Source organism: Notothenia rossii, assembly GCF_949606895.1.
Source record: "Notothenia rossii genome assembly, chromosome: 9".
Taxonomy (NCBI): Eukaryota; Metazoa; Chordata; class Actinopteri; order Perciformes; family Nototheniidae; genus Notothenia; species Notothenia rossii.
In genome coordinates this window covers 40651277-40723365 of record NC_136907.1, presented here as the reverse complement: position 1 = coordinate 40723365, position 72089 = coordinate 40651277, and the positions used below count along the sequence as shown (strand labels likewise).

At 42.6% G+C, this 72089-nt stretch overlaps 1 protein-coding gene, 1 long non-coding RNA gene and 1 pseudogene across 5 annotated transcripts in view; 1 reads left to right on the top strand and 2 right to left on the bottom strand.

Moving 5' to 3' along the window:
- Positions 1–4961, bottom strand: part of LOC307019869 (vasodilator-stimulated phosphoprotein-like) — an 11900-nt pseudogene extending 6939 nt beyond the window's left edge. Inside the window, exons 1-2 of the transcript in view lie at positions 4840–4961; positions 3344–3515 (exon numbers count right to left, since the gene is read on the bottom strand). The product of the transcript in view is annotated as a vasodilator-stimulated phosphoprotein-like (transcript). The remainder of the gene's footprint in view (positions 1–3343; positions 3516–4839) is intronic.
- A 10219-nt stretch (positions 4962–15180) lies between these two features.
- On the bottom strand, positions 15181–16750 carry LOC307019807. Its single transcript, XR_013802749.1, has 3 exons — positions 16590–16750; positions 15873–16062; positions 15181–15701 (listed from the first exon to the last, which is right to left on the bottom strand). It is a non-coding gene; the product is annotated as an uncharacterized lncRNA (long non-coding RNA).
- An 843-nt stretch (positions 16751–17593) lies between these two features.
- LOC307020120 (RAC-beta serine/threonine-protein kinase-like) lies at positions 17594–44975 on the top strand. 3 transcript variants are annotated; one of them, XR_013802776.1, is made up of 15 exons: positions 17596–17744; positions 19271–19424; positions 19587–19715; positions 19848–19959; positions 20140–20290; positions 23593–23724; positions 29794–29859; positions 30411–30479; positions 30598–30720; positions 34602–34730; positions 37044–37258; positions 37338–37425; positions 37707–37809; positions 37897–39922; positions 41012–44975. XR_013802776.1 is itself a non-coding variant. In XM_079651275.1 (14 exons), the coding sequence occupies exons 2-14, from the start codon at positions 19379–19381 to the stop codon at positions 37974–37976; spliced, it is 1443 nt and encodes a 480-aa protein (XP_079507401.1). In that variant the 5' UTR covers positions 17594–17734; positions 19271–19378; the 3' UTR covers positions 37977–39979. The 3 variants fall into 3 exon arrangements, 2 of the variants coding, with proteins under 2 accessions (XP_079507401.1, XP_079507400.1); XM_079651275.1 differs by lacking the exon at positions 41012–44975 and having other exon boundaries at positions 17594–17734; positions 37897–39979; XM_079651274.1 differs by lacking the exon at positions 41012–44975 and having other exon boundaries at positions 37897–39979.
- The last annotated feature ends 27114 nt before the right edge of the window (positions 44976–72089 follow it).

Genomic DNA, 72089 nt, shown 5'->3' with positions numbered 1-72089 from the left:
TCCCAAACTACGCCCTAGACACTCCCCCTCCGTGACGGAGTGAACTCCGTGGAGTGACACATGAGGCTCCCTCCTGTCAGATGGAGGGAGTAAATACAGCGGCAAGCTTTGGGACAAACTCCCCTCTCTCCGGCAGAAACAGGAAATGCCGTAACGGCTACAACGGTTTCAAATCAGCATCTCTTTGACAAAAAATGTAAATGAATAACTCAAATAAAACTCCAAACATCTTTAATTGTGTTACTTTTTTGTAAAGCTCTTAGTTTTAAACCTGATGTTTATAAGCTTCTTAGTGTTTGCAACAGTCTGTAAATATAGGCTACACAATTTTATAATAAAATGCACACATTCACCTTTTTCTAGACTAAACACAGGTATGATCCTAAGTAAAAAAAAAAATGAGGTTATCATGAGGTTGTTAACATCGCAATGTATCACTATCGTTTAGTGGTTTTGCAAAGAATTAACCACTCTGTTTTTGTACCATTCTGCGTTGAAGTACCTTCTCTTTGCCCAAATAATCTACTAGCGGTCTCCTTTTTTCTGATAGTTAGCTGTACAGCTTTAACCGCCTCAATGTCCCGACAGCAAACCTCCATGCAGTTGGAACCAGCCTGTTTCGGTTCAACAACGGCGGCGGTGGGGTCGGCGGCGGTTTTGACAGTTTCTGCGGCCGCAGACTAGAGCTGCTGCTTTTGGGTTCATCTGGCTTCGCTGTTTGAAGAAGGTCCAGCCTCCGGAGATGTGGTAGTCAGGGATGTGACCTTCCAGTTGTTAAATTTAAGTTTAGATTGACCGTATTTAGTTTTCTTCTGCGCTGGTTCTTCTGACATGTTTGCAAGTGCATATATTCTTTATATCTCTAGGTTAACGGCTGACACACACAGCAGAACAACGTAACAAATAAAGTAAACAACGTAACAAATAAACAAATCTAAGCTTTTTTATTGGTTGTAATTTACATGGATACATTTGAATGGTGTGACAATGTCCTATTTGATTGGGTTAAAATGTACATATTCTTCCTGTTATGTCTGCCTGCTTTATTTTACCTAATGCAAAGTGACCTGCTCCATCGAAATCGTTCGCATTGACCCGAAGACACATTTTGATTCCTAGCTTTCTAATGAGATCAGGATTGTTTTTGTACTCCAAATATTAAGCAAAATATGTCACATTATATAATGACTGTTACAGAGTCATCGTTTTGAGAAAAAGGCCTTTAAAGTGTTTCTCTTCTCTGGAATCCATCGATCTGATTGATTATTAGCGGAGCAAATGATCAAAAATACTACGGAGGGAAGATATTTTCGTTTGGATTACTGCACTCACGGGAAACACCGGCTGTTGTTATGCCTGTTGTAACGTTAAATTACTCAGTTCTCCGCTTGTAATTATGCCATTACAAACTTCAAACCTGTATTTATCATCTGCATTTGCCGAAACAAGTTGAATATTCTGAAAGCCAAGACTTTGTTTATTTGAAATCAGATGAAAACGAACTGTAACGGACCCTGCCGTGTTATCTATGATTACTATGCCTTACATTCATAATTTCAGCGGGAGGGAGGGGGAGCGGCGCTGCGGAAGAGCAGAGTGGCCAGTGAGAGGCGAGCTGTGGTCTTCCCTTTACAAGCTTAAAAAATGCGTGTAGCTAATGAGATTGAATATATATAACAATACAAAATAACAAAATATACACAGCTAGATCAGATCGCGTTTTAGATGCGACTTTAGAGTAGAGGGGAATTATTGAAACGGGATCTGTACAGTGTTCCGCGCCGCGTGTATATACGTGTGTGTTTGTGTATTTTTGCGTTTGTGTGTATTGTGTTTGTTTCCCGGGGAAAAGACTCACGAGAAACACCGGCTGTTGTTATGCCTGCAGTGACGTTAAATTACTCCGTTCTCCGCTTGTAATTATTCCGTTACAAGCTTCAAAGTTGTAGGCCTATTTATCATCTGAATTTGCCGAAACAAGTTTAATGTACTGAAAGCCAAGACTTTTCTTATTTGAAATCAGATAAAAACAAACTGTAACGGACCCTGCCGTGTTATCTATGATTACTATAGGCCTACACCTTACATTCATAATTTCAGCGGGAGGGAGGGGGAGCGGCGCTGAGGAACAGCAGAGTGGCGAGTGAGAGCTGTCATCTTCCCTTTACAAGCTTCAAACATGCCTGAAGCTAGTGAGACTGAATATAACAATCAAAAATAACAAAATGTACACAGCTAGATCAGATCGCGTTTTAGATGCGACTTTAGAGTAGAGGGGAATTATTGAAACGGGATTTGTACAGTTTTCCGCGGCATCTGCTGCTGCGAAAATGTGGGGCAGGGCTGAAAAGTGGGGGGGCCAATGGCCCCCTGGCCCCCCTGCTTCCGGCGCCCTTGGTGTGGTTAGAGTGGCTCAGCTGATCAGAACCAGGTAAAGAGTCACTAAATAAAAGCATGCTGGTAGGGAGATCCACTGACACGGAGCAGCCTCCTTCCATTCTGCAGAAAAAAACCCAACGTTTATTAAAAATAATTGTTTATGTTACTATGTTACTTTGTGGAACTTTGTGTTCCACAAAGTAACATAAACAATACAGGATCTCCCTCTCAGGACCCAGGCTACTGCTAGGAGACCAGAACCAGGTTACCAGCATGCTTTTATTTAGTGACTCATTACCTGATTCTGATCAGCTGTCTGGTCTCCAGTGGTGACACTGTATTGGACAAAAGGAGCACATTCATTAATTTCCCAAGTAACATGTAATCTGATCGCAGGGACATCCAATCATCCAATCAACCTTCAGACTGAGTCTAAGCAACCTCTGACAGTACGCCATTTCTGGTGTGAGATGTGAGAGCAGGCTGAAGAAGCCACATCTCAACAAAACTAAAAACTACAAAAGTATGGGAACAAGCTTTGATTTCTTATTTCTATTGAATAGCTGCTGGCATGGATGTATTGCATAGATAGACCAAATTCAATTATGACCTCAGGAGAAGTGAGGCTAATGTTGAATAGGTTATGCTGTGTTTTAAGCAGGGGACTAAGCAAACTTGAAATATTTTCATTGAACTTGGTGAAACTGAGCTAAACTGGAATTACAGCTGAGTTTGTCATTCTATTGTTTTCCAAGTTTAGTTTAGTTTAGTTTATTTATTTATAGTGTCGTGGACAGTCCCCATCGATGAACTGTCACAAAAACAGTAAATGGTGCAGTTTTAGCCGACATGGCTAATTTCCAGCCGTTGTCCCCGGCCAGATGGTAATAGACACCCTTACAATTACAATATATCAACAGCATTAGTTAAGTTAAGTGAGTTGTTCCCTCAGCGTGTATTGTACCTGCTGGTCAGCCTGCAGTTTGCGTCCCACCACTCTGAAGGTATTAGACCCAGGGTGATGATAGATGTGGACTTGGCTGATGGAAGGAGCCTCAGATCCCGCTGGCACCCATCGCTTGTGGACATCATCATACAGCATGACTGTTGCTCTTACTTGGCAGATAATAGACTCACTTTGTGGAGGACAAATTATGAAAAATGATGACATGATGCTCATGCTCATTAGTAAAGAAAAAAAGGTTGCTGAATGTGGAGGGAAACAAATGTGTAGTGTAGTGGCAGTAATGTAGATATGGACACCTTGTTTTGAAGCGGTAATGCGTGAATATTCATATTTAGTCTCTAGTCTTTGTGTGGAGGGCACTGCACTGTGTATGGTGTAACTTCCTCTCACTCAATATGTAAGGATATATATAATAAGCAGGTATAATTCGGACACCAGACAAGAACATTGATGTTGTGCATATTTAAAAAAAAATGGTCAAGGTTTATATGAGCTGCTGACATTGTATAGCATAGTAAAAGTATAATACATAATGTAATCTGTATTAATACATATTTTAAATCTTTAAATGCATTTTTAAAAAATCTAAATCAGCAACAATAACTATCAAATCAGTGCAGTGAAATAATAAAAATTGTATTGCCTTGAATATAAAGCATTAGAGGGAAAGACACATCATTTATAATTTTACAAAAAAGTGAAATCAAACCTCTTCTTTTAAAGCACTCCTATGATTTTGTCCATTTGTCATAGAATATTCCTTTTAAACTTATTTCATTACTTTACAGTCTGAATCATTATGACTATGAGTTATTTTTGAGTTAACTTGTTTTGCAAAGTCTGTAGCCTGTGGGAAATGTTGACTTCCTGCCAAAATATTTTTTATGATTTGACAACTTCCTGTGTGCGGCACAATGCCACCTAATATGGAATACTATTTATTTCTTAAAAAAGTTATGTATACCTAACCAGGGCAATCAATTGTTAAAGCATCACAGAACAGAGTCAAAAGTCAAATAAGAAAGGAAAAAGTGATTGAATGATCAATAACAATGAAACATGATTAAAAAAAGATGCAAATAAACTACCAGAACAGCCAAGTGCATAATACACCTTTTACCCAATCCACAAATCATTGCACCTATGGTTTTTAGCACTGTAATATATTATTATATAGATACAATTATAAATGTGTATATTAATATTAATGCATGCGATAGAGTACTGTAATTGCTAAGGATTGATGTCATTTGTTCCTTAGTGCTGTGTGATGGTGACATATACATACTAGCTAAACACAATTTGTTAAAAACTATTCTGCAATGTACTCCAGAAATATAGCAGGAAATTTGGTTGGAACGAAGAGGGTTTTAAGCAGATAGGAAACTTCGTTTCTGGAGGTTTTTAGCTACACATGATGCGTTCTAGAGCAAAAACCTAACCCAAAAGCACAGCTTTGATTGGACTAACATTATCACCGTTTTAAGACTTACCCCATAGTTTAGCTGTAGTCAGTATCCAAAGTTTTACTTGCTTTTCAACAATTTGCTTCTTCTCATGATATGTAATCCTCCCTCTCAATCCCGCACACCTCAATTGCTCTCTCGTGCACTTCTGCTTTTATATTTTCATTTCCTAGACAGGGCTTTTTTCTCTTCCTGTTCTCGTCTTCAGCATATTTAGTTTTATTGTTATTTTCACATCTCCTCCTTTATCTGTCTGCATACATAGCATTTATTTCCTCCTGGTCCTGTGGTAGCAATGAAAGAAAAACTGCAAACTTGTTTTGTTTTGAGAACACTGTACACATCTGTATTAAATATGATGAAAGCGAAATGTCTAGAGGTTTCTCAATTCTTAAATGTCCCCTCCTCGACTTCCCTCCTCGACTCCTATCCTCGATACTTAGTCCCGCCCACAGGAGATGCGAGCGGAGGACTGAGGAGGGGAAGCAGCAGGCGGTTAGAGAAATGAGAACTCCTCTCCGCTGAGCGGTAATTTTAAAGAGAGGTCCATTAATGATGACAGGAGGCACAGCAGCCCTCTGTCTGATGGACAGATGTGTTCATGACCACTTATTTACTTTTAATTCATTCACAGTGCGGTATAATGAGACAATAACAGGCTACAGATGCGCACACACACACACACACATATATTTATATAAATATACACAATTTCAGAATCAAACCAGTATGAGAACACTCTCATAATAACGTAACACAATCAGAGACTGGATATATCCCCCCCCCCCCCCCCCCCTCTCTCTCTGGTCGCTGAAATGGGGAATTGAAATTACGGGCCAAAAGTTGTATTTACAAGTATTAAAAGTAAGCAGAGGACACCAAACCAATGAGACCTGTCTGTCCGCCCATCTGCACTGTACAACACACACACCTACACACTGTAAAACACGCACCTACACACTGTACCACACACACACCTACACACTGTACCACACACACACCTACACACTGTACCACACACACCTACAGCTCCTAAAGCATAATCAGGCTACAGCCGTTGTGTATTTTATTATGTGAAGCACTAAATGGTCTTAGAAAAATATCGACTCTTTGTTTGTAGATATCTACTAAACTAAAGCAAATAAAGAGAGTAGGCCTGTTATACTGAGTGATATTATACACACTGCTCTGTTTTCTGCACGGACCTCACAGCTGTTCTCTCTGTAAACATCGCGTCGCAATGAAAGCAGTTTCTAAAATAATTATCCAGGGGATGCATGCAGAGCTGTCATTGGCTGAGATAAGTCCGGCCGTGCGTCACGCCTCCACCGTTCCCGGAAATGCATCCGCGGAGGAGCCGTGGAGGAACCATCAGTGTATCCTCGGTTATAGCTCCTCCAGAGAGCCTCCTCGACGCTCGATCCTCGTTCCTCAAAGTGCATTTAGAGAAATTAGATGTCCTTCAAAATGGCGCGCTGAAATTCATTTCTGGGTCACTACTGGAGGACCGAGGAGTCGAGAAGGGGAAATGTGAGTATTGAGAAACCTCTTGTGTGTGTGTATGTTTGCTTCAGTGTGTGTGTGAGTGAAACTAACACATTAGAGGTTTCTCACTACTCAAATTTCCCCTCCTCGACTCCTCGACTCCTCGGTCCTCCGGTAGAGACCCGGAAATGAATTTCGGCGCGCCATGTTGAAGGACATCTCATTTCTCTAAATGCACTTCGAGGACTGAGCATCGAGCGTCGAGGAGGCTCTCTGGAGGAGCTACAACATTGCAGGAAAGCAATATATTAGACGTTAAGTACTTTGTCAGGCTTAATATATCTATCTGTAGATAGATAGCCCCAAAGCTTTTTTATTATTTGAAAGAAGACCTTAACCTAAAGTATTCTTAAATGTGTTAATAAAGGTTAATTAGTTGTCTGTTTTGCTCATCCTCCTATTAATATCTTTGTACATCCAGCACTAAACTGTTTTATTGTAGAGATCACAGTATCTTCTTGATGTACTCTTAATATTTAATAATATTCATTTGTTTTCATCAAATAACATTATTCAACAAAAATCACATTATTCAACAAAAATAATTAAATAACGTGCTTTAACCACTAGGCGGTGCACACAAGGTACACACAGCATACTAATAATAACTTTGTATTATTAGTGTAGGACACTTATGTATGTATAACATCTGAAGATGTTTAGTTTTATTCATGTTTTTACATAATTTTACAGGATATTGCTATACTATTTCTCATGTTTTACTTCTACACATTAATATCTGATTTTCAAAACATCACAGACAGAAAGGCATATCCGTCATTTAATGGTAAGCTATTGAAATTGTGATTCCATAGATGTGTCTCCCTTCACCCAAATCCCCTGACTATTCTCTCAACTCAGTATTTACATTCTTATATTCAAAGAAAATCAGTAATATCTTTAAAAACTACAAGTCCTTTTCTATCAGCTGTGCACCGTTATGGTGTAAATATAACCTATCTACCAATTGGATCAAATATAAAAGTCAGCCGAATTAGTGTTGATACTGCAAGGAGATGTATTTTGTGAAAAGAAATGCAAGATGTTGTTTGATTGCTTATATATTTATGATTCACGTCACATATTCAGTTTTGGCGGCAGTTCTCCTGTTTGTCCAGAAGTCTTCTCATCAGGGCTCTATAAATAAAGAACTACGGCAGATGTGTAATATTTAATGCAGCAGAACCGTGTATTACAATGCCGTTATGTGATGACTTCCAAAGAGAAAAGCAAGAACACTCGGAATAAAGTATTTTACTTTTTAAAAATGTTTTCGGAAATCACATCGCATTAACATCATATCCCAACATGCATTGCGGCTAAAACATCCAATCAACGAGCTTCAAGCTGAGGATCTTGGGTAATCTGTTCAGTGGGTTTGTGGCATGGATGTATAATAAGAACTGGGTACAGCGTGGGAAGCGGGGCCTCATTAATTCCTATGAGAGTTGCTTATTAGCGCATGATGATAAAATGGCCCAACTTTCGAGAGAGCGAAACGTCACAGATGACCCGGCATGCCTGAGAAGTACCCGTATGTGCGCTCATAGCTTATGCGCAACTTTAACCATGCCCCCAAAATGCTCGTTCACATCAAGCACGTCAATTTGCGTACACGTAACAGCACCGCACGTTCATGACAGCATGGCACTTCTTATTATACATCCATGACTGGATTGTTATACGATGGAGTTTGATATTAACGAGGCGGCAGGGGCAGTTAGCAGCTAGCGGCTAGCTAGTAATTAGCCATTAGTAGCTCTGTACGTGTTTTATTTTCCTTATGACTTTTGTAAGTAAACATATTTATTCTATATCTTCTTCTATATGTGTATGAGCTATGTACGTGTTTCTTTTCCTTATGACTGTTGTAAGTAAACATATTTATTCTATATTTCCTTCTATATATGGATTTGAATGTACGTCACAGTCCTCTGTTTATTTATTGTTAAGAAACGCAACACATGGTTTTCAACAGTGGAACGATTTATGTGAATGTCAACAGGAACATCCCAAGCTTCTTTCTAGCCAATATTCATTATGTTGTATCTTTACCTTCAACTGTAACTGACCAATTTGGTGTATTTTGTTTGCAAGTCTGTGTTCAACATACTACTTGGAGTACGCTTAACAAGTCTGTGCTGAACATGGACACGCAAAACTCTCAACAGGTCAGTTTTTTTTCTCATATCTGATACCAAATCTTGCTGAAATATTGCCACACTGGAGATGTATAGTGTATGTAGTTAAGGGTTTAGTTATTGTACATTTCAATTGTGTTATTTATGTTAAATGTATGATGTATTCAATGTATTCAAAGTGTTCAAAGTGTTAAATGAATTCAATGTATTAAAATAACTACCCAAACATTGTATTTGTTAAATGTTTATTGTTCATTGTATGTAAGTTATTTATATGTACGTAAGTGTTGTCTCCTGTGTATGTACTGTTTGTGATCGTTGTTGTGCCCTCACTCGTGGCCTGCACCTTGACGTGGTGAGTGGGCTTTAAACTAAGATAGGCCATTTATGTTTGAAATATCATGCTAACAAACCTGCAATTACAGAATTGAATGATAGTGGTTATATATGTTCATGTCTTGCTGATATTATTACAATTTTTAAAATGGTTCTCCTCTCTCCTGCAGTCAGCTGTGATTCCAGGTGTTCATGCTGCCGCCCGCCTCCTCCCCATCCACCTCCTTTCATCATATCCAGTACCAGGAGAGCTAATCCAAAGACCTCATCACACCTCCTCTTCATCCCATCTCCTCATCAAATCCAGATCTTCAGCAGTATTTTTAATTACATTTTCGTAAAGGTTTTACTTTTTCAGCGGAATAAATATTATAACTGGTTTTGTTCAGCATTGCCAGCTTCACTGTTGAGCGTGATGTTGTGCCCAGCATTCTCCTGTCCTGTGCTCTGAAATCAAAATGTGGATAAGAATAAAACCACACTAAAATAAACACTACAATACAACTTGTAAAACTTTTGAAAAAACACAAGGTTGTTCATTTGTGTGTATACATATACAACACAGGCAATATACATATATATATATATAATTATAATTAATACAACTGTTAATTTGATTAGAGCTTTGACACATATCTTTATTGATATATGTATAAATATGACGACTTAATATATAGTCGGCCAAATAGCAAACAGCTACGTTCAACTCTTTTAATGGTATATTGCAAGTGCAATAAGAAGCTACAGGAACGTTAATCTACGTCGGTAATATTAACTTTATTTAATACAACATTTAAGGTACAAGATTTACATCATACAGCCCATGTAGTATAATATTTTACAAATGATGAATTACAGCAAACATGTGCAATATATCCATTATTACAGCTCCGTGGGATGGCAGTAAGGCGATATGGTCCGTTGTTATTGTGCATCCATGGGAAAAGACAAACTCATGTAGTACTGAACATGTCACATGAATGTGCCGGGCGGCGCGTTCCGTGGGTCAGATGCGCGTTCATATTGCCGAGGGGAATAACTCTCAGAATAACGTTATTAGCACATTTTTACAACATGAGGAACGAATGTTTTTAATAAGGGCTATACACACGTTCATACTTGGTAGTTTAAAAAAAATTATCCAACGAGTTACAGACCACTCTTTCCCAATGTAAGTCAATGGGAAAAAGTGTTTCCGGGACCAGCAACCAAACGGAAGTGTAGTATCGTCGTTTGGCCACAACGAATATTCTCATCAGACTCCGGCACACTTCCTGGAGGCTTGGTTTGTGGTGTGTATCGCTCGAAATGTCCCTTATAGGGCTACGTCTGTTTCCGGGACTTTTTTTACGGCTAAAAAGCATGCTAAAAAGCCCAAGATTATAGAATTAAATGAATAAATAAAAACAAGGATAATTGTTGAGTAAATAACAGTGTGTTATTTAGAAAAGAAAAACAAATTAGAAGGAAAAAAAGATTTTCAAAAATACAGATTTCAGTATTTTGAGGCTCTAAGCCCCATTTCTTTTCCTCACAGACGGCAAAAAAGTTCGACATTATACGATTTAAAATAAAAACAAATAAATAAAAAGAGAAAACACTGGCATGTAATTTACGTTAGAATAAATAGAATGGTTTTGAATAGAGAGCCGCAGTAAACTCCTTCCGGTTCCTTCGTCTAAAACGCAATGCAATTTCTCCATAGGATTTTGGAAAATAGCTCGAAATAAGATCTGTGGTTGACACATATTTAAGAGATGGATCACGTTTTGTTCAGCCGGATAATATCCACATGTCAACCCTACTTTTATAATTTTTGAATAATAAATCTAGTCGGCAGAAGCAAAATGCTAACGTTATGCTATAAACGAACTACAAGCCAGTACAGCAGCAGGGTCGCACGACTTCAACGTCACGCCAACTTAAGATCGTTTCAACTGACTTTCGCACACTTGCATATTTTAACAAAGCTTTTAATTCGAGCCACACTGAATTTCACTAGAAGTCATGGCTGTGTCAATTACCAGTCTGATGTCATTTTACAAAGATGACAAGAAGAGTTTAGATAGAGGAGAGAACCACTACAAGTCAGGACACGTACAACAGTGCAGTCTAGATGAAGGTGTGCTTACCGGTGTTGTCAGAGCTAGCATGAGGGACAAGGTTTATAGAGTGTCGGTGAGTAGTGATAGCGAGAGTACCGTTAACCTAGAGTTAATTTATTCACATTAATTCCCATCAACAAATCCATTTTATGTGTCACATGAAATCTTTATTACAAATATTACACACCAGAAAACACAGAAATATCCATTAAATAAACATATAGTAGGCTATAAACAATTAAAGGGATAATTGGGAAGGCATTACAAATGTAAATATATTTTAAATAATAAAACAATCCCACCACCACAGGTATCTACAGGAGAAGAGGGAATTCTCTCCACAAAATGTGAATGCCCACGTGGAGAATGGAAATGCAGTCATGCGGCTGCATTATCCATCTTTGCCATCCACAATTTCAGCTGCACTGACACCCCCTGTCAGTGGAAGAAACCAAAGGCAGCTAAACGTACACATTCAGTGGAGGAGCTATTTCCTCCAACCAATAACTCATTCAACCCGCTGACAAGAGAGCCCACCTCCGAAGATCGTGACTGGCTGAGGGACAGACTCGGGGGCAGGTTCTCAGGAATTTCTTGGCTTCTCTCCCCCGAGCCAGAAGAGGAAAACTACAGCTTGGAAAAACGTACTGTTCCTGAAATTCTCAAATCTGTTGGGCATCAAGGACCTGAGGCAATTGTGGCAAGCATGGCATTGTCTGAAGAGCAACAGAGGGCAATTCAGGTGGCTACCACTGGTCAGCGAACCAACCCAAACTGGCATTTGTTCAGGAAAGGAAGGTTGACTGCCAGCAACTTTGGAGCTGTCCTGAGGTCAAAGCGTGTGACTGCTTCCCTTATTGCCAGGGTGCTAGGGCAACAACAGGCCCTTGATGGTGTTTTGTCTGTACAGTGGGGGACTATGAATGAATGTGAGGGCGTCAGGGCATTCACCACTGCAACCCAGATGCAGGTCCATGAGTCAGGTTTGTGGCTCTCCCAATCAGGAGTGTTGGGGGCATCTCCAGATGGTCTGGTAGGGTCTTCCGCTGTGCTGGAGCTAAAGTGTCCCTACGGAGCCAGGGAAATGACAATTAGTGAAGCATTGCAAATCAAGGGCTTCTGTGTCAGTAAGGAAGGAGAAACATTCAGCCTGCGTGAGGAACATCCTTACTGGCACCAAGTGCAAGGTCAGCTTCACCTCACTGCAAGAGAGACTTGCTACTTTGTGGTCTGGACTACGAAAGACAGTGTCATCATTCCGATAGCCCGAGATGACAATTGGCAGCCTAACCTGTTGGCTCTTGAGGACTTTTTCAAGGCCCACATGCTTCCAAAGCTGGCACTGCCGGAATAATCAACTTTGTCACTGTTGTGGTTATTTTCTGAAAAAGACAGAAAAACAAAAAGGCATATTAATTTACTTGTTCTGAGTTCAGAGAGCACTTATGTTAAAATTAAAAAAAATCTTTTAGAGAAAACTCAGCTTCAGGATGTTATGGTTCCCCTTTGAAGATCTTTCTTGTAGCTGCTGCGATCCTTGTTTGAGTCGTTCATATGTTTGATGAAAAAGATCATAAATCTATCATTTTCAAATATAGTAATTTTAAGAAATTGTGAATAGTTTTTAAATGTAATTTACTCACCTTTGCAATGTTGTGGTTGTTAGAGTGTTAGGTTTCTGACTACAGAGAATAACATATTTACAAAATAATATTTCTTAATAAAAAAGGCAGTCCATGCAGAAAACTATTGTGGTTTCTTGATTCAAGCCTGCCTCTGAATCCCAAATCACAAACCATTCTTTGGAGTAACGTTTTTGATAGAGAAAGACAGAAAAACAAACATGAGCCTACCCCGAGAGGCCAGACTTTTCAAGGTAAAAAGACAGTTTAAAGATTTATATTTGCAGATATTATCAGCACATCTGAGTCAAATTAATATGTGTATTAAACAGAACCTAAATAAAAGAAATACAATGCACCCAGTTTAAAGACATTGTTTGAGTTTAATGATGAACTCAAAATGTAAAACAAAGTATGAAACATGTTTCTGGATTGATTAAAAAGCAGAATCTAAATAAAAGAAATAAAATGCACCCAATGAAAAGACAGTTTGAGTGTAATGATGAACTCAAAATGTAAAACAAAGTATAATAATAATAAATTTTATTTATATAGCGCTTTTCTAAAACTCAAAGACGCTTTACAGTATGAGGGAGGGCAGACAAACAAGGACAGGCAAACAAATAAATATAGTAAAATAAAATAAACAGAAAAGTCAGTCAAGAGGAAGTTGATTGAGAGGGGGGGAGGGGGGCTTACAGATTTGAAAAGATGTGTATGAAACATATGTGTTTACATGTGAAAAGACACTATTTTTCTCCCACCTCTTTTATGAGAGGACGTTGGAAGTTCACTAGTGCGCAACATACCTGCACCATTTTATCTGCGAAGGGCCTCAGGTGAGATGGAATGAACTTTAGGATCCTAAATTCTTTCAAACGAGCATTTGCTCTCTCGACGTGAATCCTATTTTGTGCGATAAGCTTTGTAGCCTGTGCTTCACTGTGTGTCAGTTGGCCATGACAGAGGAATGGGGGAATGTTGACAGTGACTCCTTCAGGAAGAATGTTCTGGATTAAGAATCCCTTGTCAGCCAATATCAGATCTCCAGGTTTGAAATGCTGAAGAACACCAGAATCCCGTACTATCTCTTTGTCACTTGTTGATCCTGGGTATAGTTTGCTGCAGTATGTGATCACAGCATTTGGTGCTACCCCGAGCAGTAGTTTGAAGGAGTGCATGCCACGGTAAGCAGAGTAGGTCTCTTTCTGGATATCCATTTGCTTGGGGATAGCAATTTTGATGTCCGTACAATCCACTATTATTCTGCAGTTTTGGATGTGCCGAAATGAAGAAGGCAAGCTGGATTTATTTTTCTCCCGGCTGGGAACAGTACTCATTATGTCCTTAAAAAGTAATTTGTGGAGAACCTCTATAAATGTTACAATCACATTTCTGACAGTGCTTTCACCACAGTGAAAGAGTGCAGCCAGATGAAGGTGTGTGTAATTATGACGCAGTTTCATGAGGGTGATGAAAACTTGGTCTTCAAGACTCAGTGCTTTGGGGAACCAACCTTCTGGGTATGTAATGGAACCCTCAAAACGAGCAACATACTCACACACAGCACTGAATGTGTCTCTATCTGGCAATCCTGTCTCCATCCGAAGAACCTTTTCACTCAGCTGAGAGGCAGAATACTTGTCACGGCAGTAACTCTGCTTTGCCTTGGACTCCTCTAGCTGGATCTCTAGCTGCATTATGTGTCTTTGCTGAGATTGAAGTTAACGTTAGCTAACGAAACGAACTGCCGAATAAAATTGGAAAATGCTGGTAATTAATTGTTCTATCATTTGTAAAACTACGGTGTTAAAAAAGACAATTTCAAAAATACAGATTCTAATGGTCAGATATATATATATATACAGATACTAAAGATATGCATGTACTTGCTTTCAAGCAGAACACAGGGGAAAACAAACTTAGCGGGAGTGTTTACGTGTTCGGTGTAATGACGTACAACGGCCTCGACAATTTCTGTAGTCCTATTCAGCCACTCGGTAACAACCATCGTTTTTCAGACACGTAAACTCTTCAAAAATCCCCAGTGGGGTCACTGCTGATGTATTTAATGTCGTAGAACAAAACGTCAATTACCTCTTAAATTTGTGTCAACCACAGACCTTATTTCGAGCTATTTTCCAAAACCCTATGGAAAAAATGCATTGCTTTTTGAGGAAGGAACCGGAAGTGCTAAAAATGCTAACTTACTTCCGGGTTTTACGACGCGTCACTGCGGCTCTCTATAATAGATGAGAGTGAAATCTACGTAACTTTACAGCCCCGCCCACTTTTAGGGAAACCAACGCTGTCATTTGAACGGCGATCAAGCCTGAAGCCACAGAGATCTTATGTTACTGTCCTTTCTTCTCAGAGGAAGTACAGAAACACGTAACTCTGGATTTGTTTTAATGTTTGAGGTGCAATAAACGACAAAGCAGCTTTTTGGCATGTTAAAACTATTATTTTCTGCCTCGCTCATGAGAGTAACAGCTGGCAAAATTACAGCCTCGCCTACTGATTTCAAATGTGTGCTCTAAAATGATATTTATAAATGACTATTATCATTATTATAAGCAAGACAATAAATGGCAAAGATATGTCGAAAATACACGTATTTAAGATACGTTCATAAGAAACGTAACGTGGGAGAAAATGTGTTTCTAGAAGATATGTAGAAAATAAACGTATTTGAGAGACGTTCATAACAAACGTAACGTGGGAGAAAATAAGTTTCTGGCTAAAAGTAATTGAGAATGCAGTTTAGTTCTGTGGGAACGTAATTTTTAGGAGACAGGGTTGGCCACAACAGACCGGTAGAAGATCTCCAGCAGCTTGCTGCACACGTGGAAGGATCTCAGCTTCCTCAGAAAATAGAGTCTGCTCATCCCCTACTTGTGCACAGCGTCAGTGTTGATCCTCCAGTTCAGCCAATTGTCTAAGTGCACTCCCAGGTATTTGTAGTCCTCCACAACAGCCACATCCTCTCCCAGAATGCACAGGGGTAGAGGAGACGTCCTCACCCTCCTGAAATCAATGACCATCTCTCTGGTCTTGGCCACATTCAGAATACTCACAACATTAGGCTGAGGTTCATCTTCTGCTCTTCTTGAAGTGGTTGTGCTTCTTGTTGCTTCCGGCTAAAATAAACATAATTAAAGACATTTTGAGTGTTTAAAATGTGCTGTAATACACAACACATTATTTATTCCTAAACTTGCAGAAAGAAAAACTAAAGTGTGACATTTAATCACATATTTATATATCAATCTTATACACCTTGAATTCTTGTTGGCCAATGATACACATACCCTTTGAAGATGAGCTGGGAAATTGAATACTGTTGGCACAACACCATCTTTAAGCCGGACAGTCTGGCCCGTCCTGTCAAAGTCCTCACAACTGAAGTGATCACTGCAGAGCAGTCTCCTCAATGAAACAAAATCGTCCCTTCTTAGGGCAACTTCCCACTGCCTCCTCCTCTCTCCGGTTTTGGGAAACCTTAAAAACATGAGAAAGGTAGCCAGATATATAAATTATTGTCAACATTGTCCTCCCTTCTTTCCTTTAACATTAAGGGTAAAGACAAAAATACACACCGAATTTATTTTTGGGGTAATTGTATGTTTGTATGTATGTATGTATGTATGTATGTATGTATGTATGTATGTATGTATGTAGATATGTATGTATGTATGTATGTATGTATGTATGTATGTATGTATGTATGTATGTATGTATGTATGTATGTATGTATGTATATGTATGTATGTATGTATGTAATGTATACTTTAAGAACAAGACAACCACACTAAGAGTTATAAAAAAGGTGTCCAAAGGAAACATTACATAATTGTGTACAGAAATGGTTGCAACATATTCTAAAGAGGCTGGGTCAACATCAATCTTGCAATACTATTATCTCACATAGCCCCAATGATCCTGTGTAGCAGGACTTGTAATGTACATACATCCACTAAGTAATTAACAATTATCCTAATTATGGTCATAATATTGTCATATCTTACACGTGAAAGTTGATTCCACGGGTTCTTGTTTGCAGACTGCGGCGATTAGAGCATCCGTAGGCTGCACAAAAGTCCGGCATAGTCAGGTACTTCTGTAAACACAAAGCCAGCAATTTCCTGTATCATAATGTATCTCAAATGTAAGATGTTTTTAACAAGCCAAACCACTTGGAAGAAATCATGTGTAACTTAAGTTATGTTGAAAAGAAAATGCCTCTCCCACTGGTGTAAAGCTGCTTGGTCAACTTTGTAATACTAGGGCCCTTTCTCATTTCTCTAACTCCCCTCCTCGACTCCTATCCTCGAGACTTAGTCCCGCCCACAGGAGATGCGAGCGGAGGAGCCGAGGAGGGGAGCCGAGGAGAGAGGAGGGGAAGCAGCAGGCGGTTAGAGAAATGAGAACTCCTCTCCTCTGAGCGGTCATTTTAAAGAGACGTCCATTAATGATGACAGGAGGCACAGCAGCCCTCTGTCTGATGGACAGATGTGTTCATGACGACTTATATTTACTTTTAATTCCTTCACAGTGCGGTATAATGAGACAATAACAGGCTACAGATGCGGACACACACACACACAAAATAAAACGAGAGAGATGAGTTGTTGTTATTACAACGTGACTTCACTAGTATTTAACAACAATTTTTATTGGGTTCTTTTATTTGGGGTTAAGTACATTGTCAGAATGAGTGAGAAATGAATTTTACTTCAGCTATATGCATTTTTGCACACATTCACAGTAAATATGTATTCAGTATGATAGCTGTCTAACAGAAGTTAAATCCATTTCTCACTTATTCTGACAATGTACCTAACCCCAAATAAAAGAACACAATAAAAAGAGTTGTTAAATAATAGTGAAGTCACGTTGTAATAACAATAACTCTCTCTCGTTTTATTTTTGAGCTTTGGCAAAAGCCATTGTGTCAATGTTGTCCTACTTGGGTTGCCGTCCGGAGTTGTCCATCTCGCACATGCGCACTGCAGATTGGGCAGAGCTGCAGATCGGGTAGTGACCGTAGTGACAGTGGCAGCAGGGTGGCAGTAATGCAACATTACGGATGCGAGCTGCCGTTAAAGACACCGTAGAAACAGCAGCAGAAGAAGACGAAGCAGAAGCAGAATAAGAAGAAGCAGAAGAAGAAGTCAGTGAAAGTGCGTTCAATCTTTTGATATCACTAAATGTATAATATACTGGATTAGAAGATAACAGAGGAGCCTTTTATTAATATATATTGAGAGCTAATAAGTATTTGACTAAAGCTAACGTTACACGCCTATCAGTAACCTACAACAAGACATACACACCTAACATATTATACTTTATCGTAGATTAATCGTTCGCTATTAACGTTACGACACAAGTATCGTATGAAATGCACAATTGTTTTTTTCTTTGCTATAAAACACTAACTTAATCTGCTATATTAAGCGTTAGCTTGAGGAAACAATGTGTCTTGTATCTAGGGTGACATGTAACTTAATTGAGGCTAGTTAAGTATTCTGACATTCTGCTTTTTGTTTAGTTAATGGATGGGTTTCATGTTTTAGTTTGAAAGACAGGTTAATGTGGATTATTTGTCAACGATTTGTTAGGTTATCAACCCGCTTTACGTCCCCCAATGTATCTAATACCCCGCTAACGGTGGGTTAACTGTTTACTGTTAGCATACAGCTAACAGCTGTCACTGTTAGCTCATTGCTAAATACGAGCTAACTGTATTTTAAATGGTAGCTACAACACCGAGATGAGCTGTAAATGTTCTTCGCGGATTCTGTTGGAAAAGCCTAACAAATTAAGTCGTTTTTCTTATACGCAAAACTCTCCATGATCTCAAATGAAGGCTGTGTTACTTAAATTAACTTTCTGTTTTCCAGTTCGCTAACATCACACACAAGCACTTTTTCTACCAACGTGCTGCTTAGCCGATCACTCGCCAAGCTTGGATATGATGTATACGTGCACTATAGTGTTTGGAGGGTGCTTTATGTACTTGCTTTCAATGACAACTTTTTTTTTAATGTTATTCTATAAACTACTGACTATTTATCTGTGTTGGAACTCAAGAAACACTGGAATGGAATGGCTGCCATACATGTAGAGATTGAGATTTAAGGAACATTTGGCCTCTTATTTTTTTTCCAGAGCTGTATGTTTAGGACGGCAATAAGAGACATTGATGCATTCCGAAATCAGAAGTGCATAATGTGTTTTATTTATATTGAAACCAAAATAAATATGATCCATAGCTTTCCATAAATAAGGTCATATTTGTTGATGAATAATTAAGTCGGGGTGATCTGGGTGATATTTACTAACATGATTACTATTATCGGATTGTGGGCCACACATCATCAAATTCCCTTGTTTTCTAGGTAACTTAGCATCTTGTCATAAACAGATCTCACACTAAAATACGCTATACTTTCACCAGTGGCGAACCGTCAGGGCCTTCAAGGTATTCAGAGAATACCCTGGATAAAACAAAAAAAAAAATCGATTTAATTATGTAAATAAAATGAATAAATGAGAATCTCATCTGTGTTGTTGATCTGTAATATTACAGTGTTACGTTGATTTGTTTGCCCTTCTCGGACCATGCACTATGCATTTCAGTGGTTTTGTGTTAGAAAAGAAAAAAATGCCTTTTATTTTAGAATGTCCTTTTACTTTTATACAGGTGCTGTCCTGATTTTATAAAAATAACTGAGACTTGAACGGAACAAGAATCCACTGTTCCCCTCCCTGACCTCCTGTTCCTGACCCTCTATGAAACACATCTCCAACCATGAATGAAGTAAATATAATCAGAGAGGGATGGCTTCACAAAAGAGGTAAGGAGGAAGAGAAACCGTAAGATGTCATTCACACTCGGTCTACCTGTATCTTAAATCTAAAACTATTAACAGATCTAGCGTAACAAGTTATCTTAAAATGACAGATATGTTCCTATTGATTGTTGTTATTGTTATAATTGCATCCCATTTTTGACCCAGGTGAATATATCAAAACATGGAGGCCGAGGTACTTCATCCTGAAAAATGACGGTTCCTTCATTGGCTACAAAGAGAAGCCTGATCTTAACGACCAGATTTCACCTCCCCTCAACAATTTCTCAGTGGCAGGTCAGTTCTCCAGATGGTAAAACATCACTCCGAACGCCATTGCTTTCTACTCAAAGCTAGAAAGCTGTTTTGAGTTCCAAACAGCTCTATCATCAGCAGTTTCTGTTAATATCCTCATTGTGTTCTTCACAGAGTGTCAGTTAATGAAGACTGAAAGACCCCGGCCTAACACATTTGTAATCCGTTGCCTACAGTGGACCACTGTCATTGAACGCACCTTTTACGTGGACAGTAATGAGGAGAGGTAAGAACAGGGTAAAATATATGTCAAGCAAGCTGACATTTTGTGCAAAGAATATTGGGAAAACGTTTCAAGTGATTCATCAAATGGCATTCAGCTGCATTTGTGTGTCAAGCACTCTGCAATACTTGTTGTATTTGTTTGATGTAATGCCTGACAATATTTGGGATTTTTGCCTGTCAGAGAAGAGTGGATGCGTGCAATCCAGTCGGTGGCAAATAGTCTGAAGATGCGAGAACAGGAGGAGGAGGAACCAATGGATCTGTTTGGCTCACCCAGCGAAAGCAGCCTGGAGGAGATGGAGTTGTCTCTGACCAAGAACGGCTCCAAAGTGGTGAGAGGATCAGATCAGAGTTTCCATTAGAATTTTTTTTTGCCGGTCAAGATGTCCGTTAAATTTTAAATCTTCCGGACAAAAGGAGAAAAGTGCCGGTCAAAGGTCTTCTTTGTTATTTATTGAGCTTTAAAACAAATTGATAACGACTCTATATAATAATATAAGAATAATAAACGGAGCCTCTCTTTTCCTCTCCTGACAGCCCTTCAGTTATACTCCTAAACAATAAGCGTTGCTTGGCAACGGGGTGTGGCGGCAAAGTATAGCGCAGCATTATGCATTTGTTTACAGGGGGGTCAAAATGTCTCCGTCAGGAGGATAAATATATTTTTCGACATTAAATGTTAGACATTAGAATTGACTCTTCTTGTCTTTCACATCAGTGGCGCAACAGATGCGGTATTGCGGTAAGGGAAAATTATTCTGACCGGACATTTTGACCGGAGAGATTTAGATTTGCCGTTTTTCCGCATATTTTACCTGTTTTAGTCCGGTAATTACCGACTAACGGAAACTCTGGATCAGATGTGTGTTTTAAACATATTGAGCTAAAGTTTCAGATCAGTAGTTTACTGCCTTTTTATTTAAGGAGTTTTTAAATTAGCAGTCCATCTCCAGACAGTTTTCCGTTACATAAGATTAAAATGTGAGATTTTTCAGTTTTAATCAGTACCGTGCAGCTCAATAAGAAAAACAACTAGAAAATGCATTTCCTGCTGAAAATGTGTGCGAATGCTGTAAGCTGCGCAAATTTGTTGCTGAATTTAGCATGCAAATGCAGTAAGGAGGATACAGGAAAATCTATAGGGCTTTTATTTTTTCAGTGATGCAAATTATTCGCTTTTCGGCGCCTCCCGCTTTTTTAAAGCTGATTTGGGTGACTTGTGTAATTTGTTTGGGAGGTGGGGGGGGTCCGTATGTCCGTACGTCAGTCAGTCCGACTGACAACTTCTCACTTCAAAAAAGAAGAAATCTAGACCGCAAAATAATTTAACAAGCGAGTGCCTTTTTTTCCTGGCCAAGGACAGGTTCCTTGAACACAACACGAGCGTAACGTGTCTTCACCATAGTTCTTCACGTATATAGAGGTTTCTCAATACTCTAATTTCCCCTCCTCGACTCCTCAGTCCTCCGGTTGTGACCCGGAAATGGATTTAAGCGCGCCATGTTGAAGGACATTTCATTTCTCTAAATGCACATCGAGGACCGAGCATCGAGCATCAAGGAGGCTCTCTGGAGGAGCTCTAACCGAGGAGACACTGATGGGTGCTCCACGGCTCCTCCACGGATGCATTTCCGGGAACGGTGGAAGCGTTACGCACGGCCGGACTTATCTCAGCCAACAGCTCTGCATGCATCCCCTGGATATTATTTTAGTAACCGCTTGAACGGCGACGCAATATTTACAGTGAGAACAGCTGTGAGGTCCGTGCAGAAAGCAGAGCAGTGTGTAAAATATATATCATTCAGTATAACAGGCCTCTCTGTATTTGTATGCTGTAGTTTAGTAGATATCTACAAACAAGGAGTCGATATTTTTCTAAGACCATTTAGTGCTTCACATAATAAAATACACAACGGCTGTAGCCTGATTATGCTTTAGGAGCTGTAAGTGTGTGGTACAGACTGTACAACACACACACACCTACACACTGTACCACAGTGTGTAGGTGTGTGTGTTGTACAATGCGTAGATGCAATTAATTTTTTTTATTCTATTTTATACCAATCATATTATTTCATCCAAAACATACAAAATAAATCAAAATTGGTTGGCATAAGGTCTCAGCCTCTCGTGCACAGAGAAAGTTACAGGTTGTGCGCCAATAGGAAGTGGAGCACACAGGAGACAACCGTTTAATCGCAGACTGTTATGTTTGTGGGGGAATGGCAGTGCATACATTATTTGAGATATATTTCGAACTCGGACTTCATTTGAAGGACATTGCGGCCAGGGGTGTAGAGCTATTTTTTCATTTGTAAAGCCTCCTTCACTTGATGAAATGGCTGCAGCATCAGGAGGCAACCTCTGAGAAGTGTAGCACCAACGCGTACACACCGCCTTCACTGCAGGCTGCTACGTTTCAACCACACACACCTCTACAAACACACACATCGAACGGCCCGATTATTCCCCCTATTACTCGTTGTATGAAGGAAATGTCCGGTCACAAAGGCGCATGATGTGTGTGTGTGTATGTGCTCTGCTCAGCTCCGCTGTTTGTGTGTATGTTCGGTGTGTTTGTGTGTGTCCAACAACGGCATTTGTTTTCAAATTACCAAGAACAGTAATTTACACATCTGGTCAACTCCATAGGTATGTGAGTGTTCCCAAAAGAAGTTAGTTTAATCTTAATCTCGATGTAGGGCTAAATGCTGTCGGAGTGCACCGGAACGAACGCCCCGGTATGACGTTATTATTGCTGGCAAACAAGCCCAGGGGTCTCACTTACATATTTCAGTTATATCAATATGTGCACAGTGGTCCTAATTTGTTTTAATTGTATCCTGTTTTTAAACTGTGTTCATATGTTTTGGATGCATATTGGTATTTCTTCAGGCTGTTAAATACAATTAGCCTCTGTTGCCACCTGCTGGTGAGTAAATATTCAAATCAGTTAAAATTGACAACCGGTCCGCAATTTTTTTTAATGTATCTGCCGGTCCTTGGCACAATAAAGGTTGGAGCCCCTGGACTAGAGTGCTGACGGAGAGCACCGGAACGCCGCTCCAGCTCTTCAAATATTGCAGTACCCATAAGGAGCCGTACACACCGCAGTGTTTGCGTGGCTTTCTTTAGTTGTAAGCACAGTGGCGATCTGTTATTATTAGCATCTGGTTAGCTAGCTATTCTAACGAATTTAAAGAGCTTTTCTACAACCAGGTGGAAGAGAGCTCTCTCAAATAACCTCAGTGAGGTTAAGGCACACCTTGATATGATCATTATAGTTATTAATGAGACATTAGAGACTAAATGAAAAACAGGTATAAAATACTATATGACAGACTCTCATTTCAGTAATCCAAATACCAAATTGGTTTATATTTAATTAGAAGAGTACCTTTATATAGTTAGAGAAATATTTTCATTATCAGTTGTAAAACAACAACAAACTATCAAGTGCAGGAAGAATGGTGTTTGTCAAGGTCCTGAAATTATGATCCAAATGACTCTGTTGAAGGGTGTATATTCTCAGACCTTTTTTTAAAAATTAAATTAAATTTGCAGACATTTTCACAAAAGTATTTCAAATCCTTATTCCTAGTGAACTTTCTGACCGGCCTTGTTTACATTTCAGACGATGAGTGACTTTGAGTACCTGAAGCTTCTTGGAAAGGGGACGTTTGGGAAGGTGATTCTGGTCAAAGAGAAGTCTACCAGTGTACATTATGCCATGAAAATACTGCGCAAAGAGGTCATCATAGCCAAGGTAAGTGTGTGTGTGTGTGTGTGTGTGTGTTTTTTTTTGGAGAGTGTCATGGTTGAAAGGGTGAGATGGAGGGGGATGCGCAGCCCCTGTACAATGTGTGACATCTTAACAGTAGCAAATGTGTATTGTGGAAACCGTTGACAGATCTTAAGCTCAGGGGAATGTCGGCCCTGCACTAAAATGATCAACGTTGTTCCCTGGTTGTGCCCTGGTTACCCTGGAAAATTGGGCACTTGTGCTGTTAGAAAAGTTCAGGTGTTCAGAGCAGAGCTCCCTGTCGGAGCGGCAGAGCTTGATGTGCAGTGAACTAGCTAACTAGCATACATTGTGACTATCTGCTAACTTTAGCTTTAGCCTTCGTTTTCTAATCGTTTTTTTCATAGGCTATAAACAGGGGTGGTAGAAGTACTCAGGTCTTGTACTTGAGTAAAAGTAGAAGTACTCGGATGTTGTACTTGAGTAAAAGTAGAAGTACTCAGATCTTCTACTTGAGTAAAACTAGAAGTACTCAGATCTTCTACTTGAGTAAAAATAGAAGTACTCAGATCTTTTACTTGAGTAAAAGTAGAAGTACCAGAGTGTAGGAATATTCTGTTACAAGTAAAAGTCCTGCAAGCAAAATGTTACTCAAGTAGAAGTACAAAAGTATTATCATCAAAATGTACTTAAAGTAGCCACATTAAAAGTAGTCATTTTGCAGATTGGTGCTTTTCAGAATAATATATATGATTATGTTTTATAATGATTGATCATGAAAGTGTTCTCAAAGCTGGTAAAGGTGCAGCTACACTGAACAAAAATATAAATGCAACACTTTTGTTTGTGCTCCCATTTTTCATGAAATGAACTCAAAGATCTAAAACATTTTCTATATACACAAAATAACAATTTCTCTCAAACATTGTTCACAAATCTGAAAAAATCTGTGATAGTGAGCACTTCTCCTTTGCAGAGATAATCCATCCCACCTCACAGGTGTGGCATATCAAGATGCTTATTAGACAGCGTGATTATTCAGGGTGTCCGCGGGGTCTTAAAAAGTATTAAAAGTTGATAAATCAATTTAGCGAAAATTAAGGCTATTAAAAAGTATTAAACGGCATTTTCCAAGGTATTAAGAAGGTCCACAGCAACGACAACATGAAACACCCTTTAATTTACTGAAACGACATGTCGGAAACCCCCTCAAGGCGGCCCCATGCATAGCGCGCCGTAAAATGCTGCTTCTTATTTTAAGTTTCGTTGCCTTGCTCCGCTCTGTGGGGAGGAGGGGAGGGGAGAGAGTCTGTCGATGGGGATCAAAGCTGTCCAGTCCCACATGCTAAATGCTAGCCAGAAAGCCGCGGCGTTTAGGTCCCGACTCTCCCGATGGCCAATCCCTGCCTCCCCTGACTGTACGTCGCTGACACACCGACCGTGGGTCAGTGACATTTTATATTTTCAAAATGGCGAAAAAATAAAAATGAAACAGCAAGTCAGTTTCAACATTTTCTGAGTGAATTCAAATATGTATTTTTCATTTGTGCATGTGCCCACTGAAAAAGGTAACACTATAAGGCATTTTTATGCATTTCATTGATACACCCCTTGAAAATGTCATTTGGCAAAACAAGGCTATTTTCCATATGATATTAAAATCAATGACAATGACACAGTCACAGATAGTGAAAAATGTAATTATTGATCTATAAGGAATCTATATCCAGGTATAACATTTTCACAGCAAAACTACAAATATTAAATATTTTGTCTTTTAAGGTAATAGCTTTTCATCCGTCAACATTTTTTTCCTACATTATTCCAGTACAGGTAAAAATGCTTTCAAATCATATGAAACCTCTTATTATAATTAAATTAACTTTATTAATTTAATTGTTTATGTCAAGTAACACACTATTTTATATATTTGTTGTAAAATTCATTGTTTTACTGTATGACGTCTTTCGTTTTACTGAATGACATACTGCAATATGCCATTGCACATAGATCCAATAACTGGATTTAGTCCTACATTTAAAAAAAGGATACCAAAGACTTTATAATTGAACTTTACATTTATTGACATCAAAAAACAGACTCAGTCTCATAACATCGTTCTCCATTCTCTTAACACAATAATGATGTCAAATATGAACCAGTAAGTATCTGATTAAAGTTTCTTTTTTATTACTACAACAGAATAATAACAACTCCTGTTTTTATTTCAGCTGCTATCAACAGGTACGTGAAGAGGCAACAATAGCGGCAATTCGGTTTTTCTTATTGCATATGAAATATATAATTTAACATTGTTTTATTGCAATTTATACTTTACTAAATAATGAACTCATTAGTGTTAAGAAATACACAGTACCACTGAAGGCTGGTCAGTGTTATTTACTGACTGTTTCAGACTGATAAGAACTTATCCCAGTCATCAGCTGACAATTTGGAGCTTCTACTAGAAGATGGTTCTGGTTCTGAGATAAGCGTTTTCACATCTGATTGAAAGTAATAGATGACATCGGGATTTTGGGGCCATGCAAAGCAATTCTTTCTGCCAGACTGTTGCATACAGGACACCTCAACGTCATCACCAACTGCCTTCAGGACTTGCCCTACAAATAGCTTTTTGTCATAAGACACTATTACCATCTTTCCAACCATGTCATCAGATTCTGAAATGGTGGTGGAGGGTGTAGCTGTTTTGGCATGAAAGTCTACCTCAGAGGGTGATTCACATTCACAGGTAAGTCCCATTCGATGGCAAAAACAGGACACATCTCTAAACATGATCTTCCCTGCGGTGTTTGCAGTTACCTGGTGAATATTCAAGGTGCCTTTAACAACCGGCACGTCATTCGGCAAAGCCTCATCCACTCTGGTGATGTCATCTTCGGATACCCAGTAGAATTTTACATTTGAATTCGATTTTTCCAGAAAGGAAAACAAATCTTGAGGCTGCTGAATATCACTTCCTTGCAACACAAATGCATCAGCACCTCTCTTGACTGAACCACCAATACCGTCTGGTGCACCCTTTCCATGGGCCTTCTCTGAGAAGTTCCATGTTATCTCTTTAATGCCTCTAAGGAAAGGCATGGTACACATCAAGTAGAAATTCTTTCGGTTTCTGTACTGGGTGAGTGGGCCGTCACTCATGAAGTGCACTGTAGTTATCCCTGTATTGGATAGGACCTCATCCAACACAGGTTTCAGATGTCCCCATACTGCCCGTTCGTCATGTCGGAGGGAGTCGGAAATGGTGGCATAGGCTTGAGATTTCCCAGCTGTGTAGACCATGCATGTGTGAACTGTTGCCTGTTTTCTACTACCCCCAAAATGAAAAGACTGGACCTCAACATTCAGCTTACAGGCATAATTTTCAGAAAAGTCCATATGGACTACAGCCTCATGGTCTTGGAGGCTGTTCTTGAGGGCCCTGCACTGTTCCACTTGATGGATCCATATGTACTGGTGCTTTGCCAGTGCGTCCAGCTTTTCATTAAAGCTTTTCAGGAGATCCTCCCATGTTCCTGTTACAGCTTTCTTCACAAAATGGGAATAGGTTTTTCCCTCCGAGCAGACCCTCTCTCTCTGCCATTGGTGCCATGTAATCTGCTCAGTGTTTTGGGGGATGGCTGATTCAATGTCGGAGTTGCAACACTTTGCACACTGCCTGAACATGCATTTTTTGTTTTTCAAATTACACACTATTTGAGAGAGTGTCTCCGAAATGTTTTTGCTTCCTAAAATGACAATTTGATGTAATTTGTCAATGAGAATCTTGACATTCTCATGATCAATGCACGCACAGGTGTTGCGGTCACTTGCCTTTGGCTCTGTGACATAAAATGGACGCAGACGGACAAACTGCCTGTAGGATATGGAATGTGCCACTCCTACCTCCGTCTTGTACTCTGAGTGAAGCTCTCTAAGAGACTTGGTAAGAACACGCCGCTGTTCCTTGACCTTATTTTTAGTGACAGTGTCCTTCTTTCCTGGTAAAAGACGACTGTTTTCATCACGTGTGAGAAATTCAATCACACTTCTTCTTCTTTCTGGACCTTTTCTGAACACTTTTGGTCGATACTTTTCATTCACTGCTTTATGTTTTGCTCTATTCAGTCTCTGTACTTTCTTGCGGAAGGCATCTGCTCTTCTTTTTTCTCTTAAAAGTTGCTTTCTTAACTCTTCTATTTCCTCCCTCAGTTTCCTGGTACGGTTTTCACTTCGATGGCTGGAGTTTTTTTTCTTGCTTGACATTCAAATCTGTGACACATGGTACCACACATGGAAAAGGTGTAATCATCTCAAATTTAGGAGCAAAATGTAAACTTACCTTCAACTTGGGCAGTCTTCAAGGGTCCTCTGAGTGATGTCATCACATGTGGCCTGACTAAAGTCATGTGACTATAGTTCAAAATGGCCTCTGAACTTTTTTTTACCGAATGACATACAGGAAAATGTTTCTTTGCGGAACAAAGTCTTTTAGATATTTCTTTATGTTTTTAAAGGTGCATCTTATCAAAACTTTAAAATGTTTATCAAGAGACTTGAACAAATATGCCGCATAGAATAGTTCATGATTTTAAATTATTTTCATCATTTTACAAACAATTGTCTTCATTGACTTTAAGTGAGAACCGTTTTACCGAATGACATCTTACCACTTTAATACTAGAAAAATCACCCAATTTAGTATTATTTACACTATTTACGAATAGTGGTCAGTAAAGTGATGTGAGATTAATGCCTTCATACAATATTTAACTATTTTTATATAACAATATAAAGTTAACTGCTTGTGGAAACAGATATCTAGGCGTCACGTCACTGACCCCGCTGCAGTGCAGGCTCTCTGCACGGAGGAGCTGCGGAGTCCGGGTGATGCTGCTCCTCCAAGGAAGAGACACACGTTCACTAAGCCAAACTATATCCGGTCACAGAGATCTGCTATTTTAAAGTAAAGTCAACACATATCGACCCTAAATATAGTCTATATTAAGAACGAGAAAAGTCTTAACATATATATCGTTTTTTGTAAACATATGACAAATGTGTGAGGGTGATGACGTCAGAGCATCGTCCTATGCCCCGGACAGCCCCAGCCCAATTTAACCCCTGGGTATTTGTGAGGGAGCTCCTATGGCATTACCCCGCTGAAGCTAACCAAAGTTTAATATATTTCATAGTTCAAAGTTTTGTCAATTGTTTTGTTTATTGGTCAAATACTGGTTTCTGAGGAGTTTTACTGGAATGAAAGAGCACAGAGTCTACAGAAGCAACAAAGCAGCATACTGCATTAAGCCTGACCTTCACAGAGAGGTTGAAGTTCATGTGGAGAGGAGGCTTCAGTAGTCTGTCTGCACTCTGTTTAGTTGTGCTATCTTACAATCAATATAGTAAATGTGAGGTAAAGTGTGTTGCCAATGTAACCGGTTAGAACTCGAAGTTGCGATGAGGTCTTAAAACGTATGGAAAGGGTCTTAAAAAAGGTCTTAAAAGGTATTAAATTTGACTTCAGGATTCCTGCATATACCCTGTTATTGCACAGGTGTGCAATAATCAACAATAAAAGGCCACTCTGAAACCTGCAGTTTTGCTTTATTGGGGGGGTCTGGGGGGGTCCGAAAACCAGTCAGGTTTAACCCTAACTCTAACCCTAACATGCCACTCACATGTTAGGGTTAGAGTTAGGGTTAAACCTGACTGGTTTTCGGACCTCCCCAATAAAGTAAAACTGCACGTTTCAGAGTGGCCTTTTATTGTTTTATGGTGCCATGTTGATTGTTAGGTCAAGAGTGGGACAATCTTTTCCCGGAAGGAAAAGCAGTTCAGTCTTGTCTCTTATGATGCTATGCTGGGGTTTGCTGATTAGTAGCAGAATAAAGTAAGGGACTACTACAGTATTTATTATGTACCTTCCTGTACCCCAGTTTGTTTGTATATTTGGACACTTTACACTTAACAGAGATCATGTCAAACAAGATGGATAGCAATTTGATGCCTCTCTTCCCTTTACATAAATCTTAACCTTTTCATCTTGTTTGTTTTCAGTATTACTGAAAATTATGTTTTTGTTGGCAGGATGAAGTGGCACATACAGTTACAGAAAGCAGAGTGTTACAAAACACAAGACACCCCTTCCTAACGGTAAGGACCTTTAGGGTCACAAATGACACAATGAATAAAGCATGTAAATGCAGTACCGGGCCTCTCAGAATGGGCAGTCAGCTCTGTTTTGATCTTCTTCATCAGCCAAATTGTCCTCAGGTTAGTCTGAAATTGCTTGCTGAGAGACATGTTTCACCGCGGTTCTAATTTGTATGAATAGTGAATTGTTCTCACTCCGTGTCTTGTGCCACATTGTGTTATATTGTAGCAATAGTATTGGTGTAGTACAAGACCTAAATCCAGAATTAAAATAATTTATTTCCAATTGATGAATGGATTGCCATGACCTCTGTTTTTAGAAACCTAGCAACAGTTGACAGAGAAGAATTTTGATAAAACTGCCGATAGAGAAAGTTGCGAACACAACATGACCAAAGTACAGTATCCTGGATGATATTTTATAGGGAAGTTGGTCTATATTGGCAGCATGCCATTGGCGACAGGCCACATTAGTTTTATTCGCCTTTGTAGATTTTTAATTGCTTTTTATTCAGAAACAGAAATTCCTCACCAATCATTTTTGTCCGCAGACACTGAAGTATGCCTTCCAAACTCATGATCGACTCTGTTTTGTAATGGAATACGCCAATGGAGGAGAGGTGAGACTTCACATACGCGTGTCAAAGTCACATGGAGATTTGATGTCACAGTGTGCCCTGCCTATTGAAACAGAGCTTCTCTATAAGGTGTTTCACTCTGTGCTCTCATTTGTTTCAGCTCTTCTTCCACCTGTCCCGGGAAAGAGTGTTCACAGAAGACCGGGCGCGCTTCTACGGTGCTGAAATTGTCTCGGCACTCGAGTACCTCCATTCACGTGATGTTGTTTACCGTGATCTAAAGGTAAATACTCCAATCAGTTCTAAAATGTACAGTATTTATGCATGGTTTATAACATGACTTTAGAGAAGATAATGTGATGAAGGATTCTCATTTTAGATTTAACTATCAAAGTTTAGACAATTTAATAAATAAGCTTTTAGTTTTGTCCATGTTGATTATCAATTAAAAATAATCCAAAGACCTTTATTTCATAATCATCTTGTGGGTTGAATTTTTTTTTCTTATATATGTTTTTCTCTTAAAATGGCATGAATCTATGTAGAAATGTGTCTCTGGAAGATGGAATGAGCATTTCCTCCTGAAGGGATATCGTTTTTTTAATTTCAATTCTGTGTCCGTTGCACATTGTATGGCCAGATTTGATCAATGTGCATCAATATACTTTGTGATGCTCCTTATTATATATAGTTTAATAATAACCCTAAACAATGAATCTATAGCTGGCTACTCGGTTCTGATTGACTGCAGGGTATCCATCAACCCCTGATAAAGTCATTTTCTAAGTAGGTAAAAATGGTTAACCCTATTTAATAATGCACTGGCTGTGCGAAAATAAGTAACCATGACAACACCTACAGTTGCAATCCAAATTATTCAACCCCCATTGGACATTAGGTTTATTGGCAACACATATAATTTCTCAGCTGTTTGCTATAAACAAATTACAAAATAACTGTTTAAGTAGTTCAATGTAACTAATATGACAGGTTTTTTTTTTTAATCCAAATTGAACACAAAATGCTACTTTTAATGACTACTGCAGTCTCAAAATTGGTGCAACTAATACAGGGCTTCATTAGTTCAGGTGTGCTTGAGACAGAACACATAAATACATGGACTGGCTCTGGGTTTGTTGAGTGACCTTCGATTGCATGTTAGAAAAATAATTGTTCAAAAAGTTCAGAGAAGAGGTAATTGCCTTGCACAAGGAAAAGGATAATTTTTTTGGGAAAATTACTGAATGTTCCTAGAGATATAGTTGGAAGCATACTTCGCACATTCAAAGTTAAAGGAACAGTGGCTACACTACCTGGACGTGGCAGAAAGACTTGGTGTCAGCACGCACTGAGGTTTCAGTTTGCACAGTAAGGCGCATACTAATCACTGAAGGGCTCCATGCCGCAACCCAAGACGTACAACACTACTGATCCAAAAGAACAAGAAATGGAAGATTCTAGAGTGGCCGTCACATTCACCGGACTTAAACCCCATATAAAATCTCTGGTGGGAGTTGAAGAAGGCGGTTGCAAAACCCAAGAATATTGCTGAACTCTAGGCCATAGTCCATGAGAAAGGGGCTAAGATTCCTTGTGAACACGTGTCTGGCTATGCCTCACATTTGCAGCAGGTCAGAACAGCAAAAGGGTGCTCTACTAAGTTCTGAAGATGCTTGTCATGAAGGGGTTGAACAATTTTGAGGCTGTAGTAGTAATTTAAAGTAGCATTTTGTGTTGAATTTGGATAAAAACCTCTGTAATATTAGTTACATTGAACTACTTAAACCGTTATTGTGTCATTTGTTTATAGCAAACAGCTTAGAAATGGTTGATTTTGTCAATAAATCTAATGTATAATGTGTTGAATAGTTTTGTTTGCAACTGCATTCTAAAATATATCTTAAATGAGTAACCACAGCAACATGTGGTTACAATTTGTCGTGACACATTAAAAAACGGTGTCGATCCAAAAAGATTGTGGTGTTATAGGATCTCAGCACAGTGCACACCTGTCTAACTGAAAACTACAACATTATTAGCCATGTCAATTAATTTTTCGCGCTGTTGGTCAACAGGTGTCAGTGATTTTGCATTGACTCAATTAAAGAGCCTGTGACACGATTTTCCCCCATCATCCAAACCCATCAATTTGAGTAAATATTGTCCACTTGAAAACCGTTACTGAACTGATTTTGGATATTTGTACTTTGATAACCATTAATCTGCCCTTCAATGTTGACCATTTCCTGGATCTTCTCGGGGATTCTTCAAGTCCCGCCAAATTATGGGTGACGTCAATGCGGGCACAGCGCTCCAGCTGCACCGTTCAGGATCCCAGCATCTGCATGTAAACGCACGATGGCGCACACAGCAGCAAGCTCAGACAGCGATGACAGTTTAATTTTGAACGTGTCTGAGAGCTCATATGAGGCTGAAGGATCGGTTTATTTTGTATCTGTTAGAAGTTTAGGAATTAGGTGCGTCAATATGGGCGATCATACGGTCATGTAGCCAGTGGTGGACTGGGACTAAAAATCAGCCCGGGACTCTCGACCGGCCCACTTCGGTACCACTAGTAAATTGTCAACGGGGGGAGTGGGGGATGTGCTTGTGACTTATCCGACCGGCCCACTTCGGTACCGGCCCATCGGGTTTCGTCCCGATGGCCAGTCCGCCACTGCAGCCAGCCCAGCCCACGGAAACTGTCAACGGGGGGAGCCTCGCTGCGGGGAAACGGTGGACCTAGTGTCCCGATCGGAGTGGGAATAATAATAATAATAATAATAATAATAATAATCCGTGCATTTTATCCATTAATTTCCCCAACATTGTGGTAAAAAAAAAAACCACGTTTAATCCATGTTGGTTTACTACTACAACCAGTGGTGTAGTGGGGATGTTTTTACTGGGTGGACGGGGTGGTGGGTGGACGGGAGACACTATGGACGCGCTCGTGAACTGTCAACGGGGGGGGGGGCTTGGGGACCTCTGTGTCGCCTGTCAGCGCAATTTACATGATGCCGTTTAGACAATATAATAATAAAGGGCGGTGCCGGCTGTCAGTGAACCGATCCGGCCTTTCTGGGCGACTATCACTCAAATGCGGGACATAGTCTCAATGTGTGGGACGCGGGACAAATAATAAAAATGCTGTGTGTGCAGTCCCGCACAGTGCGGGACACCTGGTCACCCTACACACAGTTCTGCCCCTCACACACACACGCTTCAAATCAAGTTGCATAAATGCTTGAGCTACGTTTTTATTATAATTACTGTGAAATCTGCCTATTATGTTTTCGTCATTATTACAACAAACACACACTTGCAACTGATAACACTGGCAATGATTTTAGATGTATTAGACTATTAAAAAAAGAAATCATGCTTCAAATAAGTGGGGGTACGGCGTACCCCCGCGTCCAACGCCCACTACACCACTGACTGCAACTACAAAAAGCTAAGGTTTGTTTTATCATCAGGAAATGCAGACCGGCTCAAACAAAAGATTTTTAAATCATCATCCTCACGATCATTTAATGTATCATATGTTCGCCGAATTGACATGAAAGCACTAATAAATGTAGTTTCATCCACTTGAGTTTACAAAAATAATCGATTTGTTTTTATATCACATCCGACGGGAGGAAATTCAGCAGCTCTCACTACCGATTTTTAATCCTAATTTAATCATCATCTTCACCACGATCGTTTATGTTCGCCGAATTGACATGAAAGCACTGACAAATATGAATATACTGTAGTCAACTTCATTAAAACGTTATTAACGTGCCTAAACTCAGTAATTCACCATTTCTACGCATGACAACACACTTTGTCCGTGTTTGGCTCTCTCGCCGCACAGTGAAGCGTTCCCGCATTGACGTCACTTCCGGCTTCCCCCAAAACCTCAAAATGAGTCGAAGGAATTTTCCCGCGATGTTCGAAATTATTGATATTTATCGGAACGGTATCGCTTTTTCTTTTTTAAACTGACGGTTCGAGATTACTAGTAGCCCACTATTTCATTGCACAACAGTTGTTGGGTTCGTGTCACAGGCTCTTTAAGATGTAATCAAAACATGATGAATTCTAAGCCCAAAATTGTGCATTATATAAATGATCATATCATTTAGATCTGATGTGTTTGTCATTTTACTCTGTCAGCTGGAGAATCTGATGCTGGATAAAGACGGCCACGTAAAAATCACTGATTTTGGCCTTTGTAAGGAGGGCATTACCCCTGATGCTACCATGAAAACCTTTTGTGGTACTCCTGAATATCTGGCTCCTGAGGTAAGGTACTGACATGTTCAACATGTGCCACCCATCTAGAGTTGAACCTCCACACAACCACTACATGCATTATATTAACTACCATAATTACTTAAGGAGCATTTGCGGCAGATATACATTCATTACCCACATATTATTGGGGGAGGAGGGGTAAGATCACCCAATAGTGGCTCATGTTGTTCTTTATGCAAGGAATTAAGTACAATAAGAAAAGTACAATGAAAAACATCTACCCTAGTTTCAGAGTGTCTCCTTTTAAATGTAATTCATAAGAATGCATCTATAACCAAAGGCCCTGATATTTTTATGATTTCTTTGAAATTGAAAGATGGGGGGTATCTCATAGCCAGAGATGGGGTCGTTACTAAAAAAAAGTAATATATTACATATTATTAAAAAAAAAATAATAATATTTTACACTACTTCGTTACTCTCTACATAAACTCGTTACTTTACTCGTTACTTTACACTACTCCGTTACCGACAAAAGTAATATTATTACACACCCAACTCTGCTCATAGCTATGAAAAATCTACGGTGCCGTTCTGTGATTCTACAGATTCTACAGATGACCAGTCAGCCACTGCTCACAAGCTTGTTAAGATCCAAAGCTTTAGTGCGTTTTGAATCAATGCTGAGTACAGCCAAACTTGACAGTCTCTCCTCTGTCATTGTAGACCGAATGCTTCTCGTTTTTAGGCGGCGGAAGTGACGTAATCTGCCACCCAGGACAAGAGACGAGCATGTTAAATGTATTATTTTCGTTTGCAGGTATAACATTTAAGTTATAACAATCATAATTTGTGGATTAATTTCATTATGATATTTGAGTTTGTTTCAGATTAACTTTTGTATTTGATGTTGCAATTTCGCAGTATGAGGCAAAAAAAATGTTTTGTATAGGTATGGCCCTACAATATATTTTTCCAATATAGCATAATAGGTCCACTTTAAGTGGGGGGTGGACCTATCATCCTCTAGGGCAGGGGTTCCCAAAGTGGGGGTCGCGAGATGATTACAAAATAAAAATGGAAAATTAAAAAAATAATAATTATAAAATAAAATTGATTTTTTTTTTTTAGAATGATTATTAATAATAACGTTTGCATAGACATTTTCAGGGGCGGACTAGCCATCTGTATAATTTCCCCGCAACGAGGCTCCCCCTTTGACAATCCACTAGCGCAGTGTTTGTGCGGAAAACTGAAATTAATTCACAAGCACCCCCCCCCCGTCGACAGGGGGTCGCCAGTCTCTGGCACTGTTATTTTGGGGGTTGCGGGCTGAAAAGTTTGGGAACCCCTGCTCTAGAGGGTTTGCTCCCCCGGGAAGATTTTTTTTTAAATATTGAACTTAAAAGCATCAATCTGGTGCACTTCGAGGGCAACATTAAGAGATCTATGGATACATCTCTCAACACCCATATGAAAGAGAACTAGAAACTGTTTTTTATTTTTATTTATGGATATTTTACAAATCGCTCCCCTTTTTAAAAATGTAATCTTGTTTTACTGTCATATAGTATTTTATACCTGTTTTTCATGTATTCTCTTATTTTGTTATAACTATAATTATCATATAAAGGTGTGCCTTTACATCACTGAGCTGAGGTTATCAGCCTCTCAGTCTGACAGGAGAGAGCTCTCTTCCACCTGGTTGTAGAAAAAGCTCCTTATATCCGTGAGCATAGCTAGCTAACCAGATGCTAACAACAACAACCCCGTTACCGGTGCGCTCTCTCTCTCACTCACACAAAATATGCTTGTGCCACACACACACATACAGCCGAGATTGAATGACACACAGAGACCCAGAAGTAGTTGTTCTGTCGATGACGTCATTGTATGATCAGTATGACAAATGAACAGATACCACTGGGCTTACAACTAAAGGAACAGCCACGCAAAAACCGCGGCATGTGTACAGCTCCTTATGGGTACTGCAATTTGAAGTGCTGGAGAGGCGTTCCGGTGCGTTCCGTCAGCATTAAACTCCTGGACGTGACCTGACATATACCACGTGATGACACGTTATGCTCGTGTTGTGTTCAAGGAACCTGACCTTGGCCAGAAAAAACAGACAGTCACTTGTTTAATTTTTGTAAATTGTAAATGAGGCGAAAAAGCAGTACTTTTGAGTAAAAGCTGAAGGCTTAAATGTATCATTGGAACACCTCAGTTCATGACTCTACTGTAGTCAAAACATTAATTAGTTAAGTGACGTTTATATTTATATACAACCGTCTGAAAACTCAAAATCACCTCTCACTGTGATTGTTGTGCTTTGTAATCAGGCAAATGTCTGTTTCTCAGGTCCTAGAAGACAATGATTATGGCCGGGCGGTGGACTGGTGGGGGCTGGGTGTAGTCATGTATGAGATGATGTGTGGCCGCCTGCCTTTCTACAACCAGGACCATGAGCGTCTGTTTGAGCTCATCCTCATGGAGGAGATCCGTTTCCCCAGGAATCTGTCTCCAGAGTCCAAGGCACTCCTGGCCGGCCTGCTGAAGAAGGACCCCAAACAGAGGTAATGAACCCGGCTCTTCCTCTCACTTCACTTTGGAGTTGCCTACTTAAATCTTACATGATATTGTTTGGACTGACAGGTTGGGTGGCGGTCCCAATGATGCCAAAGAAGTAATGAGTCACAAGTTTTTCATTACCATCAACTGGCAGGATGTGGTACAGAAAAAGGTAAGACACTCTGGAGCTGAGCTTGGCTTTTTAGTCACAGAAACAGAGCATTTACTTGCCTATGATTTTAGACACTTTAAACTCCGATTTCTGCTCTGATTCTGATCAGTTAAAGAAATGCTCACATTCTGAACCGTGCTGCTGCGTACAGAAATACTGAGCAGATTTAAATCATCTCTTTGGCTTAGGATTGATTAAAAAAATGTATTCTATATATTAGCTGGATGTCTGACATGCTTATAAAGCATTGTCTTTTTTATCTTCTCCCCTTCCTGCGTAAGCTCACACCACTATTCAGACCGCAGGTGACTTCGGAGACGGACACGCGGTACTTTGATGATGAGTTCACAGCGCAGACCATCACGCTCACCCCCCCGGACAAGTGTATGTATGACTGAACCTGTTCCCATGGTGACACTCAGAGTTCTTGACTTGAATGTACCACTGACTTGTGAGGCCTTGTTCTTCCAGATCACAGCTTGGACTGCGAGGAACCTGGCCAACAAGCACATTTCCCCCAGTTCTCCTACTCTGCTAGCATCAGAGAGTGATAGCATCTCACACACACACACACACACACACACACACACACACACACACACACACACACACACACACACACACACACTCGTCAGGATCTAAGTGCCTCGGCTGGCAGCCATATTGTTCTATAGTAAATCTCTTCGTCCACACTATGGGCAGAGCCTGGCCACACTGGCTGTACTGCATCAAACTGGACTTCAGTACCTGACAGTCATCAGCACAATGTCCTATCAACAACTACTGCTGCTTTTACAAACTGTAAATCATTTTTAACACTCTCCTTTTATAGTCTTTATGGAAGCCATACAGTTTTCTTCTCTGTTTCAAGTGCTTTTCTTTAGAAATAGCTTTGACGGCTGGTTAAAGACAAGGTTGGAAGCAGTGGGAGTTTGTCCTTTTTTTTTTTGTAGGCAAGTGTGTAGGCAAGTGTGTGCTTTTATCTTTTTTTCCTTTTCATGTTTCAGAAAATAGGGGACATCAAAATCAAATTGAATCACATCAGTTTAGTGGAATTGATTGTGTTAGCGTAGGAGGCTTGAATGTGACTTCATACACTGATTGCCCGATCTGCATCAGAACAACGCATTGATAATTCCATTTATATGTTCAAAGTGTCTCTTGGTGGATAAAAGCTCTGGGTGTTAGAGACAGGCTTTCCTTTGTGGCTGTATGAAATGAAAAAAACACATCACCTGCATAAATTGGCTCTTAAAATATGGTCTTTGTTAATAGATCATATGTGACATCAATTGGTGGGAATTGAGAATACCTTAATGCAAAAAGGTGTATGTTATATTTTTAATCAAGTTCTATTTTATGGATTACACTTTTTATGATAAGCAAAAGACAAACCATGCAGGTGATTTAAGGGACTTAATGAGCATTTAGTGATTTAAGCAGACCTAACCTTTTTTTATTTATTTTTTCAATGAACTATGTTCATACTGTGGCTGAGAGCTTCCTGGATCCGGGTAGTGCTTGGAAATATGTGCATTGCATCAAGTAACAAATCCGTATCTTCATTCAAAAATGAATAGCCCTATTGACTTCTTCTGTGATTATAAATCTATAACAGTATAATAGATTTATACTATTTTGTTTTGACAAAGTTCTTGCAAGGCTGCATTCAGACAACATTAAACATTGGAAGACTTCAGCTTTTATTTTGGTTTAATAAGGGACAAAGTAAAGTATTAAAAATGCATTGTATCTGTTCTATAGACGTTAAAATTATTTTTGTAAAAAAACACCCAAAAAATTCATAGCTCTCTCAGAGCACATGTTCAAATGTTCTTAACATTAAAAGTCACATCTGTAATATTTCAAATGTTCTACATCTTGTCTTTGTAGCCTTTCTTTAAAAGTAGTATTTCCTTTAGATTAAAGCTCCACACTTAACCAGTTTCAAAACAGGTTGACAATCCCTACATTTTAATGTCATCCTAGCTAGTGTGTCCATCATCTTTAATGAAATCTTAGTGTGCTGAAAATGTTCCCATGTATCCACACAGCTGTGCTCAGACTGTAGAGGTTTTTGATTTGGACATTTCTTATCTGAAGAGCTAGGACCCTATCCAGTGAGCTGAGTATATCATTAACATGGTCCTTAGAAAGATGCTGTGTTTGAGTGCAATGGTGACCTGAAAGGGTGTCTTTATAATATTTTCAATTCTTTTGATCTATATTTAATATCTGCACATCAAATGATCAAAAGTTATACTGTACTTGAAAATTCAACCAACATTGTATCTTTGCCACGATGTGGAGTCACTAGTTAATTAATTAATGAAGAGCTTTCCTGTTGCTCATGGGACTTTATCACCTGTGTTGCTCTGAAACTATATCACTTCTATTTGTTTCTGTCCTGTTTTTGCTTGTTCTACACCCTCATCCTTCCTGTACCCTGAACCTTCTTCACCTCAAACTCGGAAAAGTCATAATGGTTGAAAGAAATGTACGTGTTTTCAGTTACATATTCTATTCAAATAAATCATTTCTATTTGTCTATGAATGTTGTTTTAAAAGACAAGTTAAATACACATTTTGAACTGTCATAATACAGCCACATGTTTGTGTTCTTTGGACAGAAGTTGCTTTACACAATCATTTGAATCCTGTTACTAATGATACATATTTTCTGGTTTTGATTGACCTACTAACTGTGCCAGAATATTCAGAGATACAACTCTCGACTAAGCTAATTTGCAGGAAAACCACGTTGTTTAAATGATAAGGAAAGTCAGCTGTTGCAGGGCTGTGTAGGACCGAAAGGTGCAGGGATGTCATTCCAGAATTGTTTCCAAGTCCACCCAATCATACTAATGTTCTCTTTCTTAAAAAAGGGACATCACTCCATTATCCAAGTGCTGCCTCAGTCTATTTACAGCAGGGGCGTCCAAACTACGGCTTGGGGGCCAAATGCGACCCACAGGCCATTTTGAATCGGCCCTAGCTAATTAAAAAAGTATAATGAAATATGGCCCACAAATTAAACTTGTGCTTCTTTTGTATTGTAATTCCTAAATATATATGTAAAATATATTACGCAGTATTCATGTCATCCCACTTTCAAATAAATTCAGACAATTCAAGTTGAAAATATTTTCTAACATATCTAAGTTGATGAGAAAAAGCCCAATTACTTATTTAGATAAGAAGCTTGAAATAGACCCTTCACATTTCCTCTTATTATAAGCAATCTGAGGCTTCTATTTTAAGGAATGAACTGCAAACAAGATAAATGAAACCCGATGGAGAGCTGTGATGGAGGCTGTTTTTTTCTTGAAGTATATTCAAGTTTCAATCACAATTTTCCTAAATTGATTGATTGTACTAACTCATAACCTAACTGTTAAAGCACCTCACCTCTAGTGAGTGGCCCAGCCCTTCGTATATTTTTCTGTATGTGGCCCTCGGTGAAAAAAGTTTGGACACCCCTGATCTACAGTGTCAACTAAAATCTCACCTTGACGGCAATTACCTTCATGAACAATGTCAATCTGGTTCACACACTCACCACTGCACTGTAACCGCTCTACTCAAGGTCACCCACCACATTCTGATGCTCCGTGTCCTTAGCGCTGCCTTAGACACCATCAACCATCCTCATCACCCGCCTCCAGTCCTCCATTGGCATGTGAGTGAGAACTCTCGTCACTCGTGTTGAGACCGTGTCACTGTTGGGACTCGTGTTGAGACCGTGTCGCTGTTGGTCCTGTCCTGTTGTCTGCGGAGGCCCACTCCCACCTGTTGAGTGCGGCTGTGCTTGGGTGGTTTCCCCCCGACGGAGACGTTGCGAAGAGACGGAGCGGCTCCACCGGCTGCTGCCTGCTTCCACCTGTCTGGTGTCTGTGGTCTGCGGAGGCCTGCTCCAACTGTGGAGTACGGCTGTGCGGAGAAGGATTTTGCCCCGAGGACGTCGCGGAGAGACGGAGTGGCTCCACGCTTCGGGCTGGGGCCTGCTCCCGTCGGGCGTGTGCTGCTGTGCAGAGGAGGATTTGCCACAGCTGGGGCTTGCTTTTCCACCTTTCCTGGCTGCGGTGTGGCTGAGGAGGAGGGCTCTTGCCCGGGAAACATCGGAGAATGGCACATGTCGTGTTTCTGCTGTGCCTGTTTGCTGTTTTGGACTGTGGGAAGATCTCTAGTAATCCTGAGAGGTCTACTGGATTCGGGTATGTTCTGCTACCCGTGGTGGGCATCCTCTGCGGATGTTCAGTTGTGCTGCACAAACAATTGCCGGTTGCCTTGTCGCGGACAATCTGCTCGACAAAATGTTTGTCTTTTTTGTTTGCCTGCTATGATGGTTCTTCATGACTGCTTCTTAAGCTCTAATCACACTTCAACAGACTTTGCTGTTGATTCTAGAGTAGATGACGGTGTATGTGTGTCGTTTAAGAAGAAAAGATGCCTGTTTTTGTTGTTATTACTGTCAGGAAATGTACAACCTAACCCTGGTCCGCCCAGTAGTAGTAGTCAGATCGCTACTCCTGCTGATTTTAAAGCTAGGAATGGGTTGGGTTTCATCCACTTGAATGTGCGCAGTCTGTTAGGTAAACTAGATTTTGTCCGCATTTGAGCGAGCTCGACTGACGCTGACGTCATTGTTTTATCAGAAACATGGCTAAACAAATCTATTTTGGCCTCTGACATTGCCTTAAATGGTTATAATGTGTATCGTACCGACCGGCCGAATAAAGGTGGTGGCGTTGCCATTTATGTTAAGAATAAGTTCAGTGTAACCACATTACTTTCCAAATCTATCAGTAACTAATTTGAATTTTAGCCATAAATATAGAAGTGGCAAAGGGTCAACAGGTCATGGTAGTGAGTTGTTACAGACCCCCCTCAGCTGTCAAAGAATCCTTGTCTTCACTAGCAAATCTTTTATCACAACTAGACTACAAGGAAATAGTGCTACTTGGAGATTTTACTGGGACTGGTTAACTGCAGTGTCAGAGGATTTAAAAAACCTTTGTATGTCTTTAAATGTTACTCAGATTGTTGACAGTCCTACTCGCCCTAACATTAAGTCCCCTAATAAATCCTCCCTAATTGATCTCATTCTAACTAATGTTCTCCATAAATACTCATCTATGGGAGTATTTGCAAATGATCTGAGTGATCACTGTGTTGTAGCCACAATTAGGGACACTAAGGTTCAAAAGGTTAAACCTCGCATTATCATTAAGAGAGACAAAAAACATTTTGTGGAGCAGGGTTTTGTGCATGATCTGTTTGGGTCTGATTGGGGAAAAATCGATCTGTGTGCTGATGTAGAAACTGCATGGTCTTATTTTTATCTTGGGTTTATGTAGATCATTGATAGACATGCACCCCTGCATACATTTAGAGTAAAGGGACGAGACAATCCTTGGTTTTCTGCTGAACTGTCCAGTCTCCTTCATGAGAGAAACAAGGCTTGGGCAAAGGCTAGGAAATCAGGCTCAGAGGTAGAATGGCTGCGTTTTAGGCAACTAAGAAATAGCTTGACTTCACATATCAAAAGTGCTAAATCAAAATACTACAGTATCTGTCAGTAACCACAAAGAATCTGAATAATCCTGGAAAATTTTGGAAAGCCATTAAATCGTTATCCACCGGTGATATCCGTAATGAGCTACCTGCATGCATTACCACAGCATCTGGCTCTATATCGGACAGTGCTACTATGCTAAATTGCTTCAGAGTGTCCTGTGGTTCTCTATTTGATTCTGTCACTAACTCTGCTTGAGTGAACACTACAGTCTGTGACTCTGAAAAACTTGTGTTGGAAAACCCTTTTTAGTTTTACTCCTTTTACTGTTGATGTTGTTCGTCAAGCTTGAACCAAGTTAGATCCTAAGAAACCGGCTGGCCCGGACAACGTAGAACCTTTCTTTTTAAAGATAGCTGCAGATTTTATTGCTCCACCTTTTACTTCTCTTTTTAACCTCTCCCTCTGCACAAACTCAATTCCAAAATTGTCGAAGTCAGCGTATGTGCTGCCTTTGCTAAAAGGAGGGGAGGCCACCTTATTAAATAACTATAGGCCAATCTCTAAGTTGTCAGTTCTGGCTAAGGTTCTTGAACGCTTAGTGAGTGAACAGGTAAAGGTGTTTTTATGTACAAATGACATCCTGTCTAAACATCAGTCAGGCTTCAGAAAGCAACACAGTACCATCACTGCCACAATGAAAGTGGTGAATGATGTGGCAAGTATTTTAGATAATAAGCAGGGTTGTGCAGCTCTATTTATTGACCTTTCCAAAGCGTTTGACACCGTCGATCATCGCCTCTTAAAGCAGAGGCTAGCCAGTATAGGCATGTCCAGCCATGCAGTAGGGTGGTTTGTGAACTACCTCTCTGAAAGGTCCCAATGTGTTCATTTTGATGTGCTGTCTTCTGAGTGGTTGAACATTGCAAATGGTGTTCCCCAAGGTTCTGTTTTAGGTCCACTTTTATTTTCCATCTCCATCAACAGTTTAGGTGAAAATGTCGATGAAGCTACTTTACATTTTTATGCGGATGATACCGTGATGTACTGTGCAGGTCCCTCCATTAAGGAGGCTGGTGTTAAATTACAGGCTGTTTTTAACATTATTCAGACTCAGCTCTCTGAACTAAAGCTTCTTTTAAATGTTGAGAAAACCAAGGTAATGCTCTTTTCAAAAGCTAAAAAGACACCAGAGCCTGTTTTAGATATTGTAACTACGCAAGGAATAAAACTTGAAGTGGTTACCTGTTACAAATACCTTGGTATCTAGCTTGATGATTGTCTCACTTTTAAACGTCATGTCAATAATCTGCTTAAAAAGCTGAGGGTTAGGCTAGGTTTCTTCTACAGAACAAGTCCTGTTTCTCGCTTGAGGCCAGGAAAAGGCTAGTCACTGTGACCTTTTTACCTGTGCTGTGGACTATGGTGATTTGGTGTATATGAATGCACCTGCCAATTGCCTGGTCAAGTTAGATGCTGCGTATCACAGTGCACTAAGATTTGTGACAAACTGTAAAGCATTAACACATCACTATTCCCTCTATGCAAGGGCTGGTTTGCTTTCACTAAATGTGCGGAGGCTCAGTCACTGGTACATTTTTATATACAAAGCCATGTTCTGGAAACTTCCATCTTATATCTGCTCCCTGATCTCACGGAAAATTGTAAGTGGCTACTGCCTGAGATCGCATGCTGTAGTTTTATTAAATGTGCCAACTGCTAGGACTGTCTTAGGGGGAAAAAAAGGGCTTTTAGATGCGCAGCTCCTGTGTCTTGAAATAGTCTGCAAATTAAATGGAAACTGAACAATCTGGTGCCACTAAATGTTTTTAAAGCTCGGTTGGATGCTACTCAATCGGAAGCTATTGGTACCTGTTTATGTGGATAATTATGTAAATGATGCTGTATGATTTCCTTTTGTTGTTCTATTTATGTTTTTATGTTTCAAGTGGAACTACTTGAGCAGATCTCCCTTGAAAAAGAGATCAATGATCTCAATGGGATTCATCTGTATAAATAAAGATTTGAAATGAAATTGGCATTACCGACAACGCCTTCTCCTGGCTTAAATCATATCTCTCTGACAGATAACAATTAATTTCCATCAACTGCAAATACCCCTCTGCTTCAGTCATCCACGGTGTCCTCCAGGGCTCCTATTTTATGTATTTATTTAAACAAGGACCATGCATACAAATATATTAATCTCAGGAAAGAGATGAGATGATTTATGCCAGATTTGTATGGGTTTAGATCAGTCTCATATTACACAAATGCACACAGAAGGATTCACACTTATATTTCATGATCCGCAAAACGATTCACACTTGTACTTCAGGATCCACACATATGTTTGTGGTAACACTTTATATTAAGGTACACAAATTAACCATCAACTAGTTGTTAATTACCATGCATATTAGCAGTATATTGGCTCTTTATTAGTCCTTATAAAACGCTTATTAATGCCTTATTCTACATGACCATATTCTACAAGTAATAAGCCATTAGTTGAGTTTTTCCTCAATAACCCTCTAATTAGTGCTTATTTATTTCAAGTAAGGAAGTTATTGTACATGAGTTTTGTTCTTAACCCTCCGGTATCACTGTGGACGTTTTTGTCCATATGGGTCATTTTTCACTTTTCATTTTGCAATAACTTTGGTTGTGTTGGTGCAAATGGCCTGATTTTTTGTAACAAGGCTATTTTCTCGATCTATTTTGGAATTCCAATTTCAATTTTTCAAATCGTTCTTTAATTCACTGTGTAACAAATCGACTACACAAATTAGTCATTCGAGACAAAAATGTCCACTGCAAAATACTTTATATTATAAAACATATATTAAAAGGTTTCACAACTTTTTTGGGTTCAATCTTCAAATCAACTTCAGCACTAATAGAAAATACCAAAAATATAATCATTTTCAGGATTTTAACCGTTTAAATGGCATTTTGAATACATGAAACCGCTGTTTTTTTTCATGATGAAAACAGAGAAAATTAGTTATTTTTTATAACAGTCTTGGATATGTCAAAGATTAGCAACAAAATTGATTTTTTTGCATTATTAGTTTTTGCACAAATTCAGATTGAACAAAAAAGTCACACATTAGTCATTCGGGACAAAAATGTCCACTTCCAAAAACCGCTCTAAAATGACAACAGATTAATATATTTTTTTTACTTTTTGGGTTTAAATCTCTCAATCAGCTTCAGTCCTGATGAAAAATACCAAATGATAATTTATGTTCAGGGTTTTAACCCTTTAACTGCCAGTTTGAAAACATGAATTTGCGCTTTCTATGAAAAAGATGTACAAAAAGGCAGTTATTTTCCATATAATGAATGTTGGGGGGGTCGGCTTTTTTTTTAATTATCACAGTCTTGGATATGTCAAAGATTAGCAACAACATTTATTTTGGTGGATTATTAGTTTTTGCACAGAATCGGATTAAACAAAAAACTCACACATTAGCCACTCGCGGACAAAAATGTCCCATCCACTCCCATTATAACCACATCTTTTGATCTCTCCGACATACCGGTATAAAATCATGAATTTTGTAATGTCAGGGTTTTATATTGGAGGAAAATAGTTCAATTTGTCCTTTTTTACTCTATATCACCAGATTTGACATTTTACCATTGAATTACATGCTTGTAATTTCTTGGTTTCTTTGCCTGTTGTATAATGGGGCCCTGACAGCTGGAATACATGTATGCAACTAATATGATGTAGGTGTGTTGGTATGAATGTGGAAGAGTGGTATCAGCTGAGAAATGTTTGTGTGTGTGTCTGGATGTACAGTGTGTGTGTACAGAGACAACACTATACAGTATATTTGGTTTACAGCAAGTCACAGTTTTCGCCTCATATCTTTCTTTCTCTCTCTTTTTCTCTCATTCCCAAATTCATACACACTCTTACCTATTAAACCTCCTTATACCTTGTATGTGTGTGAGTGATTGTGTGTGAGAATGAGACAGGAGTAAGTGTGCTCTCATGGCGTTTTGTTTTTAATTTGTGCTGTTTCATGTGTCTTTGAGGTAAACAGATGTATGATCTTGACCCAGCTTGACCTCTATGTTTTGAATGGTTTGGAATTCCAAAGTCCTTTGATAATATCAAACAGACATAGACAGCCATACATACACTCCTTGAAGTAAATAGAAACACCTGGCTGCAAAGCCAAAGCTTCAAATATGTGTAGTTTGGCTGGATGGTCATTTGATTCCTGTGATACGCAACAAGCAGTAAGATGAAGAGGAGCTTCTCTGTGGGACAAGAGGTCTCATGCAGCCCGTAACTTCAGCTGCAGGACTCATCCTCTGAAACAAACACCCTGAGAAGGAGAATCTGGTGTGGATCTGAACTGTGCTTGAAAGGAGTCGGCACAAAGATAAAACACTTTTTTGCCAAACAGTTCATTTATCGGATGGGGCAGAGAAGAAGGAACAATTCTGCCCCGAATCCCACGTTGATACAGAGGAATCGATGAGGTCCTTTGCTGAGGAGCTGCAGAGGAGCTGCTGAGGAACAACACGATGGTGATGAGGTTGAGATGTATGAATGACTACCAAACCTTTTAGATGGAAAAAGCCTGATGTTCACTAAAGCGCTTAGTGATCTCCTCCTCAATCACACGACAAGGGGGATGATGGCACCAGATATTGCCCCAGGAGTAACAAGAATATTCGTTGCGCCGCCACGTGAAGCCATGCTTAGAGAAATAATCAGCCAGATGTTTTTATTTACTTCAAGGAATGTATGTATCGCTGTCTATGTCTGTTTGACATTATCAAAGGACTTTGAAGTTCCAAACAATTCAAAACATCGAGGTCAAGCTGGGTCAAGATCATACATCTGTTTACCTCAAAGACACATGAAACAGCACAAATGAAAAACAAAATGCCATGAGAGCACACTTACTCCTTTCTCATTCTCACACACAATCACTCACACACATACAAGGTATAAGGAGGTTTAATATGTAAGAGTGTGTATGAGTTTCAGTGTTTCCCCTAGGTTTACTGCCTTGGCAGGGTGCTGCTCGAAAAAAAATGTCGGGGCGCCCACATTTTTGTTATCCTCTGGAGCAGAGAGGAGCTGTGGATTATTGTTATTGATATCGTACAGTAACAAAGTATTTGTACATTAAAAAGTAGTAAGTTGTATTACTTTTATTCAAACTGTATTCCCTTCTTATCATGTAGCCTACACTTCTTCCTTTCATTGATACATTTCAATCACCTGACTACAGCATATAACATACCTGCTGCAACCCTGTGCTGCTGCTGCTGCTGCTGCTGCTGCTGCTTCTCTCTGCCTCATCCTCTATTGCTGGAGGCAGCTCCACCTCATCTGATCTCTGATATGAAAGCAATCGTGTTATGATCATATTGAGCTATTGGTGTGAGTCTAACATTAAACAAGCAGTCTGCTTGTCATACATTGCTGACAATACATTTTTAGAGGCAATGTGTTGAGTCACTGCCGCTAAATACCGGTAGCATCAAGCTAGCAAGTCCTGCATTAGCGGCTCACATCAACAGGTGTAGACAGAACATCCAATTATCCTGAGCTAATTTACTGAATAAACCAACTCACATCTCAATACTGTAGTTCAAAACCGCGGTACCTGCTCCATCTGTGAGCTATTTTTAGAATGCGCGCGCTACGTTCGTTGTCGCGTTCGCGCGCGTCCACCTGGGCAGGATGTGTGTGTCCTTCTCCCGTGACGATAACGGCTGGCGGTTAAAAAAATAATAATAAACGAATTTGAAACTTGGGGGGGACACAAACGGGCGGACAGCAGAGCTCGGGGCAATAAAGCAGATTTGTTTGACTTTTTTACACTTTGTTGTTCTCCTCCTTTCCTCCGCTCTTGTCTCTGATTGTGAGCGTGAGTGCATTCGTGTGTGTGTGTGTGTGTGTGTGTGAGCCCCGCCCTTCAGAAACAGAGCGGAGGGAGAATGTGAATACGCAAAGCAGTGGACACTGAAACATGAACACATTGGATAAATAACATGGCGTTTAGTTTATTTAATAAAAGAGCACATGTTCAATGTGAAAAGTGACCGTAGATAGATTACTTCAGTTGAAATTTGGTGCTATATATATATTCTTTTTAAATAAAAAAACAAAATAAAAACACCTTGAATTTCAGGCAGGGCGCGGGGCTCCGTTGGCAGGGCGCAGCGCCCCGCCAAGTCAATGGTAGGGGAAACAATGAGTTTGGGAATGAGGGAGTGAGAGAGAAAGAAAGATATGAGGCGAAAACTGCGACTTACTGTAAACCAAATCTACTGTATATTGTTGTCTCTGTACACACACACACTGTACATCCAGACACACAGACACATTTCTCAGCTGATACCACTCTTCCACATCCATACCAACACACCTACATCATATTAGTTGCATACATGTATTCCAATGGCTGGCAGGGCCCCATTATACAACAGGCAAAGAAACCAAGAAATGACAAGCATGTAATTCAATGGTAAAATGTTACATCTGGTGATATACAGTAAAAAGGACAAATTGAACTATTTTCCTCCAATATAAAACCCTGACATTACAAAATGCATGATTTTATACCGGTATGGCAGAGAGATCAAAAGACGTGGTTATAATGGGAGTGGAAGTGGACATTTTTGTTTAATCTGGTTCTGTGCAAAAACTAATAATCCACCGAAATAAATGTTGTTGCTAATCTTTGACATATCCAAGACTGTGATAAAAAAAAAAAAAAAGCCGACCCCCCCAACATTTATTATATGGAAAATAACTGCCTTTTCTTGCATGTTTTTCATAGAAAACGCAAATTCATGTTTTCAAACTGGCAGTTCAAGGGTTAAAATCCTGAAAATAATTTAACATTTGGTATTTTTGATCAGGACTGAAGTTGATTGAAAGATTTAACCCCAAAACGTTTTAAAAGATATTAATCTGTTGTCATTTTAGAGCAGTTTTTGGAAGTGGACATTTTTGTCGCGAATGACTAATGTCTGACTTTTTTGTTCAATCAGATTTTGTGCAAAAACTAATAATGCAAAAAAATCAATTTTGTTGCTAATCTTTGACATATCCAAGACTGTTATAAAAAAAAGAGCCAGTCCCCAGATATGTATTTTTTGGAAAATAACTAATTTTCTCTGTTTTCATCATGAAAAAAAACCGCAGTTTCATGTATTCAAAATGGCATTTAAAGGGTTAAAATCCTGAAAATGATTACATTTTTGGTATTTTCTATTAGGGCGGAAGTTAATTTGAAGATTGAACCCAAAAGAGTTGTGAAAAAAACCTTTTAATATAATGTTTTTATCAAAGTATTTTGCAGTGGACATTTTGTCTCAAATTACTAATTTGCGTAGTCCAATCGAATGACACCGGAGGGTTAATATGCTCTGCTCAATATGGGCCTAATAAGGCAGTAGTACCACGAGAATAGTAATTCTCCCATAATAACACTTAACAAATATGATCTATTCTTATGTAACAAGACATGAAACTATAAGTGTTAATTGTGTCTAAATAACTCAACATTAGGTATTTATATCTAAGAACATGTTCCCTATTTTAAAGTGAAGTCTTGTTCATAACCAATAAGCTAGTAGTGCCAAAACTCATGTACAACAACTTCCTTAATTGAAACAATTAAGCACTAATTAGAGGGTTATTGAGGAAAAACTCTCACTTGTAGAATATGGTCATGTAGAATAAGGTATTAATAAGTGTTTTATAATGACTAATAAAGAGCCAATATACTGCTAATATGCATGTTAATTAACAACTAGTTGATGGTTAATGTGTGTACCTTAATATAAAGTGTTACCAAATAATAATATAAAAATATTGTATTTGCGTGCTTTTCCTGTTCGGAAATTGGCTCTACTGAGAGTGGCGATTTTATTTTGTAATTATATAATAATTGTAATAAAGTAATAATTCACACCGGACGCGATGCGAATAATCACTCGAGTTTCAACGCAGCTGTCAGCTGTGTTTACTCACCTCATTCATCTGTGTCAGATTCTCGAGCCGTATCTGGCCGTACAACACGTACATTGTCCCATACTGTATGCCGAAGTATTATTTTAAAGGACGTTTCGATTTGCACACGGTGGGGATGTGTCGGCATCTGTCGGCATCTGCTGGCCCCGCGACGGGAGCGCGTGCACGAAAATACGCGCATCTGCCACGTGAAGCACAGGGAGGTTGATTGCGACCGAATGGAGCCTAAATTTCGATTGGGAACTTATTTCCAAAAAATAACAGTTTTGCAATAGAAAAACTAGACTCCTGTGAGCATCATGTGCAGCGGGAGAACACTTACTACTCAATGTGCCTACTCATCATCGCGCCCTAGTGGCCGATCGGTAATGCGCTTCTGTAATGTATTCAACGTGTCTGTCTTGCGCTCCTCCCGTGTCCTGTTCCACGGTACAGTTGCTCGCTATTTCTGTGGGATGTGGGACTGGGGGAAACGGTATCTCGAGATTTCTGGATGTATAACACATGTAGTAATCTTGACAATAAAGCTGACTTTGACTTTGAGTGTACCAGGTACTCATTTTTGGAATATGAACCGCTCTAACCCTAGCCTAGAAGTGAGGGGTTGCGAGCTGTAGGGGGTATCACTACACACACGCATGCACGCACGCACACACACGCACGCACCCACGCACGCACGCACGCACGCACACACACACACACACACACACACACACACACACACACACACAGGATGGAATGACAGAGAGAGACACATCGCTTCTTTACTTGTTTATTTGCTTTTACATTGGCACAGTACACATGTTGTAGGAGCACATTGTCAGGAGGATGAAGGTAATGATGTGGTTGATGATGTGGGTGATGAGGAGGACGAGGATGGGGATGGTCCCACTCGAGGGACACGAATAAGGGTCCGGGTCATATGGTCCTGGGTCCGATGTGGGAGGGTCGACACGGAGGACCGCGATGCGTGTCAGGGTCTCTGGGGTTCTGTGAGATGCACGCTTCTCAACGGGTATTCTTGCGAGCCTGTCACCTTTGGATCCACGTAGCAACCGATCATGGCCAACAGGGCATCGACGTGGTGGTGGTGCATTAGCTGTACATACATGGATCTGTTGAGGGGACTCCCCTCGGGCCCTATCACGAAGTCGGATTCCCCGCTGCGGACCGAGAGCACGTTCGCGCGTTTCAGGTATTCGATCTCGTGAGCGTTCAGGGTCCTGTTCTGCAGGAGGAGGCAGTTGTACCACGGGGACATGGCGGGACTCGGATTCCGGTGGGTCTTAGTCGGGTAGATCAGAGCACAGGGTTGTTCACGTGCGAGCCGGGCCGTTCTGTCCTCGGAGTGACGCGGTCGTTGGACCGAGGGGCTGCGCGGTTTCAGTGGTAGCGCGTGTTCGTGAATACCGGTACGTGAGAGGGAGAAGAACGCTCGCGGACGCACACTCCCTCGAGATTAGCCTATATTCCAGTTCCACCCCCCCGTGACCCTTGCTCTAGATGGCTGGATGTCCTGGTCCGCGCTCGCCTCGGTCTCGGTTCTCGCCTTCTCGGCGTTGGGTTTCCAATATGACTTGCGTGCGCGGTTTGCACCTCTTGACACGGATACCTGGCGAAACTGGGCCGGGGGATTGCGGAAATGTACACGGGGGTGTCCTCGTTCCGTTCTCTCTTTTTCTTCATCCGCGTCGCTGTCTCCCCTTGCGTTGCCCTGGTGCAGCACCAGCTTACTCAGACCAGGTGGAGCCCAGGTCGTAAAGCGCCTCGTGCAATCCTTTAGGATACCGCGCAGAGCAACGCCCGGGCCCGATTCAACACCCGGGGAGCTGGCCACGCGGAGCTCGCCGAAGCACCTCTCGGTCATCTCCGTGTTGCGCCTGTCACCAAAGGGTCCTCCGGGCGTAGTGTGCCCGGGAGCCGCGGGGGGCGTATAGGGTTCCTTGTTCTCTTTTTCTTCATCCGTATCGCTGTTCCCCCGGTGCAGCACCCACGTACTCTGACCCGGTGTAGCACTGGCTCTGGTCCTGAATACCCCCGTGGGCGCCTTTAGGATTCCTCGCAGAGCCACGCTCGGGCCCGATTCGGCACCTTGGAACCTGACGTTGGCGCTCATCTTCGGCCTTTCACCAGCGAAGGATTCTCCGTGCGTAGTGAGGCCGGGAGCTGCGGGTGTAACGGTAACTAGGTGCCTGGAACTGTGACCGTTTGTATTCCAGGGGTCCTCTTAATATTCATGTGTTGTACGTGTGTCAATAAAGCGAACGCAGAGTGTGATAACTTTGAGTCCTTGTCATTTATTCATGTACGTGATACAAGAGAGAATACAACACAATGACACACACACACACACACACACACACACACACACACACACACACACACACACACACACACACACACACACACACACACACACACACACACACAGGTCACGGGTTACACGGGGTTGCACAGGGCGAGCACAGAATGACACTCTGTCCCGGTTGAAACCGTGGCATGATCTGAATCGTAACAGTACACATACGGACAAAGCGCAATCGTAACAATACACATACGGGCAAGTCCACATCCGCCACGGAGCGCGAGCTGCTCTCGTGGGGCGTTACATGAAGTTCGATTGGGAATGGTAAGGGTTGATGCCTCTGCTCATGTACTCTCTGGGGGAAGGTGGTACGTTCACAGAGTCTGGTACCGCTCTCTGAACATCCGCGGAGACCCTTTCGTGTTTCCCCTTTAGCACGGTCGAGGTCAGCACCATGGTCACCACGTACATCGTGTAGATTACGATGTTGAACACCGCGATGGCGCACTCTGTGTTGTGCAACATCTGCTCGTCACGGATCAGGGGTTGGTACAGCAGCTCCATGGCGCCCGCGATCACAGACATGAACAGCTCCAGGTTCATCATGATGAGGCACGTGATCACGGTCCTGGTGCTCCGGGTGGACCCCTGTCCCGCGCAGGCCTCGGACGCGTCCATTTTACGTTTGCTCTTTGTCGCAAAGTAACTGAGCACTATGCTCAACACCATAGCTAGGCACCCGAGTACGACCAGGGCTATCCCCGCGTGGATGTAAGCCCACTCGTAGCCGGGTCTGTCCTGCGCGCCCTCGAGGTCTTAGCGGGGTCCGCTTCGTAGGTCCAGCACTGAGTCCTCGTGCTGTGCTTGCTGTTGATAAAGTACAGAATGTTGTTGGGCACGGTCAGAAACACCACGATGAGAGAGGTGATGATGGCGATGGCCGCTCCCAGTTTACCCCTGAAACGGGCCGCGCTGAGAACGATGCGGTTGGGCGCGGTCTTCATTCTGTTGGCGAACGCGTCCTTACCCGTGGCCACCAGAGAGTCCAGGGCTCCGAGGTGCATCTTTTTGCGATTCATATCTCCGGGACGCAGATACCCCAAGTCACCGCCGCGGTACGGGTTTCTCGGCCCGTGGCACTTTACTCGAGGTTGTGATACTAGGAATACCCTTAACGGCCCCGCGTTCTGACTTGTTCGGAGGGATCGGATCGTAGCAACGAACTAACCTAACGGTCCCGGTACGTTTAATACAATGAAGCTCCGAGACCCGGTGATCGAGTTCCGAGGGGCCGGCGGTGCCCTTTGCGCAAAGTCTACAACGGACCACCGTTGGTACAAGGTTCAGGGCATCCCCAAAACCCTAGACAGCATCTTGTGCTGCAGGAACCGCTCGTCCGGACACAACATGATAAGCATGGATCTGTACAATAGGGCGGTCAGGGACTTGAACGAGCACCCGGACAGTTTTCTGGATTGGGTACCCGAGTACGTGAGGGACCTGAACGCGCCCGATTCCAAGGGGCGCGCGTTGCAGCAGGCGCTGCTGAAGCTCAACGCATCCGGGTCCCTCACCTTGGAAGCGTGCAGACGCACGTGGGACAGGAACCGTATGTCCACCTGCATAGGCACCACGGTAGACGCGCAGTGCAAGTCGGTGTTCAACGGAAACAAGACCATGCGCGAGGTGGGCCCGGTATCTCGCCTCGTTCTCACGCAGCTCCAGGCCCTTTACCTGACTCCGGTTTGCACGGGCCTGAGGGTGGCCGGGATCCCCGTGCCCGATAGGTTCAGCGCGCCCGGTAGCTACACATATCACAACGGGTGCACGCGGGGCTGCAAGTCCATTCGAGGCACGTGGGGCTTCTACACCGAGGTGGACCTGGTCGCCCCCGACCCGGTTACGGGCAGCATAGTGCTGCTGGAGCTCAAGACCAGGAACAAGGACGTCCTGGACCAGGCCCCAATGTGGCGATACAACGCGCAGGCGTGGCAGACGTGGATGATGTTCTCGCTCACGTACCCCAGCATGGCAGAGCGCTCGGCCGCCTACCTCGTGATAGTGAGGCCCGGGACCAACCTGGTTACCATGAGGAGTTGCTCGAGACCCACCATCTCCAGGTCTTTGCGCGAAAAGTTCCCGTTGCTCACTTGTTTCTGCGCCAAGGTGCTCAATTGCCTGGCTCTTACGTGTGTGAACATGAGAGTGGAGAACAGGCAGGCCTCGGGGGAGCCGAGAACGGACTCCTGGGTGGACCCCACGGACCTGCTTTACAGGAATATGCGTTTCAACCTGGCCAAGGGCAAGAACAAGCCGGCAGACGTGCCCGCGAGCCAAGGTTCCCCGAGCGTGTCTCGCGTCTAGGTCGGTAAGGGGAGAAGAGTCGCACGAAAACGTACACTTGTTGTCCTCGCGCCCTAGGCCCGGGGTCGGCGGTGGAACGTCCACCGAAAAGGCTGTCATCTGTCACACCGTAAAGAGCATTGCGCTCAGCGGTACCCCGCCTTAATCCCCCCACCCCCATTTATATTTATATATATACACCCACATACACAGACCCGGGGTATTCCATTCGGCGCTCAAACTCTTTCTCGTCATTCTCGGACAGTTCTCGTGGAAATGGGGTTGAAACACAAGGCCATCCACGCGATGCTCGCGAACCCTCACTTGGCTCCCTTTGAATTGATCCAGGGGGAGGTCCAGAGGTAACATTGGACTCTGATAGACCATCTCATGATATTCCACAAAGTCAGGGAAAGCGACTACATCGAGGGCGATCCGCTCGCGTCCATAGCGAGCATGGCCAGGACGCTGGCCAGTGGTTACCTCTGGGAAACTACAAGAAGCAGGATCGTGGTGCTGGTAAAGGACGGAGAGCGGGCCACGAAGCCGGCCGCGAGGGATATCAGAGAGAAGCGCCCCGTGGTGCCTCACATTGACATCTGTATGCGTAATTTGGGCGCTGTGGAATACACCATGATTAAACTGATGGCCGATGTCGGTGTGAAAGACAAGTTGTTTCTAGTGAACAGAGCCAAGGGACACTCTCCCCGAGCTGAGGAGCCTGAGGGAACCCCTGCCGATGTCGTGGTTTCGTTCCACCAGAAGTTCCTGGCTTACAAGTAACTCGAGGACAACCTGTTCTCCGTGGATGTACTCGAGGATCTGGTGCCCGACATCGAGATGTGCGACGTGGACGGCAGTTACGTAGACGAAGACGAGGTAGCGGGAAGGGCTAGGGAATGCTCCGATTTTTGGACAAAATTAACATGGGATCACTCCGGTCAATGTACGTACTTCGTCTCACTGGAATATTAATGGCCAGATTGAATACAACATCGACCCAATTTCTCCGGTCAATGACAGGAGAGTTTTGAAAGTGACAAAACATTGTTCCACACATTTAAAAACACTTAATCAATGTTTACCCAGGATCCATGCACCTTCCCTGGCTTGTAAAATGTGGTGATGCGCCCTGGAGGTATCCTACTATTTAAAACATGTATACACTCATGTACACCCTTCATAGGGTTCCCTAACACAATGCACACAGCCTGGAGCAGCGACTCGGCCGTTTTCCCCCGCTTGTCCATTTGCCTATCAGTTTGTTAACGAAATGGACAGAGCCTGCGTTTTCCCCCTAAAAGTGACTTTTAATGGTAGTTTTTGCGTTTACATGATGGGTGCTATCATTCACAGGGTCCCTTAACACAATGCACACACAGCCTGGAGCAGTGGAGCAGCGGCTCGGCCGTTTTCACACTTTTGTCCATTTGCCTATCAGTTTGTTAACGAAATGGACAGAGCCTGCGTTTTCCCCCTAAAAGTGACTTTTAATGGTGGTTTTTGCGTTTAAATGATGGGTGCTATCATTCACAGGGTCCCTTAACACAATGCACACACAGCCTGGAGCAGTGGAGCAGCGGCTCGGCCGTTTTCACACTTTTGTCCATTTGCCTATCAGTTTGTTAACGAAATGGACAGAGCCTGCGTTTTCCCCCTAAAAGTGACTTTTAATGGTGGTTTTTGCGTTTAAATGATGGGTGCTATCACTCACAGGGTCCCTTAACACAATGCACATAGCCTGGAGCTCACTGGGGTCCTGCATATGCTTTAATCAGAGGTTTTAACACTTTTCCCCAAGACAATTATTTTTAATCATTTTTTCGGGGCTATATAAATCAAATTCCGGGTAATGCGGAGCACAATTGTACCTTTTACTATTTTTATGTATTTGCATTATATATCTTTGGGCTATAAAAGCGACATATTTGGATGACTTTGTCAGTTTATGGAGCTTATCCCACAAATCCCGGAGGATCCGGGCCGAATTTGGGAGCTCATAGGCGGCCTGCCATAGGCCCCCACCCGTGGAAAGAAAAAAAATGAAAGAAAACGGTCAATTATATGTTAAAATAATCAAAAAATGAAGTTTTGAAATTACAAGGGAGAAGGGGCTCAGAAGAAGGGGCTCCGATGCTCAAGTGTTCGGCGCTTCGGGACGAAGCCCCGAACACTTCCCCCCCCCCCCCCCCTCGTTGCAAGGTACAACGGAGAGGGGAATCCAGACTTCCCCTTCTCCGTCCTAAAAAAACGTTCATGTTTTCCAAGCTACTGTCTGCACGAAATCGGAAACCCGGTTTTTGAGAGGACTCAGAAAAAAAACGGCTGTGTAACTTCATGGAGGAATTCATCCGCTGTATGTGCACTCTGGCTCGGATACATTTTGTTGCCCGGAGACCCCCCAGCATGTTTCTTACCAAACTTTAAGTTTTTGAACTGGGCTCCGGAGGAAGGCAAGGGGAGTTGCCAGGGGACTCTATCCGCCTCATGAGGCACTATTTTCGGATACATTTTAACACTTTTAGCCCTTTTTGATGATTCTCCGAAAAATAACTGACTTTTTCAGAGTGTGGAGGAATGCAAGGGGAGTTGTCAGGGGACTCTACCCGCCTTATGGGGCACTATTCTCAGACACATTTCAACACTTTTAGCCCTTTTTGATGGTTCTCCAAAAAATAACTCTGACTTTTTCAGAGTGTGGAGGAATGCAAGGGGAGTGGACAGGGGACTCTATCCGCCTCATGAGGCACTATTCTCTGATACATTTCAACACTTTTAGCCCTTTTTGATGGTTCTCCAAAAAATAACTCTGACTTTTTCAGAGTGTGGAGGAATGCAAGGGGAGTTGACAGGGGACTCTACCCGCCTTATGGGGCACTATTCTCGGATACATTTCAACACTTTTAGCCGTTTTGTACGGTTCTCCAAAAAGTTAAGTGTTACTTTGTGAGTGTGGAGGAATGCGAGGGGAGTTGTCAGGGGACTCTACCCGCCTTATGGGGCACTATTCTCGGATACATTTCAACACTTTTAGCCGTTTTGTACGGTTCTCCAAAAAGTAAAGTGTTACTTTGTGAGTGTGGAGGAATGCGAGGGGAGTTGTCAGGGGACTCTACCCGCCTTATGGGGCACTATTCTCGGATACATTTCAACACTTTTAGCCGTTTTGTACGGTTCTCCAAAAACTAAAGTGTTACTTTGTGAGTGTGGAGGAATGCGAGGGGAGTTGTCAGGGGACCCGCCTTATGGGGCACTATTCTCAGATACATTTCAACACTTTTAGCCGTTTTGTGCGGTTCTCCAAAAAGTAAAGTGTTACTTTGTGAGTGTGGAGGAATGCGAGGGGAGTTGTCAGGGGACTCTACCCGCCTTATGGGGCACTATTCTCGGATACATTTCAACACTTTTAGCCATTTTGTACGGTTCTCCAAAAAGTAAAGTGTTACTTTGTGAGTGTGGAGGAATGCGAGGGGAGTTGTCAGGGGACTCTACCCGCCTTATGGGGCACTATTCTCGGATACATTTTTTAATTTTCACCCATTTTTTATGGAACTCCAAAAAGACAAGTTAGTCTTTTTTTTCCCTTCCTCTTCTGATTTCTCACTGATCGAATGGCAAACGCGACCCGCCATCAGAGGGCCTCCGCCGGCCCGGCCTCGTGCCGGTGCTCTGGCGGTCGGTTCCTCCGAACTGTCTGTGATGCATTCCCCAGAAGCCTCCGGTAGTGAGACCCAGGTGAAGACTGTCATGCGGTCCATAGAAGCCTCTGCGAGTGAGACCCCTCTCAAGTCTGTGATGCGGTCCCCAGAAGCCTCCGGAAGCAAGACCCCGGTGAAGACTGTCATGCGGTCCGTAGAAGCCTCCTGTAGTGAGACCCCTGTATGCCAGAAGACCCGTGCGTCTGTCTCCAATAAGCTGAAAGCTAATCTGGCTAAGGACTGGCCCTCTCCCCAAAATCACTGGTCCACTGGGAAGGGACGGGGGAATACCATGCGTGAAATCACGTTGCCTAAAAGCATGGAGACGTACATTCAGACATACAGAGGTCATTGTGAGGGTGTCGCACCGACAGTAAAACGGAAAGAGAATTGTATGTCCAATGTCAGCAGGATAAAGAACGTCCTAGTATTCATGGCCCATTGTGTTGACCGGCTGTCAGACTGGCTGTTTCTAAAAGACACAAAGAGGGTCCGTGGCTGGAGCGAGTATATTTCAGAGTCGGGCCGGGCAGTCACAATATCGCTGTTGTTCCTTAAGACTGTGAACCATTTCCTGAGGTACTTGTCTGCGTCAAAGCTCCGGGGGTGCAGGCTCACCCAGTCTGATATGACCCACATCATCAGAGAGGTGAAAGCCAACATTAACGATTTGAAAAAGTCTGTCACTGTCCACCGGTTTAAGGTGAAGAGGGACAAGCTGGATCGTCTGCCGAGCCAGGCGGAGCTTCTCGCCGCCATGGCGGCCGCTGAGAAGCGCATCCCTGATCTCCTTGACCTGATGGCTAGCAATGCGACCTCAATCACCCAGTATATGGCTATCTAACCCTCCATTGGAGCCTCCTGTATGGCCACCGTCTGGGTGTGTACGCAAACATGACCAACAAGGAGGTCTTTGAGGCGGACAGAAGGGGCACTGCTGAGGGCTACATCATCCACGTGCAGGATCACAAGACTGCCAAGACATTTTGTGAAGCACAGCTGGTGCTTACAATAAAGGAGTTTAGCTGGGTCATGCGGTGGATGGAGATAAAAGAGGGCTTGTCGGGTCCTCAGAGTGAATTCTTCCTTTTCACAACGGGGAAGCACGCTTCCAAGAACCTGAACGCTCACTTGAAGAGGGCTTGGGCTGATGCTGGGCTAGAAACAGCCGTCACCTTCACCATCTTGTGCACTGCCCTGGCTGACAATATCAAGCATCACCAAGATCCAGAAAGCAGGTCGATTCTCGCTAGGTTTATGTGTCACGACGTAAGCACTGCAGACCGGTTCTACGCGAATAAGCCTGGAATAAAGGAGGGATTGAAGATCCGCTCCATGTTCAGGGCGGCAGCAGCTGCAGCAGCATCATCATCAGAAGGAGGTCTACCACCGTCAGCTACCTCCGAAGAGGACTCAGGGGCGGAGTTTTGAAATTACCTCTTCTTCAGGATCGATTGATACTCCTGATGAGGGGAAAGGGGCTGTGGACTCAACCTTTTTTCCCCGGTGCACCGTACAAGTTAGACGGCTAATATGGCCCCCAGGCCCCTGTTAATCATGTTGTAATCATGTTGTTATTATGTTTATTTTGTATACTGTTTTTGTAAAAATGGTGTGATAATTAAATAAATAATAAAACATTAGTATAACCTTGAAGGTTCCCAGGGGCAAATACAGTGCCAGGTAACAGACTATTTAAACAATGTGTACCAATGATTAAGACACCTTCCCTGGCTTGTAAAATGTGGTGATGCGCCCTGGACGTATCAGACTATTTTAAACAACTATTCCCTGCCTTTCAAATACGTATCCTGCGTGTTTTAGCCTGTCATTTTGCAGGATATCATTTAACATTGACCCTCTCCTGAAAATGAACAGATTCTGTGCATTTCCGGGAGAGGTTACATGTTAAATTATATCCTGCAAAATGACAGGCTAAAACGCTCTTCCATACGTTAAAAAACACTTTCCCGACTATTTTAAACAACTTTTCCCCGCCTTTCAAACGCTTGTTCCTGGGTTATAGCCTGTCATTTTGCACGATATCATTTAACATGGAATCTCTCCTGGAAATGGACATATTCTGTGCATTTCCAGGAGATGTTCAATGTTAAATGATATCGTGCAAAATGACAGGCTACAACTCTCTTCCAGACGTTTAAAAACACTTTCCCCGACCATTTAAACATGATTTCTGGCTTGTAAAGTGCGGTGATGAGCCCTGGTAGTATCAGACTATTTAAAGGGTTACCAGGACCATGAGAATATCCTCCAAAGAAGGGGTGGTGGTGTCATGAATAAGGCCGAATATGGATGCCGATGTGCGGACGGTAAAGCACCGCAAAATCCACCCCCTTTAGGGTTACCAGGGGCATGAGGTTCTGTAGGGTGTGATCATCTGGGTTTAGTCCGTGGGGGAGTGCTTAAGTCCGGGGGCCCGGGGTCTCACGGTCCACAAGGTTATGGAAGTACCACTGTTGCCGGAGGTCCTCAGTCCGTCCTTTGGGGCTCTGTGAGGGGCTACAGAGAGGTGGTTTTCCCGGTCCCTCTCCTGGAGGTATGAAATAACCTGAGCTCCATGTGAGGGAGAGAGGCTGGAGGTCATCAGGCCGTCCTTTGGGGCTCTGTGAGGGGCTAAAGAGAGGTGTTTTTCCCTGTCTATTTTAATGGAAGTCGGACATGAGCAGAGTGTGCATGTGAGGGAGCCGTGCTGGAGCTGCTTAGTCCGTCCTTTGGTGGTCTGTGAGGGGCTAAAGAGAGGTGTTTTTCCCGGTCTATTTTAATGGAAGTCTGACATGAGCAGAGTGTGCATGTGAGGGAGCCGTGCTGGAGCTGCTTAGTCCGTCCTTTGGTGGTCTGTGAGGGGCTAAAGAGAGGTGTTTTCCCCGGTCTATTTGATGGAAGACTGACATGAGCAGAGTGTGCCTGTGAGGGAGCCGTGCTGGAGCTGCTTCAGGGGTCTGTGAGGGGCTAAATAGAGGTGTTTTTCCCGGTCTATTTTAATGTAAGTCTGACATGAGCAGAGTGTGCATGTGAGGGAGCCGTGCTGGAGCTGCTTAGTCCGTCCTTTGTGGCTCCTTGAGGGGCTAAATAGAGGTGTTTTTCCCGGTCTATTTTAATGTAAGTCTGACATGAGCAGAGTGTGCATGTGAGGGAGCCGTGCTGGAGCTGCTTAGTCCGTCCTTTGGGGGTCTGTGAGGGGCTAAATAGAGGTGTTTTTCCCGGTCTATTTTAATGTAAGTCTGACATGAGCAGAGTGTGCATGCTTTGAAACTAATCCACCCACGCTTAGCATGCTATTTTAGGGTATAAATCGTACCTTGTCACCATGCATGTAGCTGCATTTAAAAAAAGCTTACAGCACCGGGTATTCCCAGGCGGTCTCCCATCCAAGCACTGACACGGCCCGACCCTGCATTACTATGGGTCTCTGAAACAATCTGACTTTTACCACACTGTGAGCAGGGTTTAATCCGATTTTCAGCACTCTTTCCCCCGCAGAAACTAGTTTAAATCACCGTTGTCACCATGGTGGGGATTTAGGAATGTACCTGTGTGTGGTGCGGAGCTTCCCTGCACTTTAAATCCATTGATTTGCCCTGTTTTTGTTGTATTTTTTACTACTAATGCACTGTGCTCCCTGGGACGACGCGCCCTCCTGTGGGGACACATGAGAACTGCATTCAAATCACTTTGTGCTTTTTAAACAGTTTAACATATTTTTTTCCACATTTAAAAACCGCTTTCTGCCCTGGAAATCATTTCTAATCATTTTTACCGTTATGGAGGGGCTGCAGGAACACTTTCCCCGCCTTGCAAACATTTATTCCTGGTCAAAATAATCAATTTGTTCCGCCTGCTTTCCGTCAGCACCTCTGCGGCTGTCGGATTAACACAGATGAATGCACTTTTAACACTCACGCAGCCAGAATTCCTGCTCTTTTCCTGGGTTACAAAGTGAGGTGACGCAGCCTGTCCTCTGAGTCTCCCCGCCTCTCAGAGACTTATTTCTGGGTAAAAAAAGCCATGTGCTCCGCCCCCTGGATCTCTGCATGTGTGTGTGCCTGTGAGTCTCTGGCTACTGTCCACATGCCCGCATTATGAGGCACTATTTTCGGATACATTTTCTCATTTTCACCACTTTTCATGTTTTTATTATGTATATTGTTATATTATTATTATTATTGTATATATGTATACTGTTTTTGTAAAAATCATGTGATTATTAAATAAATAATAAAACATGAATATAACCTTGAAGGTTCCCAGGGGCAAATACAGTGCCAGGTGTCAGACTATTTAAACAATGTTTACCCAGGGTTCAGACACCTTCCCTGGCTTGTAAAATGCGGTGCGCCCTGGAGGTATCACACTATTTTAAACAACTTTTCCCCGCCTTTCAAACACGTATCCCTGGGTGTTTTAGCCTGTAATTTTGCAGGATATCATTTAACATTGACCCTCTCCTGAAAATGAACAGATTCTGTGCATTTCCGGGAGAGGTTACATGTTAAATTATATCCTGCAAAATGACAGGATATAACGCTCTTCCATATGTTTAAAAACACTTTTCAGACTATTTTAAACAACTTTTCCCCACCTTTCAAACACTTGTTCCTGGGTTATAGCCTTTCATTTTGCACGATATCATTTAACATGGAATCTCTCCTGGAAATGGACATATTCTGTGCATTTCCAGGAAATGTTCAATGTTAAATTATATCCTGCAAAATGACAGGCTACAACTCTCTTCCAGACGTTTAAAAACACTTTTCCCGACCATTTAAACATTATTTCTGGCTTGTAAAGTGAGGTGATGAGCCCTGATAGTATCAGACTATTTAAAGGGTTACCAGGAGCATGAGAATATCCTCCACAGAAGGGGTGGTGGTGCCGTGAATAAGGCCGAATATGGATGCCGATGTGCGGACGGTAAAGCACCGAAAAATCCACCCCCCTTTTAGGGTTACCAGGGGCATGAGGTTCTGTAGGGTGTGATCATCTGGGTTTAGTCCGTGGGGGAGTGCTTAAGTCCGGGAGTCCGGGGACTCACGGTGTGCAAGGTTATGGAGGTGCCCATGTCAGGGACACATGCTGGACGTCTGTGGTCCGTCCTTTGGGGGTCTTGGAGGGGCCACAGAGAGGAGATTTCCCCAGTCTCTGTCCTGGATGAGTGAAATAAACAGAGTCTCCATTTCAGGGACACATGCTGGAGGTCTCTCTCCCGAGAGTGGACGTCCATTGCCTGTAAATAGGTCTAACATTAGGTCTGTCACTTTGGCTAACCGCACCACTGTCGGTCGTCTCCCGAGAGTGGACGTCCATTGCCTGTAAATAGGGCTAACATTAGGTCTGTCACTTTGACTAACCGCACCACTGTCTGTCGTCTCCCGCGAGTGGACATCCATTGCCCCTAAATAGGGAGAGGGTTTGGTCCGAACATTTATTCTACCACTGGCCATTTTAAGAATGATGCCTCTTTCCTCCAGGTTCCACACTGCATGTTTGTGCCTAAGGTGCTTATTCAAAGCCAGATAGCGGAGACTGCACACCGGGCATTCGGTCAACATCCTTCCCAAAACACACACAATGAATTCTATTTAAATGGTTTTCTGTTTCTCCGTTTATATGCGTTAGCCAACTGGTGATTGCAACCATGGGTCCGATGCTTCAATGCAGGGAACACGGACCAAGGGGAGGACTTGGGTTACCACCTGGTTAAAATGGTCCCACCTCCGCACCAACGCGGGGCTGGTGATGGGTCCGATACATTGATTTTGTTTTGTTTCATGGTTCTGCCACGAGCTCACAAGACAATTTTGGGTACAAAAACGTGGGGATAACAGTACCTCCGGGCGCTCCATCCCGCTCCGGCTTTCGCCGCAGCGGGGGGAGGAGGCATTGAACCCCTCGCACCTGCCCCCGGAGGAGGCAGGGGAGTCAGGTACCCGGAGGCGCACGGTGGACGGCCAAGGCGAGACCGTCACACCGCACTGGAGTCAGAGTTCCGAGTTTTTCGAGCCAGGTCCCGGTGAAACGCAGTACGGAGCACCCGGCAGGAACTTCCAGCAGACCCCCCCGTGCGGTTCCCTCGTCCCTCGGAAGAGGCGGAGAGGTGGGTGTTTTTCATCTGCTGGCGGACTGCCGGGGAGAACGTGCTGCTCGGGAGCCAGGCTCAGAGTTAGTGGCAGTGAGAGCCCGTGCACCTGCCTTTTACAGCAGGCACGCGCTGGTATCGGGGTGGGGAGAGAAGGTAGAAGCAGAGGCTGCAGAAACAGCCAGAGCCTTCCCCTCTAACACACCCCTCATTTGGTGCATTGAACCCCTCGCACCTGCCCCCGGAGCAGTCAGGTACCCGGGGGCGCACGGTGGACGGCCAGGGCGAGACCGCCACACCGCACTGGAGTCAGAGTTCCGAGTTTTTCGAGCCAGGTCCCGGTGAAACGCAGTACGGAGCACCCGGCAGGAACCTCCAGCAGACCCCCCCGCGCGGTTCCCTCGTCCCTCGGAAGAGGCGGACAGGTGGGTGTTTTTCATCTGCTGGCGGACTGCCGGGGAGAACGTGCTGCTCGGGAGCCAGTGGCAGTGAGAGCCCGTGCACCTGCCTTTTACAGCAGGCACGCGCTGGTATCGGGGTGGGGAGAGAAGGTAGAAGCAGAGGCTGCAGAAACAGCCAGAGCCTTCCCCTCTAACACACCCCTCATTTGGTTCATGAGCACTGGGCAGAGTCCCCTGTCAACTCTCCTTATATTCCTCCGGAGACCAGTTGGGACATGGCAGCATCCCACTTCGCCTGGTACACCATATCGTTAAATGAGCTCAGTAATGTACTGCACAACATCACATGGGTAAAATGAGCTACGTAATGCCCTGCAATATCACATTTGGTTTATTTCCAAAAAGCCTGGAAAAAACACATATCCGTCATGTCCTGTAAAATATCATTCTTTGTTTATTTCCATCCTTCAGGCAAATACACATATCTTTGTCCCCTCCAGGAGCACCCGCAGTTTGGATGAACCGACCGCCAAGCACCGGAAGCTGGACCCGGGGAGGAGGCCCTCCGATGGCGGGTCAAATTTGCTGATACCGCAGCTGGCTGGACACTAGCCGTAGAAGAACACCCGGGCGGGACCAGGCATGTCCCTCTTTGCAGACAAGCATATATAAGCTCCGGCATTCGCAGCTGACTTTGTCAGCCCCAGGAGCAGAGTCAAACCCGCAGTTTGGATGAACCGACCGCCAGAGACCTTCCGATTGCGGGTCACGTTTGCCATTCGATCAATGTCTTTGCAGACAAGCATATATGTGGTTGTTACGCAGGATCAAACAGGTAGTTTGATGAAGTAGGGTCCTGTGCCCGGAGCAAGGCCAATTGCTGAATGCCGCAGCCGACTAAGGCCGCTATGCCACAGTGGAGGATGAGAGAAACAGGTGTTTGTCTTGCATTCCGCGGCGAAGTGGGGAGGTGGAACTTCCACCCCGCTACGGAACCCGTGGTGGGACCCCTGAGTCAGACGGTTCGTCTTGGAAACGCTTCATATCGGTCGGCCTGGGAGGTAAGAGACACGCAGGGTTACCCCCACGCAGGGTTACCCCCACGCAGCCCACGCAACACGGAGGAGGCAGGGGAGTCTGGTACCCGGAGGCGCATGGCCGCAACACCGCATAGGAGTCAGGGTTTCGAGTTTTTCGAGCCAGGTCCCGGTGAAACGCAAGACTCCAGCAGGAGCCTCCAGCAGACCCCCCCGACGTTTCCCTCGTCTCTCCCGGCCATCAGAGTCGAACCCGCAGTTCGGAGGAACCGACCGCCAGAGCACCGGCACGAGGCCGGGCCGGCGGAGGCCCTCCGATGGCGGGTCGCGTTTGCCATTCAATCAGTGAGAAATCAGAAGAGGAAGGGAAAAAAAAGACTAACTTGTCTTTTTGGAGTTCCATAAAAAATGGGGGAAAATGAAAAAATGTATCCGAGAATAGTGCCCCATAAGGCGGGTATAGTCCCCTGTCAACTCTCCTCGCATTCCTCCACACTCACAAAGTAACACTTTACTTTTTGGAGAACCATCAAAACTGGCTAAAAGTGTTGAAATGTATCCGAGAATAGTGCCCCATAAGGCGGGTAGAGTCCCCTGTCAACTCCCCTCGCATTCCTCCACACTCACAAAGTAACACTTTACTTTTTGGAGAACCATCAAAAATGGCTAAAAGTGTTGAAATGTATCCGAGAATAGTGCCCCATAAGGCGGGTAGAGTCCCCTGTCAACTCCCCTCGCATTCCTCCACACTCACAAAGTAACACTTTACTTTTTGGAGAACCATCAAAAATGGCTAAAAGTGTTGAAATGTATCCGAGAATAGTGCCCCATAAGGCGGGTAGAGTCCCCTGTCAACTCCCCTCGCATTCCTCCACACTCACAAAGTAACACTTTACTTTTTGGAGAACCATCAAAAACGGCTAAAAGTGTTGAAATGTATCCGAGAATAGTGCCCCATAAGGCGGGTTGAGTCCCCTGTCAACTCCCCTCGCATTCCTCCACACTCACAAAGTAACACTTTACTTTTTGGAGAACCATCAAAAATGGCTAAAAGTGTTGAAATGTATCCGAGAATAGTGCCCCATAAGGCGGGTAGAGTCCCCTGTCCACTCCCCTTGCATTCCTCCACACTCTGAAAAAGTCAGAGTTATTTTTTGGAGAACCATCAAAAATGGCTAAAAGTGTTGAAATGTATCCGAGAATAGTGCCTCATGAGGCGGATCGAGTCCCCTGTCAACTCCCCTTGCATTCCTCCACACTCTGAAAAAGTCAGAGTTATTTTTTGGAGAACCATCAAAAATGGCTAAAAGTGTTGAAATGTATCCGAGAATATTGCCTCATGAGGCGGATTGAGTCCCCTGTCAACTCCCCTTGACTTCCTCCGGAGCCCAGTTCAAAAACTTAAAGTTTGGTAAGAACCATGCTGGGGGGTCTGCGGGCAACAAAATGTATCCGAGCCAGAGTGCACATACAGCGGATGAATTCCTCCATGAAGTTAAACAGCCGTTTTTTTTCTGAGTCCTCTCAAAAACCGGGTTTCCGATTTCGTGCAGACAGTAGCTTGGAAAACATGAACGTTTTTTTACAACGGAGGAGGGGAAGTCTGGATTCTCCTCTCCGTTGTACATTGCAACGGGGGAGGGGAAAAGTGTTCGGGGCTTCGTCCCGAAGCGCCGAACACTTGAGCATCGGAGCCCCTTTCTTCTGAGCCCCTTCTCCGTTGTAATTACAAAAGTTCATTTTTTGATTATTTTAACATATAATTGACCGTTTTCTTTCATTTTTTTTTCTTTCCACGGGTGGGGGCCTATGGCAGGCCGCCTATGAGCTCCCAAATTTGGCCCAGATCCTCCGGGATTTGTGGGATAAGCTCCATAAACTGACAAAGTCATCCAAATATGTCGCTTTTATAGCCCAAAGATATATAATGCAAATACATTAAAATAGTAAAAGGTACATTTGTGCTCTGCATTAACCGGAATTTGATTTATATAGCCCCGAGAAAATGATTAAAAATCATTTTCGTGGGGAAAAGTTTTAAAACGCCTGATTAAAGCATATGCAGGACCCCAGCGAGCTCCAGACTATGTGCATTGTGTCGGGGACCCTTGTGAATGATAAGACCCATCATTTAAAAGCAAAAACCAACATTAAAAGTCACTTTTAGGGGGAAAAAACAGGCTCTGTCCATTTCGTTAACAAACTGATAGGCAAATGGACAAAAGTGTGATTAAAGCATATGCAGGACCCCAGCGAGCTCCAGACTATGTGCATTGTGTCGGGGACCCTTGTGAATGATAAGACCCATCATTTAAATGCAAAAACCACCATTAAAATACACTTTTAGGGGGAAAAAACAGGCTCTGTCCATTTCGTTAACAAACTGATAGGCAAATGGACAAAAGTGTGATTAAAGAATATGCAGGACCCCAGCGAGCTCCAGACTATGTGCATTGTGTCGGGGACCCTTGTGAATGATAAGACCCATCATTTAAATGCAAAAACCACCATTAAAAGTCACTTTTAGGGGGGGAAAACAGGCTCTGTCCATTTCGTTAACAAACTGATAGGCAAATGGACAAAAGTGTGATTAAAGCATATGCAGGACCCCAGCGAGCTCCAGACTATGTGCATTGTGTCGGGGACCCTTGTGAATGATAAGACCCATCATTTAAATGCAAAAGCCACCATTAAAAGTCACTTTTAGGGGGAAAAAACAGGCTCTGTCCATTTTGTTAACAAACTGATAGGCAAATGGACAAAAGTGTGATTAAAGCATATGCAGAACCCCAGCGAGCTCCAGACTATGTGCATTGTGTCGGGGACCCTTGTGAATGATAAGACCCATCATTTAAATGCAAAAACCACCATTAAAAGTCACTTTTAGGGGGAAAACGCAGGCTCTGTCCATTTGGTTAACAAACTGATAGGCAAATGGACAAAAGGGGGACCACGACCCAGCCGCTGCTCCACTGCTCCAGGCTGTGTGCATTGTGTCAGGGGGCCAGGTCAAACCCCTCCATGCACACCGCCAGAACCAGAACCTCACGACCCTGGTGACCTTAAAGGTGTTTGTCTTTGTTTGTTTTTGTATTCCACATTGACAGGCTGGGGTTCAGCACCACGGACAGAGCCTGCCCGCTACCTCCAGGGCGCATCACCACATTTTACAAGCCAGGAAAGGTGCATGGATCCTGGGTAAACATTGATTAAGTGTTTTTAAATGTGTGGAACAATGTTTTGTCACTTTCAAAACTCTCCTGTCATTGACCGGAGAATTTGGGTCGATGTTGTATTCAATCTGGCCATTAATATTCCAGTGAGACGAAGTACGTACATTGACCGGAGTGATCCCATTTTAATTTTGTCCAAAAACCGGAACATTCCCTACCCCTATTTAGGGGCAATGGACTTCCACTCTCGGGAGACGTCCGACAGTGGTGCGGTTACCAGGAGTGACAGACCTAATTTTACCCCTATTTACAGGCAATGGACGTCCACTCTCGGGAGAGAGACCTCCAGCATGTGTCCCTGAAATGGAGACTCTGTTTATTTCACTCATCCAGGACAGAGACCGGGGAAATCTCCTCTCTGTGGCCCCTCCAAGACCCACAAAGGATGGACTAAAGACCTCCAGCATGTGTCCCTGAAATGGGGACTCTGTTTATTTCACACTTCCAGGAGAGACGACGGGTAATTCCCCTCTCTTTGCCGGCTCACAGAGCCCTGAAGGACGGACTAGAGACCTCCAGCATGTGTTCCTGTAATGTGGACTCAGGTTATTTCACACATCCAGGTCAGAGACCGGGGAAATCACCTCTCTGTGGCCCCTCCGAGACCCCCAAAGGACGGACCACAGACCTCCAGCATGTGTCCCTGACATGGGCACCTCCATAACCTTGCAAACCGTCCCCGGACCCCCGGACTTAAGCACTCCCCCACGGACTAAACCCAGATGATCACACCCTACAGAACCTCATGCCCCTGGTAACCCTAAAAGGGGGGTGGATTTTGCGGTGCTTTACCGTCCGCCCATCGGCATCCATATTCGGCCTTATTCACGGCACCACCACCCCTTCTGTGGAGGATATTCTCATGCTCCTGGTAACCCTTTAAATAGTCTGATACTATCAGGGCTCATCACTGCACTTTACAAGCCAGAAATCATGTTTAAATGGTCGGGAAAACGTCTGGAAGAGAGTTTTAGCCTGTCATTTTGCACGATATCAATGCGCACCGCATTTTACAAGCCAGGGAAGGTGTCTGAATCCTGGGTAAACATTGTTTAAATAGTCTGATACCTGGCACTGTATCTGCCCCTGGGAACCTTCAAGGTTATATTCATGTTTTATTATTTATTTAATAATCTAATTTTTACAAAAACAGTATACACAGTATACATATATACAATAATAATAATATAACAATATACATAATAAAAACATTATTAGCGGGAGCCCGGGGGCCATATTAGCCGTCTAACTTGTACGGTGCACCGGGGAAAACAGGTTGAGTCCACGGCCCCTGCCCCTATTTAAGGGCAATGGATGTCCACTCTCGGGAGACGACCGACAGTGGTGCGGTTAGCCAAAGTAACAGACCTAATGTTAGCCCTATTTATAGGCAATGGACGTCCACTCTCGGGAGACGACCGACAGTGGTGCGGTTAGCCAAAGTGACAGACCTAATGTTAGCCCTAATTACAGGCAATGGACGTCCACTCTCGGGAGACGACCGACAGTGGTGCGGTTAGCCAAAGTGACAGACCTAATTTTACCCAGGGAAAAGTGGTGAAAATGAGAAAATGTATCCAAAAATAGTGCCTCATAATGCGGGCATGTGGACAGTAGCCAGAGACTCACAGGCACACACACATGCAGAGATCCAGGGGGCGGAGCACATGGATTTTTTTACCCAGAAATAAGTCTCTGAGAGGCGGGGAGACTCAGAGGACAGGCTGCATCACCTCACTTTGTAACCCAGGAAAGGAGCAGGAATCCTGGCTGCGTGAGTGGTAGAAGCGCATTAAGCTGTTTTAATCCGACGGAAGTCTGGCCGTTTCGTTAACATTTGAATGGCCAAATGGGCGGAAATCCGTCCGTTTCGTTAAAACGCCGGCCTGGAGCCTGTGCAGGACCCCAGTGAGAGCTACAGACTGTGTGCACTGTGTTAGGGAACCATATGAACGGTGTACATGAGGGTAAAAGTGCATTCATCTGTTTTTATCCGACAGCCGCAGGTGCTGACG

What these genes read in the sequence shown, in the direction of transcription:
- LOC307020120 (XM_079651275.1), top strand. Translation starts at nt 19,379, where the DNA reads ATGAATGAAGTAAATATAATCAGAGAGGGATGGCTTCACAAAAGAG. An exon ending in GTGGACAGTAATGAGGAGAG is followed by an intron (nt 19,960 to 20,139) that starts GTAAGAACAGGG and finishes TTTGCCTGTCAG; the next exon opens with AGAAGAGTGGATGCGTGCAA. An exon ending in CCAAGAACGGCTCCAAAGTG is followed by an intron (nt 20,291 to 23,592) that starts GTGAGAGGATCA and finishes TTTACATTTCAG; the next exon opens with ACGATGAGTGACTTTGAGTA.